Source organism: Akebia trifoliata, chromosome 10 (assembly GCF_017979445.1).
Source record: "Akebia trifoliata isolate Shusen 1 chromosome 10, ASM1797944v1, whole genome shotgun sequence".
NCBI lineage: Eukaryota > Viridiplantae > Streptophyta > Magnoliopsida > Ranunculales > Lardizabalaceae > Akebia > Akebia trifoliata.
Window position 1 is genome coordinate 6,326,204 of NC_141384.1, and position 72,089 is coordinate 6,398,292.

The following is a 72,089-nucleotide window of genomic DNA, read 5'->3' on the forward strand; positions in this document are numbered from 1 at the left end:
TTTAACTTGTAGCTTTGTATTTTTTGCTCGTGCTTTGTGATTGATTTTACTTATGTTCTCTTTGACTCCAACTTAGTTAATGTATTGATTTTCTTATCTCTATTTAAAAATTAATATGAACCAAATATTTCAAGGGTACGTAACTATGTAAATATGTTTCGAAAACAACAATATTGTTCGTAAAAATTATGTGGACATAATTGAAGAAGAACAAAAAACCTTTTAAAAAAAGGAATGCAACAATTTTTTAATTGTTTTTGGAGTGTAATCTTCCAAATGGAGTGTAAAAGGGAAATTTTCAGTGATGGAGTGCAATTAGTAATGGGTAGTGTGCAACTAGTTGATCCCAATAAAAATATAAAGGTCAAATCGATTACAATATAGTTGTTTGTTTTCGACCATCCTTTAATTGTACGGAAAGTCAATTGCACTAAGCATAGATTCGTCGGCTACAAGTGGGATTAATAAAATCAAAATGATAAGTTAAGAAAATAATTAAAATACTTTATAATTATAAATCTCAAATATTATTGTTAGTGTGCAATTAGTCAATCCCAATAAAAATATAAATATCAAATCGATTGCAATACATTTGTTTGTTTTTGATCATCCCTTAATTGTACGGAAGGTCAATTGCACTAAGCATAGATTCGTCGGCTACAAGTGGGATTAATAAAATCGAAATGATAAGTTAAGAAAATAATTAAAATATTTTATAATTATAAATCCCAAATATTATAATTCTAGCTTTTCAAAACTTTATATTATATATATTGAGTTAATTTGAACAATTGTTTAATATTAAAATATACATATATATATATATATAATATAAATGAATGACGCAAATTAAACTGTTAGATTTCGAATTGAGGTCAATTACCCATAGTTGAAAAAAAATATAGGAAAATGCTGGAATGACACAAAGGTGACACAAATGATGGGGTGGCATGCACATAACCGTGGATGTTTTTTACTCATATCTTGTGAAAAGAACATCTACGCTTACGTGGGTGCCAACACATCATTGTGTCTCCCTCATCACTTACATGATTGAATCATAGATCTTTTTTTTCGGGATTCGCAAGAAAAAGATCTATAATTATGCATTTGTCATAACAACCACGTTTACACGTCCTTGTATCGTTTGTCAAATATTAATAAAATAAAGCCGTACAGTTAGACAAAAGAGTCTAAATTCTTCTGCAAAATAAAATAAACAAACCTCCAATGGACCATTTAAAGGAGCGTAAGATTCGTAAGTGATTTGGACTAACAAAAGGCTCAACTAAGTCATAAAATGGAGCAGGTCATATCCAATATTTTAAGCTATCTCTAATAGGTTAATCTAGTGAGATAAAAAAAAATTATAATTATAATTTATATTATTATAGATAGATTATTTGAAATGTGTTAATGAATTTATTTAAAGATATTTTTATAATTTGAACAATTTTCTATAAATAACAATTTATCTTACATAGCAAAATAATTTTAAAATTGACTGATTTTTTGTAAAGATGATCTTTTTGAGGAGTAAATCATCCTCACAAAAAAAGATATCATCCTCACAAAAAGTCAGTTAATTCTAAAATTTTCTTATCTTATGAAAAATGGTTACAAACTAACGGTTAAATGAAAAATTCACAATTCTTTAACTTGTAAATTGATACTAGCAATTTCAGAATTGGCAGATTTATTTTTTGTGAGGATGATTCTCACAAAAAATCAGTTCATTCTAAAACTTTTTGCCCATATAAGACAAAACACGCTGTCTATGAATCCTAATCCTTGTAATTTAATATCTAATGTGGGTTCTGAATAAATGATTCCATTGTTTTCTCCAAAACCCTAAATCTATTGTTGTTTGATATTGTATCAAAGCTTTAACCACTAGCAATCATGTGTCTTCATCGACATAAGATTAACCATCAAAATTGAAGCTTTCCATTGTTTGATATTGTTTACACAAAATACCATAAGCCATGGAATTTTCTTCATCTATCACAAACTTTGATGATTTTACCAGATTCATGCGTCCTTGGGGATCATTTAGATTTTCAAACACTGACTTTTGTTTGTTTATTCTATGATTAAATTCTGACGATCAAGTTCATTTAAAATTCTTCAAAATAATGTGATTCTTGTCAATGATTACAAAGAAATCCCTTCTCATTCAGGATTTTTGAAAAAATGTGTTCTACTCCATTTAAAGGTTGAGTTTTGGTTGGGTCAAAAGCAATTGCAAATCTTTGTTCATTGTTTCAAGCAGTTGGGTTATATATATAATATATACTATATAACTAAGTAAAATATATTATATAAATATGTATTATTTGCACATTGACTAACGCTAAAATGACACAAATGGAGACATGTCACATAAATCATGTGGTGGCGTGCACATAACCGTAGATGCTTTTTACTTATATCTCACAAAAAGGTATCTACAATTATATCCAAGCCATCACGTCATTGTGTCACCTTTGTATCCCTTTTTGTGTCACCCAACCACGACTCTTATTCATTTTCAAAACATTATCTGATCCGCGTCCCTATCAAACTCATTAGTTATCTAATCACATTGTTACCAGATTTTAAATCCTTTGTCCAGACCCAAAGTTATCCGATCAGGTTTTGGATCTGATCTGATCCGATCCATTGGCAGTCCTATAATTATCGGTTAATAAGGTACCCATTAAATATCATAATTAAGTGTTATACTCAAATACTTGAGATCCACGAAATAAAATAAATGAGTTGCGCTGGATAATGATACCGATTCTCACATTGTTGATGTGAATGTATGTACGGAATCAAAGTTGCTTTTCATCGATGGCTATGTGTGCACCTCACATCAGCAATGTGAAAATTGATGTCAATTTCAATATTATTTTTCAAAAAAAAATTGATGGGCACGTATAAAATTAGGAAAATGCTGAAATGACAAAGTATTTATTGTGATTCTCACAAGACTGACATGGGATGTGCACATAACCATAGATGTGTTTTTTTGCGATACGAGTAAAATGTATGCATGTCCACGTCAGAATTGTGAGAATCAGAGTAAATCCTGTGTCACCCCAGCATGATTCTATTTTTATGAGTCATGCTAGGGTGACACAAGTACGTGGTGTCGTGCACATTATCGTAGATGCTTTTCTGTGAGATTCAAATAAAAAGCATATACGGTTATGTGTGTGCCATCACATCATTTGTGTCACCTTTGTGTCATTCCAGCATTTTCCAAAAAAAAAAAAAAACATATTATTAAATAGAGGGATTCTATTGGCATTCCAACCTTTACTTACAACACACTAATCATTTTGGAAATTAAATGATTTATAAAATTTTCCAAATCAAGGATAAGCCTATTAAATATTAATAATTGACTGTGATCAAATTTTTACTCTTCAACCTAGAAAGGTTATTTTCTTCAACATTAGAATCTCCAAAACGAGATAGGGGTTTAAAGGAAGTTGAAGATAATGACTTTTGCTAAGTAGTACAAAATTATCATTTTGTATTACTAAATTTTTTCCTATTTTTTTTCACAAGTTTTTTGAATTTATTTGAATTATTGAATAATTTATATTGAATCCAAATCAATGGGTGTTGCATGTAGTGGCCAAGGCTTCCCTTAAAATAGAAAGATGTCTTGAGATTAAGCCCCCTCATTAGCCATCCATAGGGATTTATCCTGATTTACCAGGATCTAAACCAACGATCGTTAGGCATAGTGGTGAGGGCTTCCCTAAAAAAGGGGAGAGGTCTTAAGTTTAAGCCCTCTTGTTAGTCACCCAAAAATGATTTATCCCTGTTTACCTGGTATGTGTGGTTTTGTGAAGAATTGTATGTACCCGACGGATTTGGGTAAGATGTGGTGCTCTAAGGTTGTGTTTGGATTGAGAGAAATAGAGAGAAGAGAAAATAAATGAGTTTTTCTTCATTTCTCTTGTTTGGATTGTTAAGTCGGAAGAGAAGAGAAAAAGAGTTTGAGAGAAAAAAAGATGAGTTTTCTATTTCTCCAAAAGTGGAGAGAAACCCTTTTAAAATATTTTATAATACCAACTTTGTCCTTAGATCTATTTTAAGATATTTTAAAATTCCATAGTTGTATCAAGTTCTCTCTTGTCAATCCAAACATGATGAAGAGAAATTGAGTTTTATCTTCTCTTCATTCTCTCAATCCAAACACAACCTAAGAAATCAACTGCTTTGCCTCTACTAGTCATGTCTAAGGGTCCAAACAATCCCGTCATAAAAAAGTTAATAATAATAATAATAATAATAATTACTAAACCCAAACTTTGTTACTTTGCGTAGAATGTGTAGACCATTGGTTGTTATAGGATTCATGAGAGAATAATTTTTCTATAATTAATTTAAAATTTTTATATCGATAATTTATTAGAAATATTAATTAGGGCAATTTGAATTTATATCAATCCTTATAGCATTGAAGATTAAAATGATATTTTTATAATTTAAAAAAAAAAATAACTAACGTGTTTATGGGAGTGTGCATTTTGTAAACCTAATGCTTTGTAAGTTAACATAAGAAAAAACAATTAGTATGTTGGGGGCCTTTTTAAAAGAAAATTTTAGGCCCTGTTCTTTTTAGCTTTAGGAGCCAGCTTTTTTAGTTTTTAAGCCAAAAAAGTCAAATAAATGATATTCGTTTGGACTTTTTTGATTCCTATAGATTTCAATTGAAGCCCAAAAATAGCTCTTAAAAGAAATCGTCCAAGAGGGGCTTCTTCAAATGACTTTTGTTGGAAGCTAAAAACATAAAACGATTCAAGTGTAATTATCAGAATACCCTTCATCTTTAATCAAATTTTCAACTAAACTTAACCTTAAAAAATGAAATGAGATTACTAAAATACCCTTCATATTTACTAAAATACCCTTCATCTTTAATCAAATTTTCAACCAACTTTACCTTAAAAAACAAAAAGGAATTATCAAAATACCCTTTATTTTTAATCAAATTTTCAACCAAACTTAACCTTAAAAAATAAAAGGGAATTATCAAAATACCCTTCATCTTTAATCAAATTTTCAACCAAATTTAACCTTAAAAAATAAAATGAAATTATCAAAATACCCTTGATCTTTACCAATTATCAAAATACCTTTCATTTTCAATCAAATTTTCAACTAAACTTAACCTCAAAAATAAAATGAAATTACCAAAATACCCTTCATCTTTACTAATTATCAAAATACCCTTCATCTTCCAAAATACCTTTCATCTTTCAAAATACCCTTCATCTTTCAAAATACCCTTCATTTTTAATTAAATTTTCAACCAAACTTAACCTTAAAAAATAAAATAGAATTACCAAAATACCCTTCATCTTTTATATTTCCAATCAAACTTAATCTTAAAAAATAAAACAGAATTATCAAAATACCCTTCATCGTTACTGTAAAGACTAAAAGTAATTCATCATCACTACTTTATTACCAAAACACCTTTCATCTTTATGTGGATGTTAGATTGTATATTATGTATGTATTTTCTTTATCAAATGTTCATTTTTAAGAGGAGATGCTATAGAAATTTCAATAAAATTATAAAATTTATAAATTTATTAAAATAATTATTTTTATAATTTTTTAATATAAATTTATTATATATATATATATAGTGTAATTATATATTTGTTAAGGTATTCTATTAATTTTTTGTGCATTATCAATATTAAGGGTATTCTGGTCATTTTATAAGAATCCGGTAATAAAAAACTATCAAACGAACATCAATTTCTGGCTTATGCGTTTCTGTAACGAACAAGCTTCTGCTGGATGTGACTTTTTAGGATCTGGGCTTTTACTTCTTCCAGAAGTCAATTGCTAGAGCTGGAGCTAACTTCTGTAAAGAACATACCCTTAATATCCAGAAACCCTCTACCTTAGCCTCTCTCATTATATTAATAAAGAAAAAGAAGTTTGATAAAAATAAATAAATAAAATATCAAATGATTTTGAAAAGTGTAACAATTTAAATTCCAACCCAAGTCCGACCCTTAGGTTTGGGGTCGGATTTGGGTTTAGGTGACATATAGTACTAACTACCGATCTAATCCTAAAAGATACAATTGACCTCGTTAGGGCATCAACAATAAGGGTGTCAAATTGTCAATGGGTCGGTTTACGATTTGGTTCCTAAAGGAATTAGAACCATTAAATTTACACATTTTGAATTTAATTCTCCAAATTTAACAAAATCAAAATCAAAATTGTAAACAGTTCTAGTTCTCAATTCCTATTGATTTTTATTGATATTAATTCTTTTTTTTATTATTTATTATTATTATTTATAATGGGGGTATTCAGACTTACGTCCAACTAGGGGGACTGGATGAGATAGGGCTAGATCCAAGGCATATGGGACCCTCCCCAGGTACATGTAACGCATGCACTTCACATGCACCAAGTAAATGAGAAAACACCCTCACGAGTGATCCCAAGGAAATATTGCTCATTTTGGGTATTGAACGCACAACCTATGGATTCTCATCACTTATCGGATTTGAAATTGCCATTGAACCACCCCCTTGGGGTTATAGATACTAATTCTCAACTGGATCAATTGCAAAAGATCTGATTCTAATCGATTCAAAATAAAAAATTAAAAAAAAAAAAAAAAGATCCACAACCAGGTTTTGGATACAATTCTAGTTAAATGGGTACTTTTGACACCCCTGTGAGGTCAAAATGTTTGGTCCTCATCATGAGAAGGCCCACACCCAAAAAAGTTAAATAATAATAATAATAATAATTATTATCGTTCGCCATTCAATATATCTTTTATTGGGATTCCTAACCATTCATTTTGGCATCTTTTTATTGTTCTTATATTGCATTTTTGGTATCTTTATAATATGTTTTCCTTATAAAGATATCCTTATCCTAGTGTTTGTCTGTTACATGTCTGTACGTAGCTGTATGTAGCAACGTTATCCAGGGAAATCTCCTCTCGAAAATTAAATTTCCTACTTGTTTTCTACATAATTAAGGAAATACTAAATTTATTTTTCCTAACCTATCAAATGATGTTGTACGGCTGAGATTAGATGTTAGAACAGATTTCCTAGGGAATAAATTTTAATGGGAATCCGTAAGAATATTTCTACTGTAAACTGTTCTTTTGATGCCCACGTTCGAGGCTATACATTTTTCCATAACTTTTTGATTTGTAATTTGGTACATTTCGATATCACAGAAAACATCATGTCCTTGATGCAAATTGACATAGTTTTAGATTTTTTTAAATTATTTTATTGACTTTTATGATTTTAAAATGTTTAATTTATTTATTTTTGTTGTGTTGCTATTTTTCTATTTTTTTTTTATATCACAAAGTATTTTGACAGCCTATAGGATGAGACTAATCTTTATAATCCCATATCTTGACCTCAAAAGTTCTTAGACATGCAATAAAGTAAGTTAGAAGATCACCCAATTTTAAAGACATGATGCCCAAGGTCGAACAGAGAGTTTTTGTTAAAAAGAAAAAGTCAATTTGAAATTTCATATAATCTTTTGATAACAAATTGAATTAAACCTACCAAGAATTGTTTGCAATATGGGATGCCCTCAATGCATGTGGGGTTCTATGATTAGTTGATTTGAGATTCTGTGAAATATTTAATTGACTTTTTTAATGAGTAAAAATTTCTTCCATGATTAAACATTTGTTGCTAGTTTTACGTCTAAGCCTATTTCTTGGGGTAAAAAAATTTACTTAATTTGACCGATAAGTAAAGGATGGGATTTTTTATTTTATTTTTTGGCATGCTTTGAGTAAAACACGTTTTTTATATAAGAGAGTTGCTATTGACATTTCAACTTTTACTTATCACACCCCATTTCTTAAAGTATTTATCACACCCCAATTAAAGATTAAAACACACCAATCAAACATTACAAAGGTTTGGCTCAAATAATAATCTAAGCATTACAAAACATTATAACAATCGTTCAAACAATTTCAACAGTTGTTTACAATTATGATTAGACTAATATAAAATTTTAAACCCAAAAATAGAGGGAGCAGATCCTTTGTAGTCACTTTTTTTTATAGCGCCATGTAGCATTTAATCTACAATGGAAGGAGGATCATATTTAGATAAAATAACACCACAACCCTCTAGTGTCGAGGGCTTAAATTTGATTTAATAAAAAGAATAATTGAAATTTTTTTTCTTCTATACATGATCCAAGAGTTTTAAAATAGACAATCACTAAAGCTTCAATTTTCAAATGATTTTCAATAGTGCATTTATAATTTGTGGTTGATGTCGTGCTCTCCTAACTATCAAAAAGCACTACAGGAAAATGGTGTTATAGAGGATCCGCTTTCAAAAATAAAAATCTAGGAAAAAAATGAGAGAGATCTTCTATTGGTACCCCGACTTTTACTTATTTGCTATCATTTACTTATTTTCTTTATTTTTAATTAGGCGTAATAAGTAAACGTTGGAGTGCTAATAGCAGCTCTCTTTTATAATTTTCAAATTGCAATCCATTCCAACCATCAAATCTAGTAATAATAAAATAAAAGGAAAATAGTCAACCCAATAGATAGTTAGGAAATAACCGGAGTATCTACTCTGGATGAAGTATGGTCCATCAACTTTATATATACGAAAAAATATCTGGACACGTGTAGTTATTTTAGTGGCCAAGTTAAAATAGAACCTGGATTTAGTCAAACAATTTATAATTAACCGAAAAAAAAAAGAAAGAAATATTTAACCTACCCGTGATTATCGGTCACCATCCCTCCACTGCCCAAAAAAGCGTTTACTTTTTGTAGGAGGAAACGTGGCCACGCAACCCTAGGATACGGCTCGTACTTCTACGTCGTCATCACACGTGTCATTTTTAAGGTACATCCGTACGTTTTTTTAACTTGGTTTGTCTAGAATATAATGGTCCTTTATCATCTCTCTCTCTGTGTCTCTGGAATTCTAAAGGGGAACGACGATGCATGAACAACAAGTGAGGATGGAAGTAAAGAAGAAGGAAAGAAAAAGATCGATTGAAATAGAGAAAGTAGAGGAAATAAATCTCAGTGGATTGTCTTTAGATGTACTTCCAAATCCCTCTCTAAATCTAACTATCATTCATAAGTTAGATATCTCCAACAACAATCTCGAGGTATTTTCTTTCTCCCAAGTTCAACTATTCCTTTAAAAAATAAAAGAAAAATATGGGTTTCTCTCTCTCGATTCAAGGAGAAACATCTCCATTGAGTAAATATTGGGTCTTTTTAATTGTTATTATATGTTTTGCTTCATACCCATATTGTTCTTTTGTGAATATTTCCGTAAAAGAGATGGATTAATCTTATTTGTTAAAATAAAAGATGATCCAACGTTTTTGGGATAAAAAAGATTTTAGAAAAAATCTCTTTTTTTGAAAGGGAATGCAAACATGCCCTTAAGGTGACAGCCTGAGAGTTGATCTTATTTGTTATATTAATGACTATTTAATACAAATACTACGACAGAGCTGTAATATATATAAATATTGGATAAGTAGGAATCTTTTAATCTTTTTTGTTTTTTTTTCTAAATATTTCTTCAGATTATACCAGAGTCTCTGACTGCAAGATTGCTAAACGTAGTGGTGTTGGACGTCCACTCAAACCAGCTTAAATCTCTTCCAAACTCCATTGGATGTCTATCAAAGCTCAAGGTCTTGAACATCTCTGGCAACCTTCTTCAATCCCTCCCTAAAACTCTCGAGAATTGCAGGTCTAGCCCTCTCTCTCTCTCTCACACACACACACACACACACAAAACGTATGTTATTTATCAGTTTGAATAAAGCCTGAACCCCCATTAACGATTTATTTCAATTTTTCAACAAGTTGGGTCAGGGAAACTGCAGTTTATACGTTATCTTTCTGTTTTTATTTTTTATTTTTTCTTTCTTTGGACTGCACGTATGAATTGGGTTTTCAATACACCAATTCGATTGGGTTGGATGTGCCCTAATCCAGCCCTAAAGAGTTGGGTTATGCTTAGGTAAGTCCTAAACCCGTATTGACCTAAGTCACCTAAGTCCAACTCAGTCCCAACAAATGTTAGATTGATTTTCAGACTTTATGGAAATAAATGAAATATAAATTCATGCACCTTTTAATCATTTCAACCTAGTTTCATCAAAATATATGTTTAATCTCAATCCTAATTGAAAAAGGTGAGAGTAAATTTTATTATTTTTTGATATATTTTAATTATTTTTAGGATTATATAATTATAAATTTAATTGTGAATAACAAACAAGTAAGATGTAATGGTTGGTCCGAATCAGATTGGACATTGTTAGACCCTAGCCTTGGTTTATTGGGTTAGTCTATTGTTTTTTTAAAGCTTGGAATCAGGATCCTAACTAAGCCTTGTTTTTTAAGTGGGTTGGATCTGGTTATTGATCCAACAACCCAAATTGAAGCCCAATGCATGAATAAGTAGCCCGGGTTAACAGACACCAAATCTAATTGTGCAATTTTGTGAGAATTAGAAACTTTGTATTTATTTTTGAGTCTTTCTAGAGTGACCTTAAGCTGGATTCTCATATAGTACTTCTTGACATGAAAGTGGATTTGAACTATTGATACTTTTTTACTCGTATCTCGATGAAAGCATTTATGGTTCCCATACACTTTCACTTCAAGAAATGGGATATGAGATTCTAGTATGAGGTCATTTCAACATTATTCTTTATTTTTTTAAGATAAATGGTGGAGTAACCTCAGTTGATGGATGGGTGGGTGGGGGACATCTCAATAAGGTGGCGTGTGCATGCCTGTAAATGCGTTTTCTCCAAGATACAAGTAAAATGCATCTATGGATACGTGTGCATCACCACGATAAGGTGTCCCCCGTGTGTCCCGCTCAGGTCACTCCAACACGACTCTTTTTTATTTTTATTTTTAGGAAGGTGTAACTTTTCTAGACTCAAAAATAAGGTTAAGATGAAAAGAAAAGCACTAGTCTACTTATGTATGAAAAATAAAAATAAAATAAAAAATAAAAAAGTAGTATTGGTGTGACATTGAGATTTACTGGGAATATTACATTTCTGACGTGAAAGTGAGCAGATAATGGTCGATGCTTTTACTCAACGCTGTGAGAATCACAGTGAAAAACAAAGTTGACCTAGGATTTAAAAAAAAAAAAAAAAACACTAGTCTCCGATTCCTAGAGATGAGTGCATATTTCCTAGGGACTTGTTAACAGGAATCTCTAGCAGTAAAGACATTTAATATTCCAAGTAAAGGTCTCATAAATTCTTCCTGAACCAAGCTGTATTCTTATCAGTCAACTCAGGTGACACCTGGAAAACGTGCAAAAGGTTTTATAATTACTAGCAGTGGGTCCTACCAAGGAGGTCAACAAGTCAACTATTCTAATTCTACTATCTGTTCATCCTAAAAGCTTCCAATCAGATAAAATTAGGCTATTCAAATGGGGCCGATTTTGCCCAGTCTGGCCCATTGTAGAACGGTTTCGTATTGCTTTGTTAGACCTATTTAATTATCTAACTGGACTGGGCCCTATTCATTTTTAGGGCTGGACTCCATGGAGATCCAGTGGTCTATGGACGACCCAATAACTTTTATTATAATTTTATTTTCAATATATTATAATCTGGCCAATCCAGCCAGGATGATTAATTGGCCGGAATACTTGCATACTGGGCCTGGAAATGGGTATTTTTTCGGCCCTGCCCATTGGCAGCCTTAGATTAAATTATGTCGCACTATATGATAAAATAATTTATGGTGTTTGTTCATAATATAATGATATTTTAACATCATCGCTCCAAAAATTTTAAATTTATTTTATTTTATTTCTTTATATTTATTTGAGAGGGTAGTTTGGTCATTTTGATTAACATTTGTTTTTTCTCTTCTACAGAACACTGGAAGAACTGAATGCAAATTTCAACAAATTAAAGAAGCTTCCTGACACCATTGGATTCGAATTGGTCAACCTTCAAAAACTATCAGTCAACTCAAACAAGCTTTCCTTCCTCCCATACTCCATCACCCACTTAACCAACTTGCGCATTTTAGACGCACGCCTTAACTGCCTCATTTCCCTCCCTGAGGGCCTCGAAAACCTAATCAACCTCGAGATTCTCAACGTGAGTCAAAATTTCCAGTACCTCGTCACCCTACCATACTCCATAGGCCTCTTAATCTCACTCGTTGAATTGGACGTAAGTTACAACAAAATTACAACTTTGCCCGACTCGATAGGGTGTTTAAAGAAGCTTAGAAAGCTAAGTGTTGAAGGAAACCCACTTGTGTCACCACCAATGGAAGTTGTGGAGCAAAGTTTGCAAGCAGTGAAGGAGTACCTAAGCGAGAAGATGAATGAGAGCCATAAGAGTCCAACCAAGAAATCTTGGTTGGGAAAGTTGGTGAAGTGTGGGACTTTTAATGGTCAGATCATAAGTGATAGGAGAGGGCCTCGAGATGAGAGAGATGGGTTCGAGATGTCTGATTATCGGTCCATCGACGGTCTGGCTTCACCAAGGTATATGGGGATGTTCTCACCTCGACGTCTCTTCTCTCCTCGAAATTACTTTTCGACGAGGTAATAGAGTTTTGTTATTGTGGTGAAGGATCTATCATATTTGTGTGGAAGGAGTTTTAAAGACTTTTTTAAGTATGGTGTGTTTGGTTTTTACTTAGACTGCTTATAATCTTACTTAGGCACGTGGCAACTCAATCGACTTACGTGACGTGACAGTTTAGGGATTCGTAGATGCGCTTTCCTAGGGATACAAACTATGATTCCTTGTAATAAGGTGAAATTTTATATCTCGAGGAGAGTAGATCTATGATTTTCGAACCTGTCACGTTAGGTAAGCCGATTGAGTATGCCACGTGCCTCAATCAGATTATCGCGATTTCTTCTCTGTATGCTTGTGTTTTTTAGGCCTTTGAGATTAATGAGGCTTATAGGCTGTAATTATGGTCCTTTAATCAATATATATATATTTGAAGATGTGTATTGGTGGGATCCATGATCTGATTAGCCATATCTTGGCAGTGTTAAAAATTAATCAGAGATGATCCTAACCATTCGATCTTCGGGTTTTTTTAGTGTCTATTTTAATTGGTTTATGTTTTGCTCAAGTTATTTTCGACTATTGTAGCTTTGTATATCCTAAATGTGGATTATAATATCTTTTTTGATGTTCGTAAGAAGTCTTTGTAGATCACACAACCACATATATGATGAATGTTGAAGTCTAAGACCTTATGGGGATGTCGATATCCTCCACATCTTTGGATTTCCAAAAAGACCCTTAGCATTTCGTCTTTTAACACAAAATAATAAGGGTATTTTTGTAAATGTAAACATTCCCAATGGTATTTTAATTTACCTAACCAATCCAACTCCCTAACCAATAAAAACCTAATCCAATCTTAAATTAAATCCCAAAATCAAATCCTTAGCCAATTCAAACATTTAAAATCTTAAATTAAATCCCTACCCAATGGCCAGCCCATTATAAGTCCCAAACCCAGCCCTAACCATGTCCAACTCTAAGCCCAAATCCAATGACATTACAAATCCCAATCCCACCCCTAATCAGACCCAATTCCTAACCCATTATCTAATTCCAAAACTTATTCAAAGAATAGCCCAAACCTAATATCATTCCATTGACCCATGTCAAGGTCCAACAAAGTACAAAAGTCCATTCTTACAAAACTTGTCACATGCCATCACCCTCCCAAATTCAATAAACTAACCCCTATCATTTTGATCGTTATCTTAAACCACCACCCACCACTCCATTTGGTTTGATTTTCACTCATATGAGAATCGACAACCTCACATGGGCTTTACCTAAAGACATAGGTCAAAAGTCTAATATCTCCATTTTTCATTTTTACCCTCCACTAACCTCAAATTTCAACCACCTTCTTTTACAAACTCATGGTATTTTGCTCACCACCTCAAAATTAGACCCTTTTGACCTTAAAAAGTGTCCCAAACTCTATAAAAAAATCCTCTTTGGTAAGAAATTCATGGTCTCATGCCCCCTCTCAACCTTAAACTCTACACAATTTTCTATTCAAATGTCTACTCAAAACCTTCAATTCTCTCAACATTCTTCCATCTTTAAACTATCTTAAAAAACCCTCAACCTACAACTTGTTTCACTCAATACTCAAATTCAATTAACCCTTTGAAAAACCTAAGAAAGAAAAGAAAAGAAAAAAAAAAAAAACCTTCGAGGGACAAGGTGGGTTCGGTAGATTTAATTTCACGTATTGCATTCCGCTTCCCTTCTTCTATTTCTACCCCTCTTACTTTAGCTTCTCTACTTTGTATTTAAGGTTATTTATTGCAATTATGTAGTGTAAGCACTATTGAATGATAAGAATGGTTAGAGAATAATCCCTAAATGTAAGGTAATCTCCTCTTTTAAGTCCATAATAAGTTCCCTAAGTAACATTTTCATGCATTCACTTTTACACACACCCACTTAGGCATCCATCCTCAAGGAGAGGTCATAAAAAAATTTATCTTCTTCATAAGATAATCTTCATTGCCAATTTCTAATATTAAAATCCCTTTTGAAAAGGGTGCATGTCCACAATGCACACACCCCTTCTCATACATTTTATTTTTATAATTATTCTAAAAATAATAAATTAGAAAGTAATCATCTTAGAGTGGAGAGAGTGGGGTGTTTAATATATTCTATACTCTCTAATCAAAACTCTTTACCTAGACTCTAGGTAGACTATTACCCCTCTCCACTTTTGAGAGTTACTACAATGCCAATCAAAACCATTTTTCTTTTAAAACTATTATGGGTGACCATTCACACATTTTTCTAAAAAAGAATGATGACAACTCCAAACTTTAGTAGTAATGCAATCTTCGTAGTCAAAAATAACATAGCTACATTTATATTACAAATAAAAAATGAAATTAAAAAAATCCTAGATTGGCAAGGGAACGAAGAGAGAGAGAGAGAGAGAGAGACATGCAATGAGTCTTTCGATGGTGGTGGCATCGATGTCAGCCTTTGTGGTTCATTTTGCTTGGAGGAGACAATTGGGGAAACAACCTAGACGAAACCTAAAATCTAAATGTCAACTGAGAACAGAGTCTTACCTAATACACATGAGTTTTTTTCTTAAAAGTAGAGTTATGTTTGGTTTATATTTTTATCAGATAGGGGTGAAGTTAATCCGAAACTAATCGAATTTTTTTCTTCTAATTTGCAATTTTTAATCTGAATCTGATCTGAAATTCTAAATTTTAGATCCAAGTCCTATTTTTTCGGATCGTATCAAGTCAGGTAATGGGTAAGATATGACCCATTGCTAGTCCTAATAACATCATTGCAAGTATCAAATATTTCAATCCTTTTTTTTTTTTTGTTGTTGTTGTTATTGTTGTTGTTGTAGAATAGTATCTATAGTATTTATTCTAGGAGCATTTATTAGTAACATAGAAGTTAAAAGACTCTTACTTTTTTATTTTTCATAAAAAATAAATATTTATTATTTAATATTCAAAAGAGCAAAATATTCTTACTTTATTCTAAGTAAAAGACAAAACAACTAGACTTATTATTGGAAAAGGAAATTATTAGATGATGTTTGGAGAGAAAATAATAGGATTAGCAAGACTAACATAGTCACTCACTCTCCCCACCCTACTAAAAATCGCCTATAATTAGTCATCAAGTGTTACGATAACTGGTTATAACTAATTTTCCATCCACATGGCTCCTCTGTTGTTGTTGTTGTTTTTTTTTTTTTCTATGATCCTAAATGCAAGTGTGAGTGAATGATAGAATTTCTCCCTCTCTCTTGTTTTGAAAAATCCTAGATGTAAGGATTTTAATTATGTTATGATTTAAGGCCATTTAATTAAAATAGGTGTCTGTTAACTTGTGATATAAAAATATGATGTAAGAACACTTTTTTTAATTTAAAAAATTAACTAATGTGAATTTGAATGAAGAATACACATCCTTAGCATGGTTTTAATTTTTAAAACTAGTTTTGAAGACTCGTCGTGTCCATGAACGAGATCGAGTTGTCTCAGATGAGATATTCAATTTATTTGAGTTGTCTTAGGCCGTAGAATTAGAACAAACCATGTCTTTGAGACGATTTGTCAACTTGTCTCGTTGGTGATGATACGGAGACAACTCGGACGAGATTTAAAAAAACTATGATCCTTATATATCACATTATAGTAGTAAGGTTTACTCAACAACTGCAAAAGCTATAATCAGATACATAGCTTACGATTTCTGGGTTATTAATGCTAATGGATCATTTCTTAATTATCTTGCTTAATATGGATGTTCGATCCACATGTGTATCAATATTTGTGATCATAGTTAGGATTTGAAAAATACAAATGTTATATCCTTTAATATTTTCAACAAAGTATATAATGAGGGAACGCAAATGTCCAAGATGGCATGACCTCAAATAATGTGTTTTCCATAATTGCCCTTGAAATACATTATTATTTGGTCTTTGTTGATGTGCAATAACAAGAGATGGTCCGAATCATGACCTAGTCATCTTGTCTTAGATGAGCCAAACCATTTAGATTGTTTTAAAATCATAGATGCTTAGTCATATAAAATCTCAAGTTTCATAAACAATAAATATTTAAACCACTAAAAATTAATTATTACAATCTAACTCATGGAAGCTTACTCATAAAAATCTTTATTTTCTTAAAGAATAGAGATTTAAATCACTAAAACGATTGAGTGCTGATTATATGATGCGGTTTTGGTGCATGCCCTTGACGCATTTATTCATAACCCAACAAATGTTTGACATGTGGCACGAATGACATCAGCAATAGAGAGATTCTCTCTCTTGCCGCTGCCCACATATTTTTTTTTCAAGATTTCAAATATTAAAGAGGGTTATTGGGCCTACATTGACTATTACATTTATAATTCAACATAGTCTTTTAGATTTCATGAAAATGTTCATATTAAAAAAAAAAGAAAAAAAATATTATTTTTCGAGCTTGATCTAAGGTGTTGAAAATGGACGGCCAGCGAGCACTCAAATTTGAAAATAGAATTCAATGGTGAAAAATAATTATTTTTTAAAGTTCATATAATTTTGTCCTCTACAACTCCATTGTGTCGTATCATTTTTTTTAAATGTTACAAGGTGATGAGATTAGAAAGTTTTCTTTTTCTCATTATGGGTAGGAGAGAGAAAATGGCATTAGGGGCGTTAGCCAAAAACTGCATCATATCATCAAAATTCAAAATGATTATTTAATATCAAAAGCACAAAACCCAGTTGACTTGGCCGAGTTTTATTAACTTAGATGATATTTTCACCATACAGGATGAGTCATCTTGGAACTCAGACAAGGCAACGTGACAGATGATTCACATCAACTATCTCACATGGTCACTCGAGACTGTGATGACTTGCCTGATCATCTTGATCTTGAATGAGTTTTAAAAAGAAAACTTGAACGAGGCAATATTGTGATGGATGATTCACATAAACTATCTCACACAGTCACTCGAGGCTGTGTTGACTTGCCAGAGTCATCTCGATCTTTAATGAGTTTTAAAACCATGTATTGCGACACTTTCATAGGGTTTGAGTGGATAAATCAATAATATGGTATTAACGTTTGGACCCTTCGTCTTCAGCTAATTAATAATCATAGTGGGTATGAACCCTTTACCAGATAGAATCATTTGAACATCCCCTTTTAATGAATAATACAATTACTCATTAGATATATCATTATTGCTTTTATGCGGTATACAGTGCAAAGCCTACTTGTCTGATTTGAGTTGAGCCTATCATTCTTTCACGTACCCTTTTGAGTTTAGCAAATTACTCCCTTTGTTTTCTCTTACTCATTTGATTACTAAGCCGTTCTTCTTCGATAATTCATAGAGAGAAACCAAATCTATAAAATACATACCAATGAACTTTGGATTTTAAGATTTACTTCACAAAAGCTTCATGAAATATCTATTTTCGATTGGATTGCAATTATTACTAATCTTGAATAACATTCCATACTTTTGTAATCCTACATTTAAATGCTTCTTAGGGTATGGATTCATAGATGTTTACAATCATCCAATGTAAAACTCATGCATGTATAATTGATTTAAAGATCATACTTAAAAGTCTATAAGATACAACTATACGACTTTCACATAAAAGTGACTTCCAAAGAGTTATTTTTTTCACACACAAGTAGGTACATCCTTCACCACAACTCATACAACAAGACATTCTTTAATCTACCTATAAGAACTAGAGCTGTCAATTGGCCGAGGAGGGCCTGGGCCAGGCCACAAAAGGCCGGCCCCAAACTTGAGCCCGACCCACTGAAAGCCCTAATTATTCGATTTATATATTATTCTCCTTGTAAAGTGGCTCCGCGGTGAGAATAGACGACGAGGTGAGAACATTCCCATGTACCTCGGTGAAGCTAGACCATTGATCGATCGATAATCAGACATGATGAAACCTTCCCTCTCCTCTCGTGGCAGTCTCACAGTGGGCCCATTGAATGTACTCCATTTTACCAATTTGCCAAACCACCACTTGGGCTTCCTTGAACCCTTTGGGCTTGGGCTTTTGTTCATTCTGTCCTTCAAGTATTCCTTCACAGCTTTCAAACTTTGCTCTACTATCTCCGGTGGAGGAGACACAAGTGGGTTCCCTTCAACACTAAGCTTATTTAGCTTCTCAAGTAATCCTATCGAATTGGGTAAAATAGTAATTTTGTTGTAACTTACGTCCAATTCCACAAGAGAGATGAGATGGCCTATGGAGTCCGGAAGGGTTTCGAAGTACTGGAAATTTTGGCTCACGTTGAGGACTTCGAGGTTGATTAGATTCTCTAGGCCTTCGGGAAGGAATCTAAGGCAGTTAAGGCGCACGTCTAAAATGCGCAGGTGGGTTAAGTGGGATGTCGTGTTAGGAAGAAAGTAAAGTTTGTTTGAGTTGACTGAGAGCCTTTGAAGGTTGACCAACTCGAATCCTATGGTGTCTGGAAGCTTCTTCAATTGGTTGAAGTTGGCATCCAGTTCTTCAAGGGACCTGTACGAAATTCAATAAATATTATCCGAAGTATCTAAAATATCCTATGATTATAAGATAAATCACCAGAGGTCTTTCCTTTGAAAATAACTAATGATAAGACTGACGCCTTAAAACATACGTGTTTTATACGTATGGCTGACGTGGCAAACGCACATAACCATTGATATTTTCTTAGTAAATCTAAAAAAAAAAAAAAAACAAATCTATGGTTCTATGCTCTTGCCATGTCATTTATATTCAAATCGAATACTTTTTAGCGTGTCTTTTGTCACGACTCTTTGAAACTTTAGTGCCAGATTAATGCTAAGAGTCGTGGTAAATTGATACCTTCTATATGTTCTTTGACGTGGTAGTGCATCAAGTCACAAATTTTTTTCTTCGAGATGCATAAGGAAAAAGATCTAAATTAATAATAATTTAATGCTTCTTTTTCAGACACTCCCTGACATGGTATTTACATAATCATAAATCTTTTACTTGTGTATCCCGAAGCAAAGGATCTATAATTCTGCGACCGGGGAATTTGAAAAAAAGAGCGTTATCTATGATTTTATGCACAGTCTTATCAGAAAGTGTACAAAGAGTGCCAAATTTTAGAGAGTTTTAAAGAGTCAATATATCATTAATCGTTAAAATAAATCGAGGTGCTACGTCTCTTATAGACATTAGAGATATTATATTTTCTACCTCATTAAAGTCATGCATCATATCCAAATAAGCGGTGGTGTTATGTCTCTTATAGACTTCAGAGGTCTACGTAGAATATTTCTTCCTCATAAAAGTCATTCATTGGGCCCACCAATCTTATCTGTGTGGTTCCAAATCTTATAACACAAATTGGCTACTTTGACGAAATTTTAATTTAAGAATAATGCTGGAGTGACCTTAAAATTGAGCTCAATTCACACTTTGCTGGTGTGGAGGTGTGTATGAAACTATTGATGAGTGAAAAGCAGCTATGGTTATGTGCGCACCTGCTCCATGTTAGGAAAGTGTGAATTGAGGTCACTACATCAAGACTCTTAATTTAAATTATCAGATCCATGAATTTATCTTATGTGATTTCTAATAATTTTCTGATCAATTATTTGATAAAAAATATATGTATATAAATACCTTCTTGTAATTTAATTGGGTCCACTACTTCAATAATTTTCAAAATATCCTTTTTTAGGTTTATTATACAAAAGACAAGAAATATCTTTAGAGAGAGATATTTGTGTGTGAGAGAGAGGGAGAGGGCTAGACCTGCAATTCTCCAAAGTTTTGGGGAGGGATTGAAGAAGGTTGCCAGATATGTTCAAGACCTTGAGTTTTGATAGACACCCAATAGAGTTTGGAAGAGATTTAAGCTGGTTTGAGTGGACGTCCAACACCACTACGTTTAGCAATCTTGCAGTCAGAGCCTCTGGTATAATCTGATGAAGAATAAATATTCAGAAAAAAAAAAAAATTAATGAGACGGAAAAATAGGATTCTTAGAGATCAGTGCTGTTTTCCTTGGGAATGATATAGGTTTTATAGGGATACATTTTTAAGGAGATCTCTTAGAGCATAAAAAAAATCCAATATCTACTTAATTGGAGATAGAAATATCTCTAAATAAAAACAGCAACCGAAACCAGATGTTCTTATTCTCTACTAAATCTGTTCATGTAGAGAGAGAAATAAAATAAAATAATAATTCAGATACTATTACACCATGGAGCTAAGAGAGAGAGAGAGAGAGAGAGAGAGAGAGAGAGAGAGAGAGAGAGACCTAAAATAAAATAATATAAAAACGAAAAAATTCAGATACTATTACACTATGGAGCTTTTTCACACACACACACGCACAGAGAGACAGAGAGAGAGAGAGAGAGAGAGTAAAAACAAAAATCCCACATATTATTTTGTTTGGAAATATTGGATTTAGAGGAGATATAATACCTCTAGATTGTTATTGGAAAGATCTAATTTGTGAATGATAGTTAAGTTTAGAGAGTTATTTGGAAGAGAATCCAAAGATAACCCACTGAGATCCACCACTTCTTCCACCTCTCTTTCTCTTTCTCTTTCTGTTTCAATCAATCCTCCTCTTCTCGTCTTCGCTATTTCCATCGCCATTTGCTCTTCGGACATCATCATTACTTCTTAGAATTCCACACGCACACAGATGAATGAAGCTAAGCTTTATATGTTATTGGAAATTAAAAACTAAAAATAAAAATATCTCGCATACGTGTACGGTTGTACCTTTATAATGACACGTGTGAATGACGTAAGCAGAGTGGTCTACCGTAGAAGTACTAGCCGTATCTAGGATTACGTGTCCACGCAATCAATTTCAAAAGTCAACGTAACTTTTTGGGCTTGGAACGATTTTCTTTGTAAAATTTCATTAACTTTGAAATTTTGGCCCAGCCCTTGGTGGGCCGAAACTATTAAAATCATGTTGATTGGCTATTAATGGCCATTGACTTCATATTTATGGTTTGCGTACGAAAAAAATGCAAATAGGGTAAAAGAGTCCATTTCATGGTCAATGAATCAGATGGGTGTATGACGTGTTAGTTTTGATTGGTGGGCGTGTGGACTATTTTACATACTGTAGATATGATTATGGCCCACCTTCAGTTGCTGCATGTGATTGCTAAGGCCTCCCTACTTGGATGAGTTATCGCTCAAGTCTAAACTCTAAACAAACTAGAGGATATAAATGGTTTGAGTCGCGATATTCTGACTCGAAAGTTTTCACTCGTTTTGTACATGGTTGACGTGGTAAGTGCACAAAATCATAGATCTTTTTCATTGGGATACACAAGGAAAAGATTTATGGTTCTGTGCACTTGCTATGTTGATAATGAAATTTTTTTGAGTCAGATTATCATTAGTCGAATGGTTTTCATTTTTCAAACCGAATATCTTGAATGAGTCAATAGTTTTTATTGGACTAATTTAGAAGTGCCCCCACGTATTTTGGTTAGTATTAGATGGTTCCTCATGTTTTCAAATTGTTCCCTTGGCTTACTTTTTGTCTCAAAGACTACACACTAAATGACGTCTTTAACGTCTAATTTCTAACAATAAGGAGTAAGTCTAGCCTTACTAATTTAGAAGATTTAAAATCTTATTAAAAGTGGTTGAGCATACCTTGTGCCATCTAAAACAATGATCAGAGGCAACATGGATATAGAGGACAAATTTTAAGTATTTTTTTTAAAAAATAAATTAAAAATAAATTATTTTTATCATTAAATTATAATTTTGAATTTGAGAATTCAGTGGGCATTCATTAGTCGTCCATTTTGAATCAAATAATTATTTATTTATTTATTTTTTGAATATTTTGTTTATATATATTAATGAAATCTAGAGGGCTGTGCTTTTAATTACTAATGCGGTAATTCATTTGAGCTCAACAAACCTTAATGAGATTTGAAATCTTGCTAAGTAAGGAAGTGTTTTACCTCTTGATTTTTCACAAAAAAAATCCATCTTCTTCAAGTTCTTCAACTTTTATGAGAAATTATTTTTAACCCATTCATCATCTTGTATTTATCATTTTGAACCTTATTTTAATCTGTTGTAGAAAACCCTTGACCCAAAATTCATAGCTTCTACTTCTCCAAAACTTCCGTCTCGTTATTGAGATTAAACCCTTGACCCAAAATTCATAGCTTCTACTTCTCCAAAACTTCCATCTCGTTATTGAGATTTGAAGGTTGAAGAAGATAGAATTTTAAACTAAAAGTAATATAGATGAGGAAAAAAGATTTTTACTCAAGAAGTTGATGAAGACAACCAGATTAGGGAAAATCCATCTTACGACTCCAAAAATCCTATTTTAAAATTGAAGTGTGAAGGTTGAAGTGAATAGAATCTCTTAAGGTTGAAGACGGGGCTGAAAAAATTGTCGTAAGGATGTTTTAATCAAAGTTTTCAACCTATAGATAATAGTCTTTAAGTTTGAAGATAGAATCTTAAGGTTGAAGACATGGTTGGAAATATTGTGGTACCGGTGTTTTATTCAATATTTTCAACTAACATTTATTAATTAAGACAACTAATTTGATCATTCATCATTAGTTGTAATTTGGCTCCTCTTACTCTGGTCACACTGATTCACAGTGGACCCAACAATATACAGTCTGACTTTGATTCTTGTAATTTTATCTCATCTTATATTTAACAATTTCATAGAACAATTTAAAAATATATAAATATTATTCAAACTAATTATTCATTCTACTTTACGAAAACTAAAAATTAAAAAAAACTAAAAAAAAAAAGTTATGCTGGAATGACCTCAAAATTTACCTCATATCGCACTTTCTGAATTCAAGGTGTGCATAGAATCATATGTGCTTTTCACTCGTATCTCAATGAAAAATATCTATGGTTTGTAAAGACCTCCTAAGTCACAAAAGTACGGAATGAGGTAAATATTTGATGTCACTTCAGCATTATTAAAAAATATCTAGACTTTAATAAACTCAAAATTCAATGCTATGATTGGGATTAACATGAATCTCAGTAACACACATCTTTACAATACTTATCCCGAGGATAAATCCCAATAGTTGGATATTTTGTTTATAAGGTCAAGTTACAATCTGATTTTTTTTAGATCTGCTATTGGTTATTTATTACATCCCAATTAAAAATAAATGAAATACCGATGAGTCACTCCTTTCGGATAAAGGTGGGTTGGGATTCATTGCTAGGAATTCCCCAGGAGAATTAGTATTTGCAAGTTGGACGAGTACGGAAGAGAAAGACATTATTTTAATTGAGCTTCGTGCCAACTTAGAAGCAATGCAATTTGCTAAAAGCAGGGGCGGAGCCAAGATTTTCTTTTAGTTGGGGCAAACTCATAGTTAATTGGAGGGAGAGGGGGCAAAAATTGGAGGGAGATGAGGTTAAAAGGGGCATATCAATATAGTTCAAAATGCAGGGGTATCTCGAATTTAAGCATAAATTCAATGGTATCTAAAATGTCCAAAAAAGTTGAGTGGGGACATTGCCCCCAATGCCTCCTTACCAGCTCCACCCCTGGCTAAAAGAAAGGGATACACTCACCTTGTTGTATGCTCAGATTCTTTTTATTTTATTAAAAACATCTCACATAAAATTGAAGGATCTTGGAAGTATATGGAAACAATCAAGGAAATTCAGTCCTCGTCAACTTCCTTTTGAACATGTGCCTTTGAATTCCTTTGGTGTGAAGTTAACTGGGCTGCTGGTTTCTTAGCAAAACTTGGGGCTTTTGGGGATTTTTTTTAAAAAAATAGAGGATACTTCAAATATTCTTTAAGATCTGACGAGAATATTGATCGAAGATTTATGATGTAATTATTATCGTTGAGATCTTGTAATAAGGAAGGGGCCCTTCAACCCCAACTTATCAATCAATAAGTATCAATAAAAATTCTCTCTTTCTCTCTCTCTCTTGCTTAGATATATATTCGTTAGATTTAGGATTTTATATGAGCCTAATCTTAATTGTAAATGACTTGAAGTTGTTTGAATGTGTTATAATACTTAGTGATGTTGAAGTACTAATAACTTGAAATAGGCATTTGTAGTGTTTGAATGGCGTGTTTTAATCTTTAATTAAGGTGTGATAAAATAATTTGAGAAATTAAGGTGCTAATAGTGGCTCTTTTTTTTATTTTCATGAATAGAAATAAGGGTTTTGTTAACATATGCCCTAGCGGCACACATTAACACCCATTAAATACACTTCCAAAATTTATTTTCCTACAAAAAATGTTCTCAATTTTTTCCTATAAAAAATACTCTTAAATGCTTATTTCTAATGTGTATTTTATGCATCTTGACATATGTCCTTAGGGCACAGGTTAGGGATTTGATATCTTGTGGAAATAAATTGTCCCAAATAGAATGAAAATCGTTTTGCATGTATTTAGTGCAAGCAAGGAAGACATGATTGGTCATGAAATAAGTGGCTCCTACATTATCACACCAAAGAGAAGGTGGCTTAGCTAGAAAGATGCCTAATTCACCAAGTAGTGATTGGAGCCAAGTTAATTCTGTAGTGGTACCAATCAAAAAATAAATAAATTTTGTAGTAGTATTGACAATTGCACGATACTCAGCCTCAGTACTAGAGTCGCTATTTGCAATATGCTTACAACTATAAGCAGATCACAACTTAGATCAACAAAAATGTACTTAATTACGTTATCTAACGATAAACCATATTATTGACACAAACAACAACTAACAATTGATGATTCATTCTAAGTTTTCTCTTTCTACAATTATCCCTAAATTAGAAGGATAGGGGATTACAAACAGGATCCCATGTGTGAACGAACTCCCCAAGTTTCTACTTGCTTTTCTCACCCAAAAAATAAAAATAAAAAGCCTTCAAGAGAATGATAAACATCTTGACATGTGAATTAGGAAAAAAAGCTCCTTCTATGACTTGTTGATATATAATATTAGTTTGTGAAGTCTTACTTTCAACAAAATAAAGTAGATCAACATTAGGTTATGTCCTCATTCACGTGTTATATGGTCACACATCCCTCCATTGAATCCACTTTGACCCCACCCCACCAAACACGTTACCCTCTACCCACCAATGTATCACCATGGTCTTTTGTTTAAATGTCAACTAATGACAACATCTTACAAGCTAAGTTACATGGATTTTCTCAAAAAATACTCATTAGAACAAGCTAAGTCCACTAACTTGGGCCATAAATAGCTCATCTTCTTCTCAAGGATTAGGTGCCATAGTTTCTCAAGTGCAAGGGTTTTGAGTTGGTAGTGAGGCAGTCCCTTGTGACAAGGATCTTATCCCTTTTCTTCCTAGGCTCAAGTGACTTCCTCACCACCATCCCAAAAACCTATACATGTACACACATGGGCAAGACTAGGAAGATTGCCAGGTTGACTCGGCTGATTCAACCCAGATAAGGTAGGCAAGGGGTCATCCCCAAGTTGACTTTGATTGTTTTTGTAGCAGTTCACATCCCTGATGTCAGGTTAGGGTATTGATTTTGGGAAGAATATTAGTCACAGAGATAAGTTCTTAGCTGAGTCACTTGAGTGGGCCGAGTTGTTGTTAGACAAAGGTGATGAATAGTAAACTTCAAAGTTAACTTAAAGATTAATGCTGAAGTGACTCAAAGACTAGACCTCACATCTTACACCCTGACGTGAAAGTGTATGGAATCATAAATTATTTTTCTTGTGAGATGAGTGAAAAACATCTATGGTTCCTACCACTTTCACGTCAAGATGTGTGATATGAAGTCTAATCTTGAGGTCACTCCAGCACGACCCTAAATTAAAACTAATCTTTGTTTGTCTTTTTTTTTTTTTTTGAGTAATGATAATTAGACTCCTCATGTGTCATACTCAATCGACTTTCCAGACTTGGGATGTGTCAGAACCATAGATTTTCTTTCATTAGGATACACGACTACACATATTTATGGGATGTGAGCTTGTGTATCCTGAGGCATAAAGTTTATGATTCTGACATACCCCACATCCTAGGAGTCGATTGAGTATACCACATGGGGGAGTCATATTATCACCGCTTTGATTTTTTTATTTTTTATTTGTTTAGGGGTGAGTGTGGAGTACGTTTGCTTACTTATTTTTAATAGCTTTTATTAGAAAGGCTTGATGCTGGCTTTAAATTATTATTATTATTATTTTCATTTCCAGTATTCTTTATAATTATGTGGTCAAGCAATCAAATGCATGATTCAAACAATTTATAAGGCCCACCATTCTCATCCTCTTGTAGGGAATAGTTGGGCCTCCGGGACCTAAGATGATGACATATGTTACCTTGAGATACGAGACAATTAACTGAAATCTTGAGGGAGTCTAGCAATAAAGGGCCACTCGAAAAGTTAACCATGACAAAGAAACTGATCCAAGAACCATATGATTAGGGGAAGCTAAAATGAAGGGATAACTAACTCAAGGGTTAGGGCTGTCAATTGATCAGATCATACCCTAAATCCGATAAGTTTGGATCTTGATCGAGGATTTGGGTTCCTATAAGGTTCCTATCCAATATGATAAACTATGAGAAATATATAAGTTATATTATATATTCTGTTTAAATACGGGGAAAATTACTAAGAAAATAATTTATTATTTATTAAAAAAATAACGATTTTTAACTATTTTTTTATCAAAAAAAATACTAACCATATCATTTGACCATCGGTTTTATAAAAAAAAAATTCCAAAATTACCCTCTTATTATGTACCTACCTTTAAATTTTTCAACATGTGAATCCTGCAAACCCATCGTTGTGAGGAAGTATTCCCTTAAACCCTTATTTATAATCGAAAAAATGATCGTTTAAATTCAGAAACTCTAAACAGACGGTGGTACGACCTGGTTACTATTTAAAGAAAAAAAAATTGAAAGACATTATTTTTTTGATAAATAATAATTAAATAATTATTTTTAGTTAAATATGAAAAATATTTGTCTATAAATCGGGTTTGATCCGATCTAATTATTATTAGATTGATTTTGGATCCTAACATTCAGATATGTTAAACTCGATCCAACAAGAGTACCTGGTACACCAATGTTTATCTGATCAATTCTTATTGGATTGGTCCCAAATTGACCCAATCCAAGCCAAACTCAATCCATTCAAAACCCTATTGGATTTATGATCCTAAAAATTATAAAATAAAGAAAAAAAAAATGGAGCAATTTGGTTTGATAAATAATAATAGCTTGTCTTTGAAATTCAAAAAGTGAGTAACATCCCCTTGATTCTCTCCATTTTCAAATTCAAAATATGTAATCATGATTGATTTTAGCCCTTGTAAATCTCCTCCTAGTATCGCTTACAACCTTGGTCTTGATGAGGATGATTTTCTTACTCTCATTATGAATGGAGTTGGACATGCTTATGAGGTTACTGTTTGTTAATTCTGCACATACACCCATCTCTCCCTTGATGACCTTTTTGGACTCCTCTTGAGTCCTCAAATGCATAACTCAAAATCTGTTTATCTTATATTGAGTGAGTTGAGTGTTTTTGTTTTTGAGGAGTATACAAATGATGTTTTTGGGTTTCATCCCAACAACCCATCATCTTCAATCTCACTAAAATCAATATATTTCTTATTCTTATGATTTTAAAGTTAAAGATGATAGAATCTTGAGGTTGAGGGGTAAATTTTTTACCTTAGAGGGTGAAGACGATGGATTTATAGGGAAATCTAGAGGTTTTTAATTTGTAAATGAACAATTAAAGTGGATTGAGATCCATACACTCATGAAAAATGACTCGCATAAAAACACGCAATCTTGGCAGTTAGAACTAAATATACAATGGTTAGGATTTACTCTAAACATACATGTTTTAATCTCGATCATTGGATTTTATTCTTTTTTTGAAGTCGGGATTATGTGTTCTTATATGAGTCATTTTCATGTAAAATAGTGTTTAATAAGATTTTTAAAGAAGAAGAATGAAGATAATTTTTTTTATTATAGATTCTTTCAAGAAATACTCGAGGTTGAAAAAGATAAATTGAAATGAGGAGTAGCTTGATAAAGGCAGAGTTTGGAGTTGAGAGGGTTTCGAGTTAAAAAAAAAAGAGAGAGAGAGAGAAAAAGAAAGAATACAATCAAAGCCTTTTTGGAGGGAAGGATTAAACAAGTTCGCAATTAATCAGAAAATCATCCATTTAAATAGTTGGTCCCTTATTCAGCTAATTTCCATTAATAAATAATAAAAAAAACAAAATTAATAATCCAAATTTTTTATCTTTTTTGATATTAATTAATGGGTTGGGCTCCATTCACTCTTAAGAATGACTTATGAAAAAAACACATGATCCCATCCCTTTAAACACAAAATCTAATGATTGAGATTTATGAGTATCTTGATAATACAAATCTCGGAGATATTCATCACGGGGATAAATTTCAATTATTGGATTTTGCATTTAAATGTTTTTTTGTTTGAATCATTCTTGAGAGTCAAGTGATCCTGACCCTTTTAGTTACTATAGAGTGCTTGTTATTAGTTTGGTTTGGAAAATATGGGGGAGAAAACTAACTTGAAAATTTTAAACTATTGCTTTCTAAATTTTAACCCTTGGATTAAGTCGAATCTCAAGGCACATACAAGGTTAAAAAAAAACCCCTTTTTTAAAGATATTGTTCCATATGACTTGTGATGCGTAACATATGTATCTATCGTTCAGATTTATGGTGATGAAGATTACTTGGTTTGACTTAAGAGCACTGTATCAAATGCGTCTCTTTCTGTAAAACCCTAGTGCAAACATGAAGAAAGACCCCACATTTCTAGTTATATCTTCCCACTTTATTAAAAACTAGTATTAATCTTTACAGCTAAAACACATCAAACTTAAGACTTACTAATTGCAGTATTATGGTTAATATAACATATGGTTTCTCCTTATTAACTTTAAATACATTTACTCGTAGTAATCTGGTTTGGTAGTGAAGCAGCCCCTCCTCTATCTTTCTCCTTCTCTATCTCTCTACCATTTTATTGATTATCACTTGCCCATAAGCTTCTGTTTCTTGCAATGAAAAGCTTTTTCTTCTTGTTGATCGTCATCTGTGAAGGGCTTCTCCATCTCTTAAGTTTCTTAACTTGGTTTGGTTTACTCAAAGAATCCAAGGGTTTGAAGAGTAACACTGAGAGAAGTGAAAGAAGGGTTTGAGTATTTACTTGACTTGTTTGTGTGTTTATATTAAGCAACAAGAGCTTAAATAGATGATTGGTACATTGTTTATGAGGTTGTGATGGGATTCAATTTCCACTAACCTTGAGTGGGAACTTCATCACCCCACAAGAATAAGATATGTTTCAAGTGGCCATTCATATTTTGGCTAATATCATTGAAAGATATTTGTTTTTAATTATTAATTAAGGTATTTAGCTAAATGGAGATACTATTAAGATCAATTTGTGATGTTGAAATGTTAATTAAATTACTTGAAAGGACTAAGACAGTTTCCTGTCCAAGCTAAAGACTATTACCCTAATATTGTATTACCATAGTCTCCATAAAATTATCAGTAGTAGCAGCCTAATTTAACAGTCCTGACCTTGTTAGCGAGTCAGTTTATTATAAAAATATATCGAGGAAATTTTTTGTGTAACTAGTTTGGGTTGTTAATTATCTAAAGTTTCACCACAGGGCAAAGACATATAATGACAACTTTCAGCGACAGCCAGAGTTTGGCCGTCGCTGTAGGACCATATTGCGACCGCTAAAACTCGACTGTCGCTATAGAGGAGCTAGTTTTCCAAGAAATTTTTAAGCTGTAGGTTATGGTCTTGAGTCCCGTAAATCTTATCGTCGCAATAAGTCTTTGTAAAAATTGAGGCATGCATATAATGACGGTTACGGTAACTATAGGACCTTTATTTAAAAACTTAGACCAAACTCTTTTTTTCTTTTCGGCCATTTTCTCTCTAACAATTCGCCCTATCTGTCTAGTCTCTGAAACTCTCTCTCTCTCTCTCGGTTGGCCTATTCGCCCATGGTTTCAAAACTCATCCGAGATGTATTGCCCGAGTTGTCTTGGTATCAAGCATGGACGAGACGAGACACGGAATCGAGTTTTAAAACTATGATCCACCCTCGTGAGCCCCCTCTCCCACTCCCCTATATATATATATGGGAAATGTTCAACACCCTAAGTTTTACCACACACTTTAACAAACGTTTTTTGTCCTACATGGGTTAGAAGTTTTGGAATGGGCTAATTTTTGGTGAGCATGATCTCTATGATTAGAAGATCATCCTCCCCAAAAATCAGCCCATTCCGAAATGTTTAGCCCCATGTTTACAAGTTGAAAAATCGTGGACCGTCCATTTTTTGTAAATCATTTTTGATGGGGTTAGAAGTTTTGGAATGAGCTGATTTTTGGTGAGGATGATCTCCTCACCATAGAGATCATCCTCACCAAAAATCAGCCCATTCCGAAACTTCTAACTCATGTAGGACAAAACGCGTTTGTTAAAGTGTGTGGTAAAACTTAGGGTGCCAAACGGGACCCTATATATATAGGGAAGCATTCAAAGGACATTAGTAAAAAACATATGTAAAAACAATCATTTTTCAAAATATTGGTTAGAAGTTTTAGATTGAGCTATTTCTTTAGGATAGTCTCTATGATGAGAAGATCATCCTCACAAAAAATCAACCCAATCTTAACCTTCGAACCCCATCAAAATCCCAATAATTTGTAAACCATTTTTGATGGATTTAGAAGTTTCAGATTGGGCTGATTTTTTTGTGAGGATGATCTTCTCATCATAGAGATCATCCTCACAAAAAATCAGTTCAATCTAAAACTTCTAACCCATATTTTGAAAACTTACTGTTTTTACATATGCTTTTACTTATGTCCCTTGAACGCCCCCTATATATATATATATTGGTGTTTATAATTGTGATCAACCAACCCAGGTGAGTACTTGTGAGGTTGAAGCTTAAACACAATGATTTTGTATGGTTCTAGCTTCAACACGGTAGAGTTTGATATTTTATTTTTAGTATTGTTTCCATGGTATTGCAAGGTCTTCTCTGTTAAGCACTTGATATTGAAGGTGAACTGATACCCTAACCCTACTTACAAGAGATTAAAAAAAAGGTGAGTTTTCAAACAAAGCTGTTGAAAATGAAAATTTCAACACGATTTCCATGGTGAACTTCTAGTGTTTGATAAAATATTGCTCAAGAATATATTTTGGGAATTATGGGAAGAATTAGAACTAATGTTTATGGATCGCATTCGGGGAACCTTTACAAGTGACGACTATTTTTTACATCTCTTGGATGCCATCCATTTGAAAGATCCAACGACATCTGAAGGTGTTGTAGAAAACATTGAATAAAATGATCAACATCCAAGTGGTTGTGTAAAATAGTCGTCATTTTTAGATTTGAATCTCCTTATACATTAAAGAAACCTTGCCTAATTGAAGCTCTGTTTTTTTTTTTTTTTCATTTTTTGATTGGTAACCTATAGTTTAAGCTTGTTATTTCATGGATAATGTCTAGGGGTGTCCACAGCCAAAGCCTAACCAAACACTTCTTGCAAACTATTGGGACACTTTTATGCAAAATAGACTTCAATTGGTCTTCCTATTAGCTTAGTTTGTGGTCTTCGAATTAATGAAGTTTTATAAGGAAAATAATCACCTCGAATGAATGTACTTGCCGATTCCCTAGAATAATATAACTATGTACAAATAGCTTGTGTTGCTATTATTGTTATTGTTATTTTAGTGACTTGTTTGTAGACACTCCAAAAAGAAAGGTTCCAAAAATTTGACCATCATGCAAAGCCCACTTAAAGGATTCCTAATCCTTCCCAAAAATAAGGTAAAAAAACTCATGGCATTCTTTCAATCACTCTCTTCCTTGTCATTTGGCAAAATCCCATAAAACCCAACATACAATCCCATGTTCATGGGCTCCCAATCCCAGCTCATGTCCGAAAATAAAAGCCTAATATCCTTTTGTTTGGTCCATTATAAATTTACATATTTCTCCAAAAGAGGACATTTTTCAACCTTTTATAAGTCCCAATTTTCAAGAATGCTCCAATCCCAGTGATGGGTCAACACCCCATTAGCAATGTCCACTTTGCCCAGCCATGAGACCAAAGCCATCAAAAAAGTGCCAAGGCTTTTTCATAAATTTGACAAAGGTTTTGGGAAGTTCCTACTTTACCTTAGAAAGGTGAAAAGCACCAAGTACATGTACTTGGTCCTTAGAGGTCACTTTTTTACACTCTATTAAGGTCAAATTTGAATTTGTAGTTCTTCCAATATTTTTTTAATTATTCACACGAGAACCAAAGTTATTTTTACCAACTAGATCACCTTTGTAGACATGCAAGGCTCATGAGTTGGACCTCACCTACACGGGTTTATGAATCGTCACCATTTAATAGTAAGGCGTGAATGGTCACCATAGAATAGAATTTTGGAAATTTGATTTTTGGCTTTATAGTAACTCACATTCAATGGAAAATGGGTTAGATTTACCTAAGAGACTAGGTAAAGAGATTCGGTTGAGAGACAAGAAAAGTGTTAGGCACCTTGTCTTACCCATCAAGTGATGATTATCAAAGAAGGTCAAAAATAAAGTAGAAAAACTAATTTTTTTTTTGATATTTTTGAAGATATAAGAGATTATAGAGAAATTAAAAGTCCAACATAATTACTTCAACCTACAAAAATCCAAAAAGAAGTGATGAACAAGCCATATTCAAAAGTATAGGCTTGTTGGATTTTTTTTGTAAGCTAGAGGATTTGGTGTGAATCACCATAGATTTTACCCCATTTTACCTCTAAGTTATTTTCAAACATTTATGTACCCTTGAGAGGGGTTTTTTTTGTGTTGGTTTAGCCTTAGAGACATGTCCATGGGTTGGATACACCCTTGGAGAGGCTAAACCTTATGTATGTAATTTTATCCACTTTGGAATTATTTTTTTATCGGCTTGAAATGTTAAACATAAACTAAAGAGATCAATATTTTTGACTTGTAGTCTTTTTAAACATAAATAATGTGGTGTGTGCTTGTTGTACATGCATGAATGGACTTATGAAAGAGAAGATTATCTTAATGATGAGGGATTACTATCTTTCTCCTTAGTCATTAAAGAGAAGAAAATAATTGATATCTTGAAAATTAAGTGCTAGAAACATAAAAGAAACTTGAAATAACTTGCATTAACATTGAATAATACTAAAACTTATTGGAGACTTAAAAGGGGAAGATGGCTTCTCAAAGAAAAGACTTAGGAGCTGTTCGTTTGGGCTTTTGAAGCCTGTTTTTTTAGATTTTTTTGCTTAAATGCCAAATGACATCGTTCGTTTGGACTTTTTGGACTCCCACAAATTCTAATTGAAGCTCAAAAATGACTTTTTATTGAAGTCACCCCAGGCCTGCTCCTTAATATGGCTTTTGCGTGGAGTCAACTAACGTAAAACTATTCATGCTAAATTACCTAAATGCCCCCCATCTTTGATTGAATTTCCATCCAAAACTTAACCTAAAAATATAAATCAATTTCTCATCTCCATCTCTACAAGCTCTTCGCCCAAACGATCGACAATCGTAGAGATTCTCATCTCCATCTCCTTCTCGTCTCTTTCATCTTTCCCTCATCTTAAACCCCTGTCTCTCTTATCTTTCCTTCACAAGTAACCAAATGAAAGAGCCTGAAATCTAACGACAAATCTCGTCTCTTCTGCCATTAACAACTTCTTCTGTGTGTGAGTCTCCATTAACGGTAAATCTCTTCTCTTGCTCTCCGCCATTAACGACGCTTCACACGTGTATGCGATCTCCTGATTTGAGCCAACCAATTACGGTATCGAGTTTGATATGGTTGGATGTGTGGGATTTTGATCCTATTTTGAGAGAGCTCTTATTTGAGTTAAGTGATTTGGGCTTCATTTGTTTACAATATTTCACTAATTTTGAAATTTTGAGTTTTTTCTGTTTGATAAATTGAATTGAGGTGTATATGGATTGGATGTGTGCGATTCTGATCTTATTTTGAGAGAATTCTTATTGGGGTTTGTTTAGTTTTGCATATATGGATGGATGTGTGTGATTCTAATCTTATTCTGTTTGATAAATTGAATTGAGTGTTTATGTTTGCTAAATTGAATTGAGTAGGATATGGATGAATGTGTGAGATTTGATCCTATTTTGAGATAACATTTATTTGGGTTTGTTTGATCGTATAGTAAATGATTTTGGTTTCATTTGCTCACCATATTTCAGTAATTTTGACTTTTGAGTATTGTGGTGTTGCTTCGGGGAAAAGTTCATTTGAAGTTGAACTCTAGGTTGTTAATAGGAGAGTTAAATTTTTGGAATTATTTTTAGTTGTTGCTTAACCTATGTCTTATCTGCAATTTTTTTGATGGGCAGCTATCAGGCATACATTGGTGGTACAAGACAACAAGCCATGTTGCTGAATTGACTGCTGGATTTTATAACTCATGCAACCGTGATGGCTATGTTACAATTGCTGCTATGCTAAAGAAACACGGTGTTGTTCTAAATTTTACATGTGTTGAATTACGAAGGTTAGAGCAGCATGAAGACTTCTCAGAGGCACTAGCAGACCTTGAGGGCTTGGTGCGGCAGGTAAGTGAATTCGAGCTTGTTTGCATTAACTTAGGTCCTTCACCTTAGGAACAATTGAAGCTGCCAACTTTGGAACAATTGAATGACAGAATGCGCATTAATAAAATTAGATTACTTGTGTCAGTTTTTTCTTTTGATGAGAATGTGAAGTGTCATTGTGAGTAACATCATTTTGGAATCAACATTACAAACAGGTAAACTTTTGTAACAATGACAATATTCATTTTGTGTTTGTTTCTATTTTCAGATGTTGAATGTTGTATGGGACGTTTGCATACCCGTCGCTAGTGAGAATACTCTTCCTTGCCATGATAGAGAAGGCTATAACAAGATATTGGAAAATGCCTATCCCATGAATGATTCATATGGCAGGCACTTATCTGCATTCACCTACCTCAAGCACGGTCCACTTCTCATATAGAGACACAACTTTGTGGAGTTTGAACGGTTTTTCAAGAAAATGCATGGTAAAACATTAGACACCATTATATTCATTTGTTTTGCAATTGCTAAGAAGTTGAATTCTTAGTTTAACAAATAAATACCGAATTGTTCTACTTCTCTATATGATGCAATGCCTAACTAATATCCTCATCTATGAGAACTTGGAGCTTTAGTTTTGACCATATAATTTTCCTCTATTCTTTACAAGTTTATCTTTTAAATGTGTATCCCATTTATTACTCGCTCTTAAGGCATTTTCTATGGTCAGTCCTACTGATATTATATCCGTGAGTAATGATTTTCTAACTCCCCCACGTGGCATACTCAAAATACTTTCCTGATGTGCCAAGTGCTAGAACCATAGATCTTTTTTGCCTTGGGACACACAACTGCACATATTTATGGGGATGTGCAAATGTGTATTTTGAGGCAAAAATATATGGTTTTAACATATGCCACATCAGGAGAGTATTTTGAGTATGCCACGTGGGGGAGTCAGATTATCATGACTCTATATCCATTTATTGTCATTGGTAAATGAGAATAATACATTGTTACCACCCATGTATTTGCTATACTTTGTACGTAATTTTGCATATTTTATAATTAAATAGGGTTTCATCTCAATTATATGACACTTCTCATTCCTATTGACAGGGGAAGCAATTTTGGATCTCCAATTGTAATAGAAAGAAGAAGAGGGCCACACCATATTTCACAAGGCTATGCTTTCTACTTTTCTTTGTAGGTTGAAGAGAAAAAATGTTGTAGCTTGGGACCCTCTCCCATTGCATATGAAATCCCCATAAGAAAAAAATAGGCATTTCATGTTCTAAGCTTTTGCATGAATTTCCTTTACTTTGATCCTTTAAGCAATCCAAGGGTACTTGAAAATTGTTACTTCAGTCAAAATATTAAAGCTTCTGCTTGTATAGTTGATCAAAGATGGTTTTTTTCTAGTTCTAGGGGCATTGTGTTCAATGGGTAGGATCTGAGAACTGTCGTCCAGTAAGCTATTGGATCAATTCCAAATTGACCTCATGTAATGTGATCTTAGTGAAAAAAATTATATAAAATTTTATCTAATTAAGGGTGATTTAGATATACCCTTTAACATTTTGGTGAATATTTGTCATACTTTGTTTTCAAACTGATGACGTACCCATTGACAGGTCTTCTTTGAGAAAGCTAACAAAAAATTGCATAACTGCCATCGTTTTTAACCTCTTAGCCAATTGTTTCTCCCCACCCCTCCCCAAAACCAATCTTCTTTAAGTTTTTTTAAATACCTTACTAAGGGTGGTTGAGCCCAAATGGATTACCAAATTGGTAAATCCAACACCACGACCCTCTAGATGTCATGGAAAACTAAAATAATAATAATAATTAACAAAAAAAAAAAAAAAAACATTGGGCATGACGGGAGGTTTGGAAAATGGAAAATTAAAATTTTAACATTGAAAAATAATATTTTTTAAGTTTTTTTGTGTGTGGCATACAATCATGTTTTTAGATGTACAAGGAGCTCAACATCCCTTGCTATTCATTAGACTCGCTACCATTTTCAAATCAGCTCAAAAGTGATCCATTGAAACCTTCAATCGAGTGGACTCATTACTAGATTAGGCAAATATGGTCTACAACTCTACATCGCTCCTGAGTCGATCCAAACCTGATCCATTAATAACATAGCTCTAGATGCTCCCTCTCTTAAAGATAATAAATTATTCTAAACTGCTTTAGAATTTTTGATAGAGTTATAAAATTTATACATTTATTTAAATTGAAAATAATTATTTTTATAATTTTTTAATATAAATTTATTATATATATATATATATGGTAGCGTTCAATGGCAAACTTTTTGGCAAAACATTTTTCAAAACATGAGTTAGAAGTTTTGGAATAGGCTGATTTTTGGTGAGGATGATCGCTATGGTGAGGAGATCATCCTCACCAAAAATCAGCCCATTCCAAAACTTCTAACCCATGTTTACAAGTTGAAAAATCATGGACCGTCCATTTTTTGTAAATTGTTTTTGATGGGGTTAGAAGTTTTGGAATGGGCTGATTTTTGGTGATGATGATCTCCTCACCGTAGAGGTCATCCTCACCAAAAATCAGCCCATTCCAAAACTTCTAACTCAAGTTTCGAAAAATGTTTTGCCAAAAAGTTTGCTAAAAAGTTTGCCATTGAACGTGACCCATATATATATATATATATATATATATATATATATATTTATTGTAATTATATATTTATTGTATTCTAGTTATTTTTTCTGCATTCTGGGTGCATTATCAACATTAAGGGTCTTCTAGTTATTCTACCAGAATCCAACAATAAAAAGCTGTCAGACGAACAAGTTTTTTTGGCTTCTGTGCTTCTGTAATGAACAAGCTTTTGTTGGATGAGGCTTCTGGAGCTGAAGCTGGCTTCTGTAAAGAACAGACCCTCACTCTCTTCAACCCTTTGCCCTTGAAAGAAATCAAAAGAGCTACACTGTAAAGAATTTGAATTTAAGTAAAAATATAAAAGATATTAGGTGAGAAAGAGATGAGAAAATGAATTTAAGTAGATAAAAAATTCAGCACTTAGATCCCCCAACCCACCTTAGTTTTTTCTTTCTTTCTAACTCCTTATTTTAGCTTTAGGATTTCCAAAGAGGCAAGTAGAGATTCGGGCAGAATTTTCTTACTCTAAAATTCTCTTCCCATTTGCCTTGAAGAACCTTGTACTTATAAAGTCTTGGAAGACCCATTGGGGCTAAAGGGTCATAAAGCTCTCAATGACACAATGTTCTTAACAAAACCTCCACAAATGCCAATTATTTCATCTTATGCCCTTGTCCTCAATGATCCTTTCCCATAGCTTTGAGTCTCACCAACCAAGATTCGTTAAGGTTAAAATGGTAGAAGTACAAGAGATTCTAGAGCATTTTCTTATGGTGACCAATGTCAAAAGTAATAGACTAGGCAAAAAGACCATAAAACCAATGTGTAGAGTAATTAGAGAATGAAAGTGAGGGTAAAATGGTAAATTGTAGGTGGTTGCCAAAATGATGAGTCTATGTTGGGGGACAAGTGGAGTATTTCAAGAGATTGAGGTGTAAGAATATGCCAAATGGAGTGGTCCCCCAAGAGTTATGTGCATATGTAGAGTAATGAGAGAATAAAAGTGGGGGTAAAATTATAAAAGGTAGGTGGTCCCCAAAATGATGAGTCTATGTGGGGGATAAATGGAGTATTTCAAGAAATTGAGGTGTAAAAATATGCCAAGTGGAGTGGTCTCCCCAAGAGTTCTGTGCATATGTAGGTGGGGTGAGGATATTGAAGGTGAATTGAAACCATTGATAGGATAAAATATTTTACTTGTAATATTTGTTTCTATTTTAATTAATATTTTAATAGTAGCATTTTTACTCTATCGTTGCTTGAAGTCATGTAATAGACTAAAATATGTTGATGACATGTTAATGTAATATATTTTTATATATTTGTATAAACACTTATCAAGGTTTTTGTCAAAATATTGTATTTTACAATTTTTTTTTACATGTAAGGGCATCTTGGCATTATTCCAAAATCCAACAAATAAAAGCTGTGAAACAAATAGGTTTTTCAAGCTTCTATGTGAAATCTAAATCCCAGACTTTGTACTTTTGCTTCTCCCAAATACAAAAGTTTGAAGTAGAAGTCAAAATATGTAACAGACACGCCCTTATTCTACATATATAAAATTATAGGTTGTAGTAGCCTAGGTTAACAGTCCTGGCCATTGTTAGCATGTTGGTGTAGGAGAAAAATACAATAAAGAAAAAAAAAATTATAATCAATTTGAGTTGTTAATTATCTAAAGTCTAAATAAAAATAGAAAAAAAAAATGACAATTAATTTTATCAAATATATGGAAATATCTTTTATCGACACTCGTCAAAATATGAATTTTTGGACAAGTTATATTGATGTATAAAAATAATGAAGGAATTATATATTACAAAATTGAAATTAGGGGAGGGTGAAATTCAGAAGAAAAAAAAATGATTTTCTCTCAAATAAGAGTACCAACGATTTCTTTCTACATAAATAGAGCTTCAAGCATTCTTCTCAGTAATACATTGAGTGGTTCATGTCATGTGGCGAAGATGTTTAATTGGGGTGAAGCCTAACTTTACATGATTTCATAATTCTTTGAAAGAGGTATCTTAAAATCTTTAATCTTTTACTCTCTATTAATATAGTGGAAAATTTCTTGAACATGCCACTGACTGACCCCTTGATTGCCTAGAAAAAAAATTATAATATTTCTTTGTTTTATTGTTTGTGGATGTATCCACAGTCCCAATGAATTGCATTTGCTTTCCATCTCATTCAATTTTCTTTTGTTTACCACGCACAATTGTTTATATTTTTGTGTCATCGAGATAAAATTATTTGGTGTTTTTGGATGAATGATTGTTGTGATTGATAAATTAGTTAGGGTTTTGGCAGTAATATATATATATATATATATATATATATATATATGGGAAAATGTTTAAATGGAAATCTGAAAGATAGCTTGCTTGACGTACTGTAATGTAGTTTTATGTTGTGACTTGTGGGTTCAAGTCCAATAAATACAACTAAAATGTTAATTTTATTCAATAATTTCATAAATATTATGGTAATTAAGTATAAAAAATACAAATTTTACTTGATGTTTGACAATATTGGCCATAAAAATGTTGTAGATACGCGGGATTTGAAACATTTGGGAAATGTTTGAGCTCATCTATATGGGGTTAGGGGTCGCAATCATTAAATTAAAGTGTGAATAGACACTATAAAAATTATTTTGTAAAATTCTATTTTTTAGCTTGTAGTGAGTCACATATCTAAAAGATAAAGGAAATGGTCTACTTAGAGATTTATGATAAGGAGGTTCGATTGAGTGACAAGAAAGGTATTAGGCACCTTGTCCTACCCATTCTAAGATGGTTACCAATGTATAATCATAGAAGAGATTTTGAGACATTAACTTGCCTTTAAAAAAAACTAAGAAAATCAACTATAACTTTATTTTGAAAAAGGGACAAATCGATGTGATGAGCAAGCTCTTATTAGAAGTAAGTGCTTATTAGAATTTTTTGTTAGCCTAAGATTTTGGTGAGAGTCCATGAAGATTTCACATTATTTTGGATCCAAAGGCTATTTTCAAAAGAGATATATTCTAATCTTAGCAAAATAGCAAAATGAGACAATAAACAAATTGATAAAACAAAAAAGACAATAGACAAGTTAAAATGGGAATGTAGCTTGTTGAAATTTTTTATGAGCCTAAGATTTTGGTGAGAATCCATAAGGATTTTATCATTTTGGGATCTAAAGGTTGTTTTAGAGATTATGTGCTTTCTTAGGAGTATTTTATTGTTGGCTTAGCCTTTAGGAGATGTCTATGAGTTGGATATCACTATGGAAAGACTAAAGACCTTATGCATGCAATGTGTCCATTTTTGATTATTTTTATAATGAACTTAAAAAGGAAAGATTATCTCTAAGGAGAAATTACTCTCTAACCCTTAAGTCATGGAATAGATAAGAAAAGAAAAATTATTATTCTAGAAAATTTAAAATACAAGTAAAATAAATATCTAAACTATGAATTTAAATTGTAATGGAAATAAAAAAGAAAATAGCATCTACTTTAATGTTCTTAATGAGCTTATTAAGGGTTTATAGGAGGAGATTGCCTCTAAGAGGTCTTACTTTCTACCTCTAAGCCTCACAAGACAAGCTTAAGATCTACATTATTACAAGCAATAAAGCATGGACATAAAATAGATTGAATAGAAAATAATGGATAGATAAGAGAGGGGATAGAATGTTCAATCCCACCTTGATTTTTCTTTTTCTTATTATTATTTCTCCTTGGTTTGAACTTCTTTGGATTTTAGAGAGGTTATGAGAGAATGGGAAGGCTTGAAGAGATTTTGGATCACCTTAAACTATTCTCCCTTGAAGAAAAATTTGGATTTCTCTCCCTTTCTCCTTTTGCCTTGAATAGAGGTCTTATTTATAGGAGTTTGAGAGACCCTTAGAGGTAAAATTATCTCAAATCATGGAATTTTCAATATTTACAACAAAACCTCCATGTAAAAGTCATTTTCAACTTTTAACTTTGGTCTTGATGGTCTTTATCATCTAGTTAAGTCTTACCAATCTTGATCATCAATGGATATGATGGTAAACATCAAAAAGTTCTAGAAAATTCTTAATGAATGTTAAAAGGGTCCTAAGACTTTTACGTTGAGTTAATTGAGAATGAAACAACCCAAATGACATATAATTAGATGGTAGGTTTTTGGTTTTTTTAGTCATTTTTCTTAGGAGAATCTCTAACAAATTAAGGATAGATTGATCATTAGTCACAAGTTTTAGAGAGTTCTCTTGGGTGAACAAAATAGTTCAAAACTTTAAAATTTGGTCATTTTACATTGAATACCATGAAAATTCTTTGGATAGTGAAGAATTTAAAAGGGATAGGAAGGGGATTTGCCTTTAATATGTCTCAACAAACCGATGTTAGTAGGGTAATTAGCCTCAAGTAACTTGACCAAAGGTCCTTGTTAGAGGACTTGTTGAATTACTATACAGAAAATGCAAAATAATGTTAAGGCAAATAAAACAATGATAAAAAGGTAAAATGACAAGATTTTCTTGAGGAACAAGCAATTAACATGAGGCTTAAAGGTAATTAACCCTTAACAAATTCGAATGCACATGGGCTTCTAACAGAATTGGCCTTAGGTGACCAATGGCCAATGCAAAATTTTCTTTTGACCATTGGTCACCTTCATACCAAAAAAGAATTTCTTCTAGCCATTAGTGACCTATGGCTAGGCTTAAAAATTAAGCATGGCCGTAGGTCACCTCCATATTGTGTAAAATTATTGTTCTGGCCATTGATAACTTATAACCAAGCTAAAAAATTAAGCTTGGCCGTTAGTTACCTCCATACCAGGTCAACAATTATAAAAATACCATTAAATTGTTGGCTCAACGTTTGGTTCTTTCGACTATTCAAAAATTGACTCGAGATGAATCCTTTCTCAGAAAGTCTTTGGTGCTCTCGGGCTCGGTTTAGGCAAAAACAGGGTGTCTACAAATGTTTATTTGAAAAATATGAAATTCAAGTATAACAAATGTAAAAAAATTGAGAAATCATTTTTGATCTCCCCCTCCCCAAGCATGGTTCAACTTGTCAGAGACCAAATCACTTGAACATGTCATTTTGGTCTCGAAAACAACTCGATAAGAAAATCTTCACATTGGAATTTGTATCATATCTTTTTCATGAAAGTGTTGTTTTTTGTGTTTCTATAATTATATTCTAACGAAATATAGAATTAGAATCTAAAATCAATACGTAACACTCCAAACAAACATCCTTTGCATCCCGATTAATATTGTATAATCTAGATAAGAATTTAAAAGCTATTTTACAATTTATAAGAATCATTATTTTCAAAAATAATAACCACCACTGGAATTTTGTATGTCCAAATTGTGGAGAGTCAAATCTACAAGTCCCAGGATTGCAACACGAGTCACCTAGAGATTTGGTGAGGTCGGTTGTAATAGAGTCGTACCGAACTCAAAGGTCAGGGGAGAATGTCTTAGAGCACGGAAAAAGGGAGAACAAAGTTATATGATATAAGGTCAGCGGGATTCCCTCGAACGGTGTGCCTTCACAATGTAAGAAATATGACAATAAAAGTCATTTAAGATTTCATTATATGTCCATACTACATGGAAGCATGTGATACAAGTTTAGTCTAGCTGTTGGAGGGGGTTGAAATCCCTAGTTGTTAGTTACAAATCGGTAAGGTTAAGAAACCTATCATATTAGCATTGGTATTTTCTACTAAGGTTTGTATTTGTATACAAGTATTTTAAAGTGCTCTATAAGATTACGACGTTGGTTAGACCCAGCATATTCAGTGGTAGGGGCCAAATTGTCAAAAATTGTGAGACCCATATATCTGGTGAGATGATGTCATCTGACGATTTTCCAACTGAGCTTAACTATACACAAGTTGTAACTCATGGCTCGTCAATTGAATTTCTAGAAAAGAAATAAAAATTCAGTATGATTATTCAGGATGGTTCTTAAACACCAATCTAATCTAAGAGCACTTCTCATAATGTTTTTTGAAATTGGTTCCGAAATTTATATCTACTTCTCCAACTCTTAGCAAAACTCCAACTTCCATCTCTTCCTTAAAGTAGAATCTCAAAACTTATCCATGCTACACCTTAGCCTCCTCTTTAGAGAGGAGTTGTGGCCAATTGACAATGCCATAATGGGCATTCCTTGACTCAAATCCAAGACTGTCCTGTGGTGATCGTGGAAGGGGCTAGTCTTGAGTTCTCGTAGGCACATGACATGATCCAAGACTATATTAGGTTGGAGATCGACACACTTTAGTACCTATGTAGACCTTGAGGTCGACTACAATAAATTTGTATGGACTCACAAGGGTTACCCAATTTGTTAAAAAGGAACTGAACCAGTTTGTGGCACGCTTCATTGTGGGTTTGTTAAATGTAGCGAATTTAACGAATTCGGTTTCACGTTAACTTTTTAAATGTTCCACAAGGTTGATATTATTTGAGATATTCCCCCCTAAAATTTCAAAACTAATAAAATGCGCCTTTAACCTTGGTCTTTACTAATAGACTAACGAAAAATGACTAAATACACTCATGTAATTCAACGTATAAATAAATAAAAAACTTGTATTTTTTTCTTTTCTTTCCAAAATCTTCCATCTTCAATCTGTATTTTACCCTACTTATTACTTCAACCTTTAAATGTCCTTATCTCTATCTACCCCTCCAAACTGGGTCCATTCTCAAGTGATGAACCATGAACCACAAACCCAAATTTGAACCAAGTGAACCCACGAACCAAGGTAACATAGGGACTCACTATGCCCCTCACTTAAGCATGGACTCATTCCCATGAGAGCAAATGTTCATCCTGGACCTCATTCATTTGCATGCCATAAAAATATTGAAGTATCGCACCAAGTACTTGATGTACCATGATACCTCAATATATTGAGCCTCGACTAGTGCGACCTAAGAGGTGACAATTAGGCACCACAAATAAACCCATGGGGCTCATTAGTACATAGATTTATAAAAATAATTTTAGACAACGACGACGGCAACAACAACAACAAATGCAGGATATTCATAATGTCAGTGAGAGTCCTATGGTGTGGCATGAAACGACATCAAAACGATTAAGCCCACATTGCAAGATGGGCCCAGAATTCCTGTGTCCCTGTGCGTGAAACTCCTTAGACTAATGATAAAATGACATGAAAAAACATATGCGGCCTGTACTCAGTTGACGTGGAAAGTGCACAGTACCATAGACTTTTTCCTTATGTATCCTGAAGAAAAAGATCTATGGTTCTGTGCACTTGCCACGTCGACCAAGTACAGTTTTTCGAGTCAGATTATCACGACTCAACTCCTTATGTTGCATCAGGATTTACATATATAAATCTCAATAACTATCAAATGGTCCAATTCCACAGCCTCGGGATTTATACTTGACAGATCTCAAAGACCATAGTTATATTATTTATTGGAACAACTACCACCAATGATGGTAAAGGGCTAATAGCATCATTTTCCTTTACAATAATTAAAGCTCTAAATGAAGAAGTTCAAATGATCGAATAACATGTACATAATTTTCTTTGGGCTTAGCTTACGGATCACGTTTTAAATAATGATGAGTGTCATGTTGGGCTTGCAGCCTTCTTTCTTGCCATCATAATTTTGGCTGAGAGTATGTGGAGGTCATGGGACGCACAGACTTTGATTGAGCCTTTCGATCTAGGTCTACATAACTCATGGGCTAATGGATGGTTTGATAATAGGTTGGTGAAAATGAGCAAAAATTAGATCCATGTTATTTGGTTCATCCATTGGGTTCAAATTCAAATTTGTAAGTTGTGGTTCATCATACTTAAATGATCTAATTCGTGTATATATATATATATATATATATATATATATATATATATATATATATATATATATGCACAATAATTGTGACAAAATCTATGACAATGATTTTTGTCTTATACGGGTTAAGAAGTTTTGGAATGGGTTGATTTTTGGTGATGATGATCTACTCACCATAGGGATCATCCTCACAAAAAATCAGCTCATTCCGAAACTTCTAACCCCATCAAAAGTGATTTACAAAAACATCGACGGTCCACAATTCCTCAACTTGTATATTGGGGTTAGAAGTTTTGAAATGGGCTGATTTTTGGTGAGGAGATCATCCTTACCAAAAAAAAAAAAAAAAAGGCTCAATCTAAAACTTCTAAATCCATCAAAAGTGATTTACAAATTTTTGATAAAAAATTGACGGTCCATAATTTCTAAATCATTTTTTTATGGGATTGTAAGTCTTAGATTGGGTTGAATTATTTTTGTGAGGATGATATTCTTATCATAGAGATCATCTTCACAAAAAATCAGCTCAATCCAAAACTTTTAAGCCACACAAGAGAAACGTGTTGGCTCCCTAACGTTGGCTGACAAACCTAACCCTATATATATATTTGGTCAAGAGTAAAGGAGATTTTATTGATTGAGCTGCATGATATGAACATCAGTAACATCATGTACACCAAGCTTTCCTTGAAGTATTCTTGCATCGCATTTTTTTCATTGTCTTTTTGCTCAAACTTTTAAATAAAATATTAAATTCATATTCCAAATCATAACCAAATAAATAAATTCCATATCACTAGTTTTCTTGTATCCCATCCACTTGCTGCCCATGATTATATATATATAAGAAGAAACCTTTTATGGTATAACTAATTGTTGCAATTGCTTGATGGGCAACTTATAAATTTATTTAAGCTTATTATTAGAAACATTTCTTAACAAATCAATGCCCACACCAAAGGGTTGGAGAGATGGTCAGGACCACACCTTAGGAAGGTTTTGAGTTCAAATCCCCTCTTAGAAGTCACCCTCAGGAATTTATCCCAGAAATTACATGATACGTGTGTAGAAAAGAGGACTGCACGTGCTTGAGGATTAATCAGGTGCTCTAAAAACCACGTAAACAACACCCCCACCCTCCACCCCTCCAAAAAAAAAAAAAAAAAAAAGGGAGATTTTATTCCCACACGATTTTTTGCTAATGCCACCTCAATTCATATATAAATCACCAAGAATTAACACACTTCTTGTGGTGGCATTAGCAAAAATTGGTGTAGCAATAAAAGTTCTCAACAAAACAAAACAAAACAAAAAAAAAAAAATCAATGCCAAAAAGCCCGAGAGGGCAAATGCCTTGTTTAAATGGTCAGTGGCCATTGTAGAACAAGTTTTACCATCTCAAGGATGACCCAAAAATTGTACGGTCTAAATCAATGAGTTGGTGAGTCAATTGTGTAATGGGGTGCAAAGTTCTCCATCTTCTACTCTCGTACCCTCCACCTACCAAATGTATTATTACTTCTAAAACGATTAAGATGACTTTATTGACCAATTAATAGGACTGTCAATTAATTTGACCAACCGATGTGAGTCTTCAACATATTCATGCTCACATAAATAACTTGAGAAGTAGAAAATCAACTGCGTAGAGTATCATAAACAAAATTTCTTTGATGATCTCAATCAAAGATCGTTGAATAGAACACATCTCAAGACAAATCAATACTGATAATTTAACAAGAAGATTAGCACGTACCTTCTGCCATAGAAATCAAATGATTACCGAAACAAATAATCCTCACATGCAAGGTTTAAGATATTGTATTGATTGAATGTTTTGATTAATAAAAAATCGATACGGCATCAGTCGATACATTTGATTCAAACTGATACAGTCGGATACATTTTCAAAACATTGAATGTTTTGTACTGGTATTGACCAATACTGATACGTATCCATCGATGCATTCTAATATTTTAAACCATGTTCGCATAATCGATACCCTTGTAGATCTCTCTCTCTCTCTCTCTCATCCCAACCTATATAGATGAAACAAGAGGGCAAAGTGTTTCTCTATTAAAAGTTTCCTAATCCATCAAGGCACTATGTGTAAAAAAAGGTAAATTTCTTTGAATTTAACCTCTTTTCAAGTAGTGTTTAGAAAAGTCATGTCAAATTTACTTCTTTTTTAACAGTGAGGGTTCATTATAATTTGATGGACTTTGTATGAGGAATATTTTTCTAAATCCCCTGATATATTTTGGGGACTGGATGGCTCATTTATTGAATTTTTTCTTTCTCCATTATCTCGATTTCAATTGGTGAGACCAATATTGTCAAGATGGACAATTTAAATCATTGAGATCTACCTTTATTCAAATTTTCAAGATTAATATTTTATAATCGTTGAATAAAAAATTGTAACTCATCAATCTCAATGATTGAACATGAATCATCACGATCAACATTCAAATTATTGAGATTAAACTCTTAATAACTTTAAGGGTCCAACTCGAAACTAATTGACAATGAGTGGAGAGACCCAGAAACTTATAAGGAGAGAGACAAAGTAATTTGTGTTCAATGTGTGATTAAACTCAACACACCTCTGCACGTGTGAGATGAACTGAGCCAAAGCATGTGGAGAAATGAATTAACTGACATGAAAGAGAGAACCCGATCTAATATCATAATAAATTTGGGGGTCCAACTCAAAACTAATTGGAAAATTGGAGAGGCCCAAGAACTGATGAGAAAAGAAACAAGGCAATTGTATTCGATGTGGGACTAACTCAACACACGATTCTAGTTAGTCGTTTATTTCATCAGGACGAGGGGAATTAAGAAAGACATTTTAACTAACTAGGTTGTTAAGTTACTGCTCCAAAACTGAGATTGCATTTAGAAAAACTACATTCCCACAGGGTCTATTCAGTAATTTTCCCTAAAAGGTTCTCCCTCCCAATTAATTTGCAAGAAGTAAAATACAAGTTTATTGAAACTACTTCAATCCGGATCTGAAACGTTGGATGTCAAAATCCGAACTAGCCCGAATGATCCAAATCCAAGTCAATACGGTACAAGAAAAGAAACAAAGGTCAAATTAAGAGCAAAGTAGGTCAAATCAGATTAGACTCGAGTGTAGTATGCATCGCATGGGTATTTGGACCAGACCCGGATACGGGTCAACCCGTGGACGTCGAATCCAAGTTCAAGTCAACATAAGTTGCCTTCGGATGAAAGTCTATGTACGTGTTAAATATAATTTGCTATTTTAATTAACATAAAAAGTTTGATGTACCACTTCTAATTGTTTGGCATTTGTAGAAAATGTCATTAATATTTATAGATAAAAAGATGACTAAGAGGACATGGGAGAATATAAAAAAAAACACTTTCATTACTAACTTAGTAAGATTTTAAGTCTTATTAAGATTTGTTTTGCTAAAATGGATTATCATATTGGCAATCCAACACCACAACCCTCTAGATTTCATGGGAAAACTCAGATCCATCAAAGGTTTTGAAAATAGATGCCCACCAAACTTTCAAGAAACTCTTAAATTTAAAAATAAATTTTAATGATGAAAAATAATTTTGTATATATATTTTTTAAAGTGCATGGAATTTGTCATTTACAACTTTGAAACATCGAATCATGTTTTTGGATGCCACAAGTGATCCCAAAGACTCTTAGTAAGGGTGGATACCTTACTAACTTGGTAAGACTAGTTGGACTGGAAAAAATATCCTCTCCCGTGACAAGTACTTGGATATAGGAAGAAATCTCAAGACAAAGGGTAGGAATCGAAAAGGAGGGTAATCAAGAATGTTAAAATAAATGTTAATAAATGATGATTAATATTTATTTAAAATTGATTCAAATAAAATTAATTTGGTTTATTTTAAAATGATATTTGAAAGTTACTTTATGGTTGGTGTACTTTTTGTTAAAAGAAAAGTAAGTATTTTTTAAAAAGAGTATTTCTATTGGTTGATAACTTTTCACATGGATTGGAATTTGTAAAAGTTCTTTTGGCTTCTTTTTTCAAATTTTTATAAATCTCACATTGCTTTTTAAAATGTTTTGGAGAGATTTTTAAACCTATAAATAAGAACCTATTCTCAACTCTTTCTTCATTCCAAAGACTCTCTCCTTGAGAGCTCCTAATGGCTTCAAGCTATATGGAAATTTAATAATTCTTTTTTATTTTATATATATATATATATATATATATATATATATATATATATATAAAATAAGAAAGAAAGAAAGAAAAGAAAGAGAGAGAGAGAGAGAAAAATTAAATATTTAATAGGGCCGTCCACTTTTGGATAGAATAGGCACCAAGGCCGAACCGAAAGGTGTCGAAGGGGCTTAAGGGTGCTTAACGGATTTCTTGATCCGAATAGGTGCCTAGTGGTTCCAATGGGTTTCATACCTATTGAGATTCAAAAACCATTTACGAATGGGTGTGATTTTTAAAATTGATATATATTTATGGAGATTAATTCTGTTAAAAAAAAAAATAATTAGTTTTTACAAAAAATTTCTACAAAAAGAGGTATTCGTGTATCCGAGATTTTGTGTGACAGATTTTCTCAAAATAGTGCAAATTTTGAGGAAATATACAGTTGTGTTAGAACTGGGCTCTGTTGTATCCTGAAGACAAGTTCGCCAGCAACCCATCTGCATCTTCGTGTTTAATCGAAGTGGGGGCGTCTGTTGTCTATAAGACAACGTAGATTACTACGTGCCTCAGAGCAATACAATTTAAGTTCAAGTTCTATTTTTCTAACAAAGAAAATATGTCAAAATGGAGATTCACATAGAAATATCACGTCGACCTAAAAAGACTTGACAATGGATCCATTTTCACGTGCACATTGTCAATGTGGTTTGATTGACTCACTAAAATCAATATGACAATTTAGTTGATTAATAAAATCGTTAATCAAGTTGGGTAAAAATCAAACTTGTATTTGTAAAATACAAATCAAGTGTCTAGCCACATAATAAGAGCATGAGTAAAGCATACTGACATGAGAATCGATACGAGTTCTTTCACCTATGTGTCAACTTTCAAGATTGCAATAACGTCAAAATTTTCAGAGACATAATCAAGGGAAACCAAGCTTATGAAAAGAGACCAAGTGAAGGTCAACATACAAATTGTCTTCAATAAGTTCTTACTCTATTGAACTTTTGTCTAATTGATCTTCAGAGTTTTTACAAGTCTCCCATAATGAAAAAAGGAGGATAGATCGAGAGTAGGGGTGCCAATGGCTCATGTCATGTCGTGTTGAGGTAAGAGTATTATGAAAATTTACCAAACCCAAACCCAACCCATTTAATAATTATGTTAAAAACTTAAATCCAAACCCAACCCATTTGTAAATAGGTCTACCTGACTCAACCTGTATAAAACATGTTTGATACAATTCTAATCTTTATTAGAAAAAATAAGTTACATTTTCATTATCAAAAATAAAATACCATAACTAAAAATAAAGGCACGCAATCATAAAATAAGTTCAATGGTAAAAATAAATTTATTTTGATTTTTTTTTTCAAACGTCATATAATTTTGTCCTTTACAACTATGTGACATCAAATCATGTTTTTTGATGCTATAAGGCGATAGGGTCAGAAAACTTTCCTTACTAGCTTAGTAAGAAAAGTGTATTTCATTATTGGTTAAGCAAAGTGTATTTCATTATCACATAGACATTACATGTCTCTAGATGTCAATGAAAAATCAGATTAAAAAAATATATAATTTAGTAAGGAAAGTATTTCTTTCTCCCAAACTAAAAACTTAACCATTAATTATTTTAAAAATATCTTAAAATACCATCTATATTTTATAGAATTAAAAAAATAAAATGTATTATAAAAAATTTATAGGAATTTTTTATAAAAAAATGGATAGCTTAAAAATTCTTAAATAATTGTTGATATATTTAAAACTATAGGTTAATGAAAAAATAATTAAATATGTTAAAATGGGTTAAGCGGATTGATACCTCAAATCTAAACCCAAACTCATTAATTTCATGTCGTTTTCGAGTCTTGTTAAGATTGCCACCCATAATTGAGAGGCATATCTGACCCATTAAAGGAGATAGATAAAGACCATAGGCAGGACTAAATTTGGGACACATAATTAAAAAAAGTCATGCCGAAGTGACTTCAAGCTTGGATCTCATTTCACACTTCTTGATATGAAAGTAGATAGGAATCATAGATGCTTTTTCACCATGTGAGGCCCAATCTTGAGGTCACTTTAGCATAATACTTAAAAAAACATCGAGTCTAACATCTATAATTCACCACTAATGTTGAATGGTTGTGGATACAGTCAGTAAAAATCTCTGTCTAAGATAAGTAGGCCCTCTTAACTATCCACATTCCACAAGATATGTTCACATGAGGACATCAAACTTTCTTACAAACAAGTCAACAAATTAACATCTTTGATGACGTGTCTCCGAGGGTTTCGCATCAGATTGATGTTAATTGTTTCCCCAGGTAAAATAGAATTCGTGAATAATAATTCTATTCAGTTTTTGATAATTTAGAGGTAAACCACTACTTTTTGTTGAATATTTTAGATAGTCCTTTGTATTTAAAATAGATGATGTGCCACCCTTGACCTCAGTCTTCTTAATGAGATAAATAGAAAATGACCTAAAATACATAAACGTCTAATTTTTTAAAAATATTTGAGATTCTCCTCTATATTTTCAATTTATCTCGATGGTGCAAATAGAAAATGACCTACAAAGCTTTATTGAGTTATTTCAACATGTTAGGATCCTTCCTCTTCAACCTCTAGATCTCTCGGACAAGATAAATGTGTAGCGTAGAATATGATAATGATTTTTTTTTATATATATTTTTTTTTATGAAAAATTCAAGTACTTTTTTTTTCAGGTAGTTGAACATGATAGATTGAATATGTTAAAAATAATTTGTCCTTGAGGTTAATGATAATTGTAATTTAGTCATTTTATCAGTCTTTTAGAATTGATTAGAGTCGAAGGGCTTGTCATCAATTTGAAAAGATAAGAGGGTCTCTCAAAAGTTGAAAAAAATTAGGAATAGAAGATAATGGAAAGAATTGTGATAATTTGACTATCCCACGTGGTAAACTCAATCAACTACCTTGATGTGATAAGTTCGAGTAGATCTGTGCTCCGCGGGATACACGATTGCATTTTCCCATAAAAGTGTATCTTGAGGGAATCGTGTATTTCAAGGAGTGCAAATCTAAGATTCTCAAACATGTCACATCAAGTGGTCGATTGAGTTTGCCACGTGGGATAGTCAGATTTTCGCAACTCTAATGGAAAATTTGTTTTTTAAACAAAGAAAAATGAAGGGTATAATGAATTAAAAAAGAGGCTAAATAAGTTAAACCTTGAGATTGAGGATAAGAGCATCTAGGTCATTTTCACTGGACTTCCATATTAGACTAGTGTCAAGGGGTGTGTCACCACTTTGACAAAAACAGAAGGGTATCTCAAATGTGTCAAATTACACTTAATTTATTATTTATTATTTATTATTTTATCTTAAATGGTGAATTGTAGAGAGACCATCATTTTCTCTGTTTAGGTGTCGCTTTGCTGAACAAAGCGAAGAAACATTAACAAGCGTCTGTATTTATACACTGAAGAAGAAAATGCTAATAAACTGAACTCCGGAAAAAGTTACGGTTTTCTGGAATTTTTCTCTTCAAGTTAGCTGTCACTCTTGTCTTCTCCCCAAATTCGACTAAATCTCTTCTGGTTTTATCTGCAAAATTCGGAAATTTCAATCTTTTAGAGGTGTCGGCAAGCTCAATTAGATCTAAGTGAAAACGAGGAGTTCGTTTTTGTGTTTCTGAGTCACTTTGGTTCTGGATCTGAAAATGGCGGTGGATCCGAAACAAATCGTCGGTGCTATTCTGACTGTGACTATGTTCGTAATGCTCGCTAACATGATCAAGAAAGATCATTTTGATTCAGTTGAGGTAGTTTACTATTTCATGATCTTGAGTTAAATTTTACTGGTTTTTTCAAAAAATTTGTTAGTTTGGAATCAAGAAGAGCGAGATGTACTTAAATATGTTTGAAGTGGTGCTAATTGGATTTTACTTGATCTTGAGTTGAATTCCGCTGTATTTTTTCAAATTTTTAGTTAGTTTAGAATTAAAGAAGAGAGAGATCTACTTAAATGTGTTTGAAGTGAAGGTAATTGAATTTTGCTTGATCTTGAGTTGAATTTCGCCGAATTTTCAAAATCTAGTTTACACTTAAAGAAGGATTTTCTGTTGGTTTTTATATGATTATCTTAGTTGCGAGATTTAGTTTGAAATTCTCTTGAGCTTGATCGAGAGATATAATTTTGATCCAGTTGAGGTAATTGAAGTTTCTAGGATTTTTAAGTTGAATTCGTCTGTTGAGAATGTTCTATTTTTGAGTTTCGAATATTGCTTGATCTTTAGTAAATTTTGCCTGTCATTTTTTTTTCTTCTTTTTGTTTATATGGTTATAGTTCCAAGATTTACTAAAATATGTTTGAAATGATCTCGAGATTTATCGGGAAAGTTCATTTTGATTCATTTGAGGTAATTGAAGTCTGTATGATTTTTAAGTTGAATTTGTCATTTTTTTTTTTTTCGATTGAAGAAGAAATTTACTCGTTGTAGTAGAAGAATTTGCTTACATTTATACTTGGAATGCAAGCGATCTTGATCATGAGGTCATTTTGATCCTCTGAAAAATAAAGAATCGCATTATTTTGAATTGGATTCATGATTTGTCCTCTTCCAAATTCCAATGTTTCTATTAGGTTTTTGATCAATGAGAATGTCTTTCTTTTAGTTTTATGTGATAATAGTGGATCAATTACCTTATTTTAGATTTACACCCTTTAGTTGAAGAAGTGACTTAATCTATGTTTGGAATTCTCATGAACATATGATCGAGGGTGACTATTTTGATTTAGTTGAGATAATTGATCACTGCATGAGTTGGAGTTGAATTCATTGTCTTTAAAATGCTTCATTCATTTTTTTTTTTTATTTTATATAGGTTCAAGTGTAAAAAGGGTTTTAATCCCAAGTCTGTGGTATTACCACACACAGACTTGACCACCTCACCGAGGTGGCACCTTCAAATTTTTTTCAGAATTTATTTTTTTATTTTTTATTTTTTGTAGAAGGCTTATTTCTGTTAGCTTTATATGATTATAGTCAATTAATTTATTTAATGGTCGGAAGGCTTGCTAGCATCATCAAGAGATATCATTTTGATTGGAGGTAATTGAAGAGCAAATGATTTTGAGTCAAATTCGTCCTCATTAGATGTGCTTGATAGATTTTTTTTTATCACAGGAGGGATGTTTTTTTGGTTTATATATGATAGTCGTAGAGGAATTACCTCAATTTATGTTTGCAATGCAGACTCACAAGATCAAGAGAGATCATTTTGATTCAGTTAAGCTAATTGAGCACTTCATGGTTGGAGATGAATTCATCAACTTATCAATGTTCTTGTTATATTTCCCATCATGCAGGAATGTTTCTGTTTGCTTTATATGATTATAATAGCAAAATTTTCTTCATTTTCCAAAGATTTTTCTTTTTAGTTTTTAATTCATCTACATTTTCATTGATGTTCCCACGTTATGCTTTGTTTCTATTAGTGTTATATTATTCTTGTAGAATATTAGCCTATAATGATGTTTCTGTCTAAGGATATTTTTGGATTAGTTATGGTAGATTAGAATCATTTCTATAGTAGAGAAGCAGTTTGAATTCAAATGTTGGTCTGAAGATTCCTTTTTTTTTTCTTTTTACCTAAACCTATCTTTTTGTCACAAAAAATGGTCAGCCTAACAAGCCCTTAATCCTTTTAGCTAATTTTATTTCTCTGTCATGGTTTTTGTACAATACAATTTGTGTTGATCTGTAACATTTGGTTTTCTTATCTTATCTTAAATTTGTTGGGTGATTTACAACTAATACAATTATATTCTTGTCTTGATGGGTAGTATTTTAATCTACAACTGCCTTCACTTTTCTTTTTATTTTTTTTAAGTACCTTCATTTTTATTTTCTCTATTTTTATTTAATGTTTCCTTTTCTTTTAGCTCTAGTTATTTGTTTGATTTTCTCATGATGTATATACTGCAAAATGTGTTTGATTCTGCAACTTGGGATTGATTCCTTGAGTGCTTACAAATAAGTTTCCTGATTTTTCTTGAAGGTGAGACTTCCAGAGTCATTGAGTACTCAGTTTGATGCAATTAAAGTTACAGAGCAAAGTCTTGTCTCACTTCCTAGGGTAAGTAAAGGCCCTTGGAGGGAGGATGGTGGAGAGCAAAAACCTTGCTGGACCAATCGCTTATTTAGTAAGTTCTCTGTGATGTTTAGAATACAATAAGAAGTTTGTGAAGTTTTATGCTTAAACCAGTGTAGTCAAAAGTGTTGGCGCAAAGTTTAGGAAATATGGGTCTTATAAGCAAGGCGACACCTAGGGAAGGCCTAAGCAACAATTTATTTATTCATTTCTTCTAATTTATTTTCATAAGAAATAAAGAAGAGTCATGCTGGAATGACCTCAAGATTGGACCTCATATTGCACATCTTGACGTGAAAGTGGATAGGAACCATAGATGCTTTTTCACTCGTATCTCAAGGAAAGCATCTGTGGTTCCCATACACTTTCATGTCAGGGTGTGCGATGTGAGGTCCAATCTTGAGGTCACTTCAGCATTATTCAATAAAGAATACATTCTATGCAAAAAAAGTAAAGGGACAAGTACCAAAGCAACATCCATATATGCATGACCAAAAAGCATTATCATTTATATAACTTGATCATCAATAAAAAAGTAAATGAGCAACAACAAAAAAACAGAATAGCAAAAGACTGAAGAAGGGAGGGAGGAGGGAGAAGAAAAAATTAGGAAGGGAAAGAAATAGTAGAAAGAGATGTTTATATCTATGTTGCACAATTCCAAAGTAGGAAAAAAGGAGACAAATAGATAGAGGATTTTTTTTTTTTTTTCAGACAACCCCTCTCACATAAGCAGAGAAGGCAGGGATGATTGTTTCTAATTTGCATACAGTTCCTTGGTAGGCATAAAAACTTGATAACTTGGGCTCCAAATCGTGGATGAAGGAGAGAAATAGGTGGAAGATATTATATTAGAGCCATTTATGCATACATGTTTATACAAATTATTTACCTATGTGTGAAGATACACTATATTAAGTTCCATGTAACGCCTAGGCCAAAACTTTAACACATGGTGCTTCAATGCCTAGCCACACTTAGGAAACCACCTAGGTTAGGTGAGTTGGTTGCCTGGAAAAGGCTTTAACTACACTGGACTAATCACAACCTAACTGTTATTTGTCATATTCATCCTTCCTAATTTTTTTTTTTTGGGCTTGCAGAAGTGGAACAGACCAAGGGTTTCATCACATTCTCGTTGACCAACGGTCCTGAATATCATGTCTCTCAGGTATTTGTGCCTTCACTTGATCTGTTCTAGGTTGACCTCATTATTGCTATCAAAGCTACAGTGGCATACTTTGTGAACAATCCAGAGTGGGAACACAGTGTCTTACACCATTAGGTAGCCAAATGTAGATCTTCCGAAAATTCAACTGGATTGTCATTACCTATTTTCATCACTGTTTTATATGGCATTATTTAAAATATTGGAATGTATCGGTCGATACGTATTGGTATTAGCCAAGACCGACCCAAAACATTGAATATTTTAGGAGTGTATCGGCTGATACTGTATCATTTTTTTCATTAACCAAAACATTCAATCGGTACAATATTTTAAACCATGGGAAGAGATGAAATGCTTTTTAAAGAAGAATGGTTGACCGTCTTGAAAAAAGTGTGTAAAACTGATGCATTCAACTGCGTCAAACTTTATATACCAGTATTCATAATAATATAGCCTTACATGACTTGGTTTGACCATGATGAGTTATCTTTTTTCATAAATTTTAGTTAAGAGAAGCTGATCTAGGTTTTAATAATTAGACTACTTTATGTGATGGGTTCTTTTCCTCCTACCCTGTAAATGTAGGAGGTCTAACTTGGATTCATTTTCAATTCTCTCGTTCCCAAATTAGATTGTATAGATGATTACGAATTTTTCCTCTCTTCATCTGTCATCCTTAAGATTGTTTATTTCTCTAATTTTGATGTGTTCTTCTATTGTTGTTATGTAGTCTGATTGATTTCCTTTATTAGATTGCTGATGCAGTGGTCATCGCAAGACATCTAGGGGCCACACTTGTGCTCCCTGACATAAGGGGAAGCAAACCTGGTGAGACGAGGTTAGTATTCAAAGATTTTGCGGTCAGCTGAATAAGTCCTTTACCTCCATTCAATTATATCCAAAAATCCACTTCCTCTATTATTGGAAGTGTGCCCATATCCGTTTTCACTACCTTAATCCACGTTCTCTAGGGTCTTCCTCTCTCTTTTAGAAAAAAAATAAAAAATCTGATATAGTTGCCAGATCTGATGAGTCAGAGGTTAGTTTATTATCTCCATAGAAAATTGAGCGCCACAATGAACTTGAGATTATCATTTTGGGGAGGATATCTTCGGAAGAATCGCATTTGGGGGCTGACGTTTTACTTTTCCTTAACAAAAATTAGCAGATGGCACCTGGTTGATTCAGCCATGTTACAATCCATCTCCAGACCAAGTTCTCACTAGAACCTTAATTTCAAATACTGAATGGGTTATAGTGATTTAAGCAAGAACTTAAATATAGATTTGTTCATCCTATTCATGTAGTGCACTTGACACACTTGCAAAGGTGTTCGGACCTTCCATTTAATGGTCCCTAATGATAGATCTCATATACTTAAAATTGGTCAACTTGAATAAAATCCCTTTTTTTTTTCGAAACCTGTACTCATTTCTATATGGGCCAGTTTATCCACCAAAATATATGTTAGAAGTAGATTGGTTTTTATATGCACCAAAGTTTTGAGATCAAGGTATATGAAATCCTTTCAGCAACTTCGAAGAAATTTATGACGTTGAGAAATTTGTGAAAAACCTTGATGGTGTGGTCAAAGTAGTGAAGGACCAGCCTGCTGAGATATTCGCCGGAAAGCTTGGTGTTGTGAGGGTCCCTAATAGAGTTACTGAGGATTACATTGCAGAACACATTGAACCAATATTCAGAAAAAAGGGTAATTTAAGAATTGTGACTTACTTCCCTTCCATAAACATGAGAAAGACAGGAGAGAAAAAGGACTCGGACAAGGTTGCATGCTTAGCAATGCATGGGACTCTCGAGTTGAAACCAGAAATTCACGAAGTGGTCGATTCCATGATTGAGAGGCTAAGAACCTTGAGTCGAAAGACAGATGGGAAGTTTATCGCAGTGGATTTGAGGGTCGAGGTGTTGGAGAAGAAAGGGTGCCAAGGAAGCGGCAGTGATGGAAGGAAAAGTTGCTACAATGCACAAGAAATTGGACTATTTTTGAGGAATATTGGCTTTGATAAGGGCACCACTATATATTTGACTGAGTCTCGGTGGCACGGTAGTTTTGATGCTCTGAAGGAATTCTTTCCAAAAACATATACAAAGGTAAATAACTTTTTTTTTCATCATATATTTTGCATTGCAGTCTCAGCCATGGTTTCAAATCTTGGTTTGACGTCTCGTCTCATCCATGGACGAGACCGAGTTATCTAGGACGAGATAAGCCATTTAACTCAGTTCATAATTATTTATTCATATATATTTATATGAAAATAATTATAAATTCTTTTATAAAATAAGGTAGATTAGAAGATGTTTTATTATAAAATCATATTTTATTTAGATAATCATACAAAATCCTGGTTGACTCCGATGAGTTTTACGGATTTGGATGAGATTTTCAAAATAACGTCCGAGTCAACTCGTTTATCTCACAAGATTCTGCAGATGTGAAACACCATGTCCATCCCTCTCGTTCATGGGTGAGTCATCCCAGCCTCGGACGAGATTTAAAACCATGGTCTCAGCACACTCAGCTTTTATTCAATTTTATTAGAACAAATAATTGAACTTAAACTAGAAATAAACGATAAAAAAGTTTATAAGATCACTGCTTCCATAATTTTTCAAGTGTCTTCCTTTATTGAATAGTGTTTTCTTTCAAAACTGCTTCAGGAAAGTATAATGTCAGCTGATAACAAGGGTAAGTTCCTCAACTTGGGAAGTTCAGAATTCGAGAAGGCTCTCGACTTCTACATTTGTTCTCAGAGCGATGTATTTGTACCCGCCATCTCTGGTCTGTTTTACGCCAATGTTGCTGGAAAGAGAATCGCTTCTAGTAGGACTCAGATTCTTGTTCCAGCCCAAGTAACCACATCTGCTTCTGCCAATGATTTCATCTCTTCTTATGTCTCAAAGAAGAACCACTTTGCGTATTCTTGTTTCTGTTAACTTTCTTGAAGGAGAAGCCAAAAGAAAGTTTTTTCTTTCCCTTGATCTTCAAAAGTAGGCGTGGAATCAGTTAGGTATCCACATCAAGCTTTTTATACACTTAAGGTAATCATTTAAAATATTGTTGTGTTTAATTTGTTCAATGTGTCATGAGAGTTTATCTATATATCTGTTCATTGTAACAATCTGTTAATATTTATTAGTTAGTTAAATAGTTCAACAAAACAGTTATTTATAACCAGACTTAGGATTTATTTTTTAACTTTTTCTCTATTCTTCTCTTGATCCACTCTCAGTCTCATATATTAGTTCTGAATTTTATAATCACTCTTATTTTGGCATCTTTTTATTTCTCTTATATTGTATCCTTGTTTTAAGCAGATCTTGGGTTTTCTCGATCTTGTAATCTTCGGTTTAGAATTTTTTCATGTTGGACTGTTCAATTTCATTTTTGAAGGTTTCAATATACTTCGAAACTAAATCTTCATGTTAAAAGTTGTATTTTTTTTGTTTTTTTTGTTGGGGTTTAAGAGGCCTGTAAATGCATGCATGAGATGGGATCCTGGAAAGTAGATATTGGTCTTGCTTGAAGCAATGGTCCTGTGAAAAAAATGAAACAGCAGAGGCAAAAATCTCACAAACACAAGGATTTACAATGTGCCTATGACCACGATCGGATCAAGAACAATCACTATTTTCTTTTAAATTTTACAACCCTAGAGATCTCTATTTAAGAAAACCCAGAGTAGTGAAAAATGTGTCCATCTCTGAAAAAATAGAAAACCTTAGGAAAATATTACACAATTGTCCTTAGTGATTCGTGGGATAGGCACATCCAAGCCCAGCTTAAACCATTGACACTCATAAGATAGATTCCTTAAAAAAGTCATAATAAACAGACTCTTAACTGATGCAACCTCTTAATAGTAATAGTTTGGCACATTCTTTGTTGTGGGTCATGGATCAGAATATTTTGATAAATACATTGGTGTTGATTTGACGGTCTGTGGACTTTTGTTGCTCTCTATCATCGGTCATCTAATTTGAGTTTTAAAATTTTAAAAGTATATCCATCAAGAGTTGGACCAATCATTAATGAGTAATATGACCATGTGGTTGCGACACTTGCTGTTTAGTTTGATCCACATAAAGATTTATTGGACTTTGTTGGGTGTTCATCAAACTTTGGGTTGAGATGTGAGGAAAAACACATATTTCCTAGGGATAGAAAAAAATGTCTTGCAATTAGTTTAGATTTTGTAGGGAATCAATAGAAGTGTCTCTCAATTGTTCATTCGATGGTGAGTCTCAACCGTAGTTTGAGGATACTTTTACAAATGAGTTGTGCTGAAGTGACTTCGGAAGGGGACACATTGACGTGATGGCATATCCATAGATGTGTTTTCCCATGTGTCCCCCATTGAGGTCACTCCAGCGTTAATCTTTACAAATTTATCCATATGTTGCCCTTATATTTCATGAACGTTTGGACTAAGGTTGTCGATCGATCAGGTTCTGATCACAAAAACCCTTGATTTGGTTCCAATCCGATAAGGATTAGATCAGATCCAGAATTAATTTGATAAACATCAGATCTAATTCTTATTGGGATTGGGTTTTCATTAGATATCAATATTAACCATATCGGTCGATCAATCAGGCCACACCCAATTTAATATAAGAGACCAAAATAAACTTCATCTTACTTAAATATATGCACTAGAGCGAGGGTAAAAAAAAAAAAATTATGAAATTAAAGGAGTGTTATTAAAAATTTCTTGAGGTTAAGGGATAAAAGAGGAAATATAATAGTTTGAGAGGTATTAATGAAAAAAATGGAAGGGAAGGAGGGGAAGAGCAAATACGATAAAGTTGAAGGAGATGAAGAGAAAAGATAATAAAGTGGGACCCACAAAAAAGGGTAGATGAAAACGTTTGTCCACGTCCAGATCCAAACTTATTAGTATAAATCAAATTTCAGTTGATCCAATTCCTTTGGGGCAATGTTTATTTTACATTTTTATTTTTCCAGCTAAGAAGACTTTCTAATTCAGGAAATCTTCTCACACTTCTACCAACCTACCTTTTCTTCTTACTAACATGTTTGAAATTCTAACCGTTAGGGATCTTTCCGATTCCTACACATACCTATCAAATCTCCCAATCCTCTATATTTCAAAGTACAAAAAATGAAGGAAAAAATCTAACAAAATTACACATTAGATTTTTGGTGATTAGAAGATAAAAAAGAAAGATTTGTTTATAGATTTTATAGAATCCAAGAATGTCGAATTCCAAGCGTTGTTCAGCTTGCAAAGCACTTAGGGTATGTTTGATTGCACATGGAAAATAGGATGGAAAATCAATTTCCATGGAAAATCAATTTCCATGGAAAATGACATTTTTCAAGTGTTTGATTGTACATGGAAATGAAAATTCATTTTCCACCCCATTCAAAAAGTTCACTAAATCATGGATTTCACTTTCTTACCCATCTGGGTGGAAAGATGAAATCCACCCATATTTTCCATCCTCAATTCTTTCCTACCACCACCACCATTACACTAACCTCGCCGTCGTTGTCATCGTCGTCGCCGTCGGCTCCGTCTCCGACCACCTTCTCTCTCTCTCTCTTCTTCTTTCTCTTCTTCTCCTTCTTCTCCATCCCTCACCTCTTCCACCACCACCACCACGACGTTCTCCCCCATCTTCCTCACTTACCTCCGTCGCCGCCGCAGCCGCCACCTTCATCGCCACATCCTCCCCCCTCCCTCTTCCTCATCATCTTCTTCTTCCTCTCCCCCTCCTCTCATCTTCTTCCTCCTTCTCCTCTTCTTCTTTTTTCTCATATTTTTCCATGATTTTATCCAAGTGAAATCAAACAATGGAATTTGATTTTCCAACCCTACCTATTTTCCACAACTAAATTTCCATGGATTTCAAATTCCATGGAAAGTGACTTTCCATGCAATCAAACATACCCTTAGACGAAAATGTGGTGAAGGTCGTATATTTGCTCCTTACTTCTCATCATCTAATCCACAATGATTCTCCTCTGTTCATAAGATCTTTGGTGCCAAATGGGTTTCAAGATTTGAGAGAGTTGTTCCTTTTTGGTACTTATAAGTCATAACTAATTTGAACATTTAAATACCCTTGGAGACCATTGCGGCATTTTCCCAACTTCTCTACTTAATAATTTCAGATGTTGATCAGCTCTTATTTAGTCTTATTCTACAAAAACTGCTTTGAATTTTCAATGTTGATGATATATTAAATTATATTAAATGATGCCTATATATGAATTATTTGAGAACTTTTGACACACCAATTTTTCATTTTAACACACCAATTAAATGAAACTAAGTGCGACACACATTAAATAAAAGTAAATGAACACCAAATATTTCTATGTAGTGATTTTCTTCCTCAAGAATAAGGGTGTTGATAAGAACAGCAAAGCCTTTTTGAAAAGGCTCTTTTGTTTACAATAATTCCACCGAAGACACATTTTAATGCCCTGTCATGAAAGGAATGAAATGCCCAATCGGTATTCATATATAAACGAGCAATTATCCCAAACCCTATGGTATATATCTTTCAATTATATAACATAAATGATAATGAAATATTGGTGCAGCAATAGAAGTTCTGTTACTTATTAGATCTCAAATTACATGATGGGGTTTCAAACCCTCTCAATAGCCATTGTGTTTCACTGATTTTCAGTGACTTCAGGTCCATCAACGTGCAGAGGCAACGAATTGCATGTCATTTGAGGCAACGTCTCGAGTTCAAGATCCAGTTTACAGGTATGTAGGTATTATCTTCCAATTATTGGAAAATTCATAGTTTTATTCATGTATTTTATTGAGGACAAGGTTTGAACTCAAGACCTCTTGAGTGTTGTTTGTAAAGTGTAGAGATTTCCTTAAATTTAATGGAAGTCCAAATGTATTAGAAGGGTACAGTAATGCGAATTGAATATCGAAATCCAATGAATTCAAGTCCACTAGTAGTTATATTTTCACACTAGATGGAGGAGTTGTCTATTAGCCATCCTCTAAGCAGACATGTATGGTTAAATCTACAATGGAATTAGAGTTCATTGCATTAGAGTTAGCTAGAACTAAAATTGAATGACTAAGAAACCTATTAATAAGTATTTCTTTATGGAAGAAATCAATGTCATCAGTATTTATTCACTATGATAGTCAGGTTGTTATAGTCAAGGCTAAAAATCAAATATATAATGGTAAGAGTAGACACATTCGTCTTAGACATAATGTGATCAGGCAATTGTTAACGGATAGAGTAATTGTTATTGACTTTGTGAGGCCAGAAAACAATTCAACAGATCCGAAAACCACTAACTAGAGGATTAGTAAGTAAATTATCAAGGGGAATAAGACTAATGCCTATGTAAATAATTAGTCTGTGATGGAAATCCAATCTACATGAATGGAGATCCCAAGAAATAGATTCAATGGGCAATAACAAGTCACTGAACTAATTGGTGAAGCACTAATGAAAAAGAGTTAGCAAATTCTTTAGCCCTTTCCTATGATGTTAAGTAGTGTTTATCTGTGATGAATTAATGATGAAAAAAAGTTCATAATAAAGTTTATTGCCTTTTTGGATAGTGTGTAATAGTCATAAAACACACTTGATGGACTTACCTATGTGAATGTGGGAATGAGATCGCTTCCTATGAATATTATGGGCAAGTATTCTAGAGCATTCGTGAAAGAACCAAGATTTGACACATGACCGAAAAGTGTCAAATCATAAGAACTCGATCAGTCTTAGAAAAAAAGATATGTATGATATGATATGATAGTTAACTTACACAAAAAGGGAAATGTTTAAATAACCTAGTTACACCTTAATAAGGAATCCTTAAATCCTTAAAAAGGAATTTCATTGCCCATGGAGAGTCAAGCCCTTAGCTAACTAAATTTGGGCTCTATGCTTTACGTATGGTAATATTCACTTCAAATTTACTTTTAGAAAAACAAATAGGCTTGTGGACAAACTTGTTTCATTGTTAACTACCCAAGACACTAGAATCATTTTCGATTCTGATCTTCCGTCTGAAATGAATTTCATTGTAAGGGAGGATGCCTCTGGGACCCCCTATATGAAATTGTAACTTTTTTTCCCTTCTCTATATTCTGGTTAGGGGGTTTGCATAAACCCCCGATTACTCTCCACAAAAAAAAAAAAAACCTAGTTACACCAAGTCCTTGGGAGTTCTGTCTATCTATACTAAGTGTCGATTAAGGTCAAAAGACATTGACATTAAGTATCTGGTATTTCACCTTGTACGAGCAGTGTTTCCTTCTCTTTTACTATGAATTTGTGGGGGATTATTATAAAATTCATAATTTTATTCATGTATTTTGTTGAGGACAAGGTTTGAACTCAAGACCTCTTGAGTGTTGTTTGTAAAGTGTAGAGATTTTCTTAATTGGTGGAACATAAATTAAAAGAACTTTTCCCTTTTCTATATAAGTTGAAAGTCAAAGATTCTCTTTATTTTTTTGATTATGAGAGTTGTAGAGACAACTCTTCAAATCTTTAGTCCCACATCGGATAAATACAAAAATAGTTTTCAACTAATAAATGATCGATCCCTCTTTCTATTGCTTGAGTGTTAATGAGAAAAAAGGTCTCACGCGTACATGGGGACCTAAGGCACCGTTGATCTGCCTAACCCGTTAGAGTTAATGTGTTGACCGTTCGATTTCTCCAACGTTCAAAATGAGCTAATTAAGGCTCAAACGTATCTACAATTACAACTATGGACCGTTGGGCCTATTGTCTATAAAATTAGATCGTACCCTAATGTTTGAGACACAGAAATACATTTGTGACCTCTTTCTTTTTCTCTACTCTACTGTTCTCTTCGAGATAACATCTAGCATACAATATTGTTGCTTATACAATGTTAGATCCGATCGAGTTCATCGTAAATCTGTTATTTTTTAGCACACGGTTAGTAGATAGTTACTATTGAATATTGAAAACTAGACACCTGAGATCAATTGTACTGAGAATTCATTCCTAAGGGGGGCAAAATTAATTTTAAGGATAGCATCTTCTCCCTGCCTCAGTCACCGATAAATTCTTCCAATTTCTTCGTATTTTTTATATAATTCTAGTAGTTATAATCTACTGTTTCAACATTACATAACCAAAATTAAAATTCACAACAATCTTAAAACCAATTTTTTTATATTTGGTTTCTATTTTTACACTTTGAAACGTAGATTTCAAACCCGAACATGTGAAACTTAATTTGTTGAAATTAAAACCCTTTAATGAAAATTTTACAGAAGATGGAGCCAAAAAATGCTCTTCTTCCTTGAAGTCCTTAATGTATTGTTCATAATCAAAAGAGAAAAATCCGCAAAAACAGATCCTAATCCACAAAACTGGATCAAAACAAATGGGATTTGTAGGAATTACATTTTATCTTATCTTGTAAACACTTTGTATGATATTTACTATGTGTATGAGACTTCTAAAGAATTGTGGAGAGCATTAGAGAAGAAATATGTAACAAAAAAATACGAGTGTCAAAAAATATGTAGTTAAAACATTTTGAGTTTTTAATTGTTAATGGGAAGATGATTATGGACCAAGTGAACGAGTTTTAAAATATTGTTCACAAAATTGCCAGAACAATTTGTAATATCATCTCTAATTGAGAAATTTTTCAAAAGTTAGAATGAATACAAGACTAATTTGAGATAAAAGAAAAAAAGATAAATCCTTTGAAGACCTCATTGTCCACATCAACATAGAAGACACTAATAGATAAAGAGAGAAAAATGGTAAGTAGAACAATTTGTCACCAAAACCAATCTCATAGAATGAGAGTCTTAACCATCTAGGTTCAAATTCAATAAGGTGTTAAAAAAAAAAAAAAAGGGATCTTGACAAAGAACATTGTTGGCTTCAAGAAGTCAAATGATAGTTGTTTCATGTGTGGTAAATCTGGTCATCATGCAACTGAATGCAAATTCAAGAAAATCAAGGAAAAATTGAAAGGGTCAATAAGATCTCTTTCACTTCGATCATCCACTCTTATTAGACTTCTATCAACTACGTGATGAAATGTGAAGATGGTTTTCTCTTCTTTTTATTGTTCCTACTTCCTTGCGTGTGTGTGTGTGTGTGTGTGTTTTGAATTATAATTAATTCTTATGAAGTTGTCAAAACTCACCAAATAAACTAGTAACTTTACCTAAAGAAAAGGAAAAATACAAGCCTCAAAAGAGGTCAAGGCAAAAAGCATCAAACATACGACAGAGATGGGAAGATAACCCTAGGGATTCCTATTAAAAAAAGGAAAAAAGGAATCCTTAATATACATGGGACTGTTTCCCAGAAAATGTGAATTTTTATCCTATGTAAGATATCTCTGAGGACTAGCAAAATCCAAAAAGAACATAGAGGAACAAAAGAATTGTTATCCTGTTCGTCTCCTACGTCTCTCATTATCGAATTGTTCTTCTTCTATAAATATTACCAACATCTCTAATTTATTGTTGGTAATCATTAAGAAGAATATTGATTACAGTTGTGAGGCATAAAAAAAATAGAATAATGAAATTGAGAAAGTGGAGTTGAAATGTGTGTGAAAATGAAATATCAAGTAGTTGAATTTTAATATAAAAAAATGGAGGCAAAATCAAAATTTTGATTTTGGTAAAAAAAAAAGGGGGGGGGGGGGGAGAGAGAGATGATTGAAAGACCCATTTTTTGAAAAAATATACCAAAAAATCCCTTCTAAAAAAATATGGACTTTTGAAACAAAAATATCATAATTACCCTTTCAATAATTTTTTGAAGTTTAAAAAAACATGTTTATTCGAGAATATTTGAGCTATTCCTATGTTTTTTAATTAATGACAGGCCCATTAACTACGGTCATCTCTTTTTAATCAATTTAAATAATAAAAAAAACTTGTTTCACTCACCAAAACTAGTAATCTTTAAATCACATAGATAGTGATGACTACAACAATGATGGTGTTAAAAAAAGTCTATGTGTCCTTTTAGGTTAATGAAATACCTTTAAAGCCTAATTAGGGCTAATTAATGCAATTAATCTTCTTTCTCAATTTTAACTTGGTATCAAAGCCTCCATCGATCTTCCACTACTTCTTCTTCTGCAACAAGCTCCGTCGACCTTCTCTTCCTTAAAACAACACCCTACAACCCTCTTTTTCAATTCATATCACCCTTACGGGGTTCTTTGTGGATACACACCCTAATCGCATCATGCGATAGGGAGTTAAGACAAGTTCAAAGCCTGCAATCAGGTTGTATTCACAGTAGTGATGATGTATTCACAGCAATGATACTGTTGGTGACCTACGACACTCAAGATGGGCTTGTCTAAGCCTTACGACACTTAAAGTGGCTGTTTTTTAGCATTGCGACACCCAAGACAGCATCGTTCAACTCTTACGACGTTAGGAGGTTGTTGTGTGAGCTCTGCGATCTGAATCGTTCCCTATTTCCCCTTTCTCCACATGTGTTTGGTTGCGTCTGTTTTGTTTAAATTCCTTACCAAAATCATACTAAACTTGACCTTAAGACTGTAAAATGTCTTTTTTGGGTTATTCTTCTACCCAGAAAGGCTACAGGTGTTACTATCCTCCTTCTCAACGACGTTTCATTTCTCGGGGTGTTTTCTTCTTTGAGCATACCCCATAATACAATGGATCTGTTGGCACTCAATCTGAGTGGTTTCCCTTAGACTCCCTAGATGATCCTCTTCATGTTTCCTTTCCTCTTCCATTACCCGTTCCTTCATCTTTATCTCTTGTCAGTTTGTTACCTCCTCCTCTGCAGGTTTACTCTCGGCGTCCACGCGATACTACCACCACTTCTATGCCAGACCAGCTCGCCTCTTTGCCTCCGAATCCGCCTCCTTCAGTTCCCTATGATAATCATCCTATTGCCACTCGTAAGGGTAAGCACTTTTGTACTTATCCTATTTCTAATTATGTATCTGATTCTGCACTCTCACCTTCCTATCGGAGTTTTCTTGCATATGTTTCCGCTGTTTCTCTTCCTACTACTGTTGCAGATGTTATTACCCATCCTGAGTGGCAAGCAACTATGATTGATGAGTTGAATACTCTTGAAAAGACTCAAACTTGAGATCTTGTTCCTCTCCCACCTGGAAGGAAAGTTGTGGGATGTCGCTGGGTTTTCACACTTAAGCATGATCCGGATGGTTCTATTGCTCGTTATAAGGCTCGTCTGGTGGCCAAAGATTATGCTCAGACTTATGAGATTAATTATCAGGAGACATTTGCTCCGGTTGCCAAAATGACCACCATTTGCGTTCTTCTGTTTGTTGCCGTTATTAGAGGTTGGCATCTCTATCAATTAGATGTTAAGAATGCGTTTCTCAATGGTGATCTTCAGGAAGAGGTTTATATGGTCCAACCTCCTAGGTTTCTTACATCTGCTTCTTCGGCACATGTTTGTTGTCTTCGTCGTTCTCTTTATGGCCTGAAACAGTCTCCTCGCGCATGGTCTGAGCGTTTTACTAAGGCCATGCATCAGTTTGGCTTTCATCAGAGTTCTGCTGATCACACCCTTTTCTTGCATCACTCCCAAGGTAAAATTGTTGCTCTGATTGTTTATGTTGATGATATTGTTCTTACGAGAGATGATGTTGATGGAATTACTAAGGTAAAAGCTTACTTAGACCGTCAATTTGAGATTAAGGACCTTGGGCATCTTCGTTATTTTCTGGGTATTGAGGTTGCGCTGTCCCAGTTCGGTATATTTATTTCTCAGCGAAAATATGTCCTTGATTTACTCAGTAACTCAGGTCAACTTGGTTCTTGTCCCGCTGATACTCCTATTGAGCAGAATCATAGGTTGGCTGATTCCAAGGGGGGGTGTGTGTCGGATATTTGACAATATCAGCGACTTGTGGAAAAATTGATCTATTTGTCTATGACTTGCCCAGACATTGCTTATGCTGTTAGCGTTGTAAGCCAGTTTATGCACTCGCCTCGAATATCTCATTTTACTGCAGTCTATCGTATTCTTAGATATCTTAAGGGATGTCCTGGTCGAGGTATTTAATTCAGTAATCATGGCCATTTTCATGTTGAGGCATGGACAGATTCAGATTATACTGGTTCAATGACTGATAGACGTTCTACTTCTAGGTATTGTACTAAAGTTGATGGTAACTTGGCGCAATAAGAAGCAGGATGTGGTTTCTTGGTCGAGTGCTGAGTCAGAATACAGAGTCATGGCACTTGGAGTGTGTGAGTTGTTGTAGCTGAAGATTTTATTCGCTGACCTGTGTCTTCCTGTGCCAGTCCCATTCTTACTATTTTGTGATAATAAATCAGCTATTAACATAACGGCAAATCCGGTTCAACATGACAGAACGAAGCATATCGAAATTAATCATCATTTTATTAGAGAAAATATTATTTCTGGACAGATTTGTACTCTTTTTGTTCCTAAATCTCAACAACTCGCTGATGTTCTTACTAAAGGTGTTAGTAAAACCACCTTTGAAGGTGTCCTGTCCAAATTGGGCGTTGTTGATAACCACACATCAACTTAAAGGGGAGTGTTAAAATAAGTATATGTGTCCTTTTTAGTCTTTTCTTCTACTTAGGTTAATGTAATACCTTTAAAGCCTAATTAGGGCTAATTAATTTAATTAATCTTCTTTCTCAATTTTAACTGATGGTGATGGAGATGAATATGATCATCATCAAACTGATTTGGTCTATGTATATTAAATTTATTACAATATATAAATAATTAAAATATAATTTTAAAATTCGACTTGACTGTTCATCGACTTGATTCAAGTCAAAAATTAGCAAGTCAACACAAATGAGTCAAATAAAATTATATTGAATTTAATTTTTAATAAATTAAATTTTTATTTTTACTTTTCACAGAAATATTAATAACTAAATAAATTGGTCAAGTTTTTTATTTGACTCTCTATTTTTTTATTTTTTTATTTTTTAGATCAAACACTTTATAAAGTTGTTAAAAGGGTATTTCAAATATTTTTCTTTAAAAAATCTTAAAAAACCAATCCTTAATAGATTTAAAAAGTCCGAATTCTTTACTAGGGGACTATCGGGTAGATATTCTCAATAGAGTCATTCTCCCAATAGAAAAGAGTGGTGGGAAAAGTAAAATTTTCGATTTGGATAAAAAATAAAGTAGAAGGAAATTGATAGATCAAGGCTGTCAATAGATAAGTATCCGATCGGATAGAGTTATACTCGAAATCGAATCCAAAAAAAATTTAACGATATTCGAATTTGAATTCAATCGGTTATCACTGAGCAATATTCGAATTTGTATCTGAATAAATTATCAGATATCCGATATTATCTGATTCGAAAACTATCTGAAATTTATCCAAAACTTATTATTCAATTTGAAAATTATCCGAATTTTATTTAGAAAGATTTTATTGCCACACCAACTTTTTCTAACACACCCCAGTTCCAATTTGTAATTCTAATTCTAAAATTAGATAATATGACAGGATTTATTTAATAGTTTAAAAAGAAATTTGGAATAATATTAGATATCCGATAATTTATTCGGATATGAATTCAAGCTCTCATTTGGCCAACATAAGCAAGGAATAAATCTACGTATAAACATAAAATGCAGTAACAAAGACATGTCTTATCATGACATAAGTAAATAAACAAACACTGTTCGAAATATCCAGTTACCAAACGAACTCAAATTCAACATTTTTTTTTTTTTTTTTAATCTCCATAAGCAATGAAGTGCATAT

General features: G+C 33.1%; 3 protein-coding genes and 1 long non-coding RNA gene across 5 annotated transcripts; 3 read left to right on the plus strand and 1 right to left on the minus strand.

Moving 5' to 3' along the window:
• Positions 1-8,943: 8,943 nt before the first annotated feature.
• On the plus strand, positions 8,944-13,145 carry LOC147392983 (plant intracellular Ras-group-related LRR protein 6-like). The gene is made up of 3 exons (XM_086457138.1): positions 8,944-9,174; positions 9,604-9,773; positions 11,943-13,145. The coding sequence occupies exons 1-3, from the start codon at positions 9,001-9,003 to the stop codon at positions 12,628-12,630; spliced, it is 1,032 nt and encodes a 343-aa protein (XP_086313264.1). The 5' UTR covers positions 8,944-9,000; the 3' UTR covers positions 12,631-13,145.
• Positions 13,146-18,141: 4,996 nt separating this feature from the next.
• On the minus strand, positions 18,142-21,291 carry LOC147392984 (plant intracellular Ras-group-related LRR protein 6-like). Its single transcript, XM_086457116.1, has 3 exons — positions 21,065-21,291; positions 20,384-20,553; positions 18,142-19,132 (listed from the first exon to the last, which is right to left on the minus strand). The coding sequence occupies exons 1-3, from the start codon at positions 21,260-21,262 to the stop codon at positions 18,424-18,426; spliced, it is 1,077 nt and encodes a 358-aa protein (XP_086313242.1). The 5' UTR covers positions 21,263-21,291; the 3' UTR covers positions 18,142-18,423.
• Positions 21,292-34,231: 12,940 nt separating this feature from the next.
• On the plus strand, positions 34,232-36,700 carry LOC147392985 (uncharacterized). The gene is made up of 3 exons (XR_015182304.1): positions 34,232-35,306; positions 35,554-35,773; positions 36,408-36,700. It is a non-coding gene; the product is annotated as an uncharacterized LOC147392985 (long non-coding RNA).
• A 16,707-nt stretch (positions 36,701-53,407) lies between these two features.
• LOC147392986 (protein MANNAN SYNTHESIS-RELATED 1-like) lies at positions 53,408-60,500 on the plus strand. 2 transcript variants are annotated; one of them, XM_086455756.1, is made up of 7 exons: positions 53,408-53,798; positions 55,233-55,289; positions 56,038-56,182; positions 57,234-57,301; positions 58,054-58,139; positions 58,834-59,413; positions 59,984-60,500. In XM_086455756.1, the coding sequence occupies exons 1-7, from the start codon at positions 53,697-53,699 to the stop codon at positions 60,257-60,259; spliced, it is 1,314 nt and encodes a 437-aa protein (XP_086311882.1). In that variant the 5' UTR covers positions 53,408-53,696; the 3' UTR covers positions 60,260-60,500. The 2 variants fall into 2 exon arrangements, with proteins under 2 accessions (XP_086311882.1, XP_086311883.1); XM_086455757.1 differs by lacking the exon at positions 55,233-55,289 and having other exon boundaries at positions 53,411-53,798.
• Positions 60,501-72,089: the final 11,589 nt, after the last annotated feature.

Excerpts from the sequence above, each read along its gene's own strand:
- LOC147392983 (XM_086457138.1), top strand. The coding sequence starts at position 9,001 with ATGCATGAACAACAAGTGAGGATGGAAGTAAAGAAGAAGGAAAGAAAA. Across the intron at positions 9,175-9,603 it reads TCTCCAACAACAATCTCGAG|ATTATACCAGAGTCTCTGAC; the intron begins GTATTTTCTTTC and ends ATATTTCTTCAG. Across the intron at positions 9,774-11,942 it reads AAAACTCTCGAGAATTGCAG|AACACTGGAAGAACTGAATG; the intron begins GTCTAGCCCTCT and ends TCTCTTCTACAG.
- LOC147392984 (XM_086457116.1), bottom strand. The coding sequence starts at position 21,262 with ATGATGATGTCCGAAGAGCAAATGGCGATGGAAATAGCGAAGACGAGA. Across the intron at positions 20,554-21,064 it reads TTTCCAATAACAATCTAGAG|ATTATACCAGAGGCTCTGAC; the intron begins GTATTATATCTC and ends ATTCTTCATCAG. Across the intron at positions 19,133-20,383 it reads AAAACTTTGGAGAATTGCAG|GTCCCTTGAAGAACTGGATG; the intron begins GTCTAGCCCTCT and ends AATTTCGTACAG.
- LOC147392986 (XM_086455756.1), top strand. The coding sequence starts at position 53,697 with ATGGCGGTGGATCCGAAACAAATCGTCGGTGCTATTCTGACTGTGACT. Across the intron at positions 55,290-56,037 it reads AGCTAATTGAGCACTTCATG|GTGAGACTTCCAGAGTCATT; the intron begins GTTGGAGATGAA and ends TTTTTCTTGAAG. Across the intron at positions 57,302-58,053 it reads CTGAATATCATGTCTCTCAG|ATTGCTGATGCAGTGGTCAT; the intron begins GTATTTGTGCCT and ends TTCCTTTATTAG.